The following is a 72,089-nucleotide window of genomic DNA, read 5'->3' as shown; positions in this document are numbered from 1 at the left end:
ATTATATGCCAACAATTTAAACAACCTAGAAGAAATGGGTAAATACCTAGAAACACACAACTTACCAAGATCGAAACATGGTGAAATAGAAAATCTAAACAGACCAATTACATGAAAGGATATTGAAATAGTACTCAAAACCTCCCAAAACACAGAGGTCCAGGACAAGATGGCTTCACTGGTAAATTCTACCAAACATCAGTGAATGAAGGAATGAATAAAGAAACTGTGGTATATATGTGTACCAGACAATATTACTCAGCCATAAAAAGAATGAAACCCTGCCATGCACAGCAACCAGGACAGACCTCAAAGGGATTATGGTAAGTGAAGTAAGTCAGACATAGAGAGACAAATACCATGTTATCTCTTTTTTGTGGAATCTAAAGCAAACAAACAAACATAAACAAACAGAAAACCAAGCTCAGAGATACAGAAAACGACTGATGGTTGCCAGAATCAGGTGGTAGTAGAAGTGGGAGAAATAGGTGAAAGGACTGAGAAGAAAACACGAAGAAATTTTTAAAGATAAAAAATAATGGGGCTACTAGTTGCTTGGTAAGTAACGTAACTTGATTGGAATGGAACTTTATTGAATGGATGTGACTGTTTTGGAATGGACATAGCGGATTGTTAAACCTCATGGAAGAGATGATTGTGAGTCTAAGAGGTTTCATGCTCAGCACTAGAGAACAGTGTTATATCAGTTCACAGATGTGCTTCTCACTGCATATATTTCTAAGTGTGCTTCTTACTTAACATGCTTAAAAAAGTGATATTTCAGTGAATGGATGTGATGATTCCGTAAAGCATACAGACGAGTGTTTAAAGACAATCACCATATTTCTAAGAATGTTAGTAACTACACAAGCTAACAGGAATGTTATGGTAGTGAATGGAATGACTGAACCTGTATCTTATGTAGTTAAATGTTTAAATATGTTCAGAGGACCTGGATATACATTTTTCAAAAGAAGATATGCAACCTAACAACTAGTACATAAAAAGTTCAATATCAGTAATGATCAGGGAAATGAAATCAAAACCACAATGAGATTGTTACTTCACACCTGTTAGAATGGCTATAATAAAAAAGACAACTTAAAAGGAATGCTGGTGAGGATATAGGGAAAAGGAACTCTAAGTTGGCATAGCCACTAATGAATGCTATAAACATTCCTCAAAATATTAAAAATAAAACTGCCATATGACCCAGAAATTCCTCTCCTGAGTATATGCCAAAAGAAATGAAATCTCCATCTCAAAGAGCTATCTTCACCCTCATATTCATTGCAGCATTATTCACAAAGCCAAGACATGGAAACTACCAAAGTGTCTGTTGAAGAATGAATGAAGAAAGAAAATGCAACACACACACACACACACACACACACACACACACACAGTGGAATATATAAAAGATAGAAACTCTCTAAGTATGTTTATCCTGCATTGTGATGTCCTCATCATACTTCAGATGTGAGTATACTGATAGGTCATATCTCCCTATTTCCGCAAGTTGATCTAATCTTATCTCAGAAGATAAGGAGGAAAAAAATCACAGAGGAACAGAGAGGTTAACTAACCTCCTCGATGTCACACTACAGAGCCAGGTAGCCTGGATCTAGAATGAAGGCTCTTAGCCCCCTCAATATGTATGTATCTATATATTATTATATTATACATATTATACATATTATATTATTCTCTGTATTTTTCCTATGTTTGAAATAGTTTATAATTTTTTTAAAAGATTGGAAGTAAATATAGCAAGTGTTTAAAAAATTATCAAAGTATAATTGCTCACAAATGACAAATATTTAACCTATCTATACCTATAATTTATCCTGGTTAAACACATTACATGATGCATGATTCATAATGTTCACATATATTAACACATATAATATTCAGTATATCATAAAAAGAATAGAATTTAAAAAAACTACAAAGGTTCCAGGTCCAGGTAATATTGATTAACTACAATGCATCCTGTCTTTCCTGCTTAATCGCACCATAAAACCTGGATTGGACAGGGGCACCCAGGTGTCTCAGTGGGTTAAAGCCTCTGCCTTTGGCTCAGGTCCAGATCCCAGATTCCTGGGATTTGCGGGGAGCCTGCTTCCCCCTCTCTCTCTGCCTGTCTCTCTGCCTGCTTGTGATCCCTGTCTGTCAAGTAAATAAATAAAATCTTTAAAAAACAAACAAAAAAAGCTGGATTGGACACAGAGAAGCTATTTAAGGCATCTGAAAATGTAACAACAGAAGCCAGATTCAATGAAGATTCCAAAGATCTTTTTATTACATGGGTTCTACCTACTGACATTTATCAGAATTAAAAATTAAAACAGAAACTGTTAAAAAAAAAAAGTACAAATTCACATTCCATTAGTTGTCAGAGTGATGATGTTATCATCACATACCACAAACCTCTAGAAATTTCCACTGTATAATTATATGAGAGAGAGTGGAAAAGGCAAGTAACATCTTTGTGGTAAATAGTTTGACCACATTTTGAGAACTGTTGTCTACGTGCAACAAATAAAGAACAAACTGTTTTGAAGCACACATGAAACATTCATCAAATTATAACAAAGAGAAGGAAACTTTAGAAAAATACTTTAAAAACTAATTTCATACTGAACAAAAAGCAAAAGCAAGGTAGGGGATTGGAATATTCTAACAAAAAGTTGGGAAAAAGTTCAGAATTGAAAAAGACATTTCTAGATGATAGAGACACATGTTTTTTAATGTCTCTTCCCCCAATCTGGTTCCCAGCATTTACTTGCTTAAGGCTCTCCATTCACACAGAATCATGGCAGGGTTAATAAGAATATCCTACTTTTTTACACTTGGACTTACATTGCCATTGAGAAAGAATTCATTTTAATACGTTAGGTTTTCAAGTTTAAGAGACTCTCTATATCAAGCTCTCCCAATTTTTGGACCAAATTCAATACTAGCAAGGCCATATCTGGGGTGGTAAGGTTGACCAATATCAGTACTCGAATATCCTTGAACAGTCTCAACTCTTCCAGTGTTCCAGAGAGAAATTCTATCCATTAAATCTCTTATTATCTAAAAAATACTATGAATGAGATAAATGACTCAGCATTCTCCAAAGAACATTTACAAGAAGTTACAGATATTATGCCTATTAGAAATGTTAGAATTATGATGATCTATCTAAATATTTTTGAAATCTATAGGAAAAAATATTACATAGATTATTTTTTCCAATATTAAAATGTGAAATTTAAGGGTGACTTAAAAATATCCTAAGATATTTTAGGCCTAGCCATGGACACTGATATCAAGGGATAGGACAGTCTCTTTAATAAATGATATTGGGAAAACTGAAGAGCCATATGTCAAAGAATGAAGTTGGACCTTTATCCTATACCATACACAAAAATCAAGTCAAAATTGATTAAGTTGTTAAATGTTAGACTGAAACCACAAAGCTCCTAGAGAAAAACAGGGGAAAATCTTCTTGAGGTTAGTCTTAGGAATGATTTCTTAGATATGACATCAAAATCATACAGAAAAAAAGCAAATTATTTAAGTGGGACACATCAAACTACAATGCTTCTATACAGCAAAGGAAATTATCAACAAAATGAAAAGACAGTCTATAGAATAGAAGAAAATATTTGCAAAACATATATCTAATAAGATGTTATATCCAAAATATATAAAGGACACATACAACTCAGTAGGGAAAAATCCAATTTAAAAATTAGTAGAGGAACACCTGGGTGGCTCAGTGGGTTAAGCCGCTGCCTTCGGCTCAGGTCATGATCTCGGGGTCCCGGGATTGAGTCCCGCATCAGGCTCTCTCCTCTGCAGGGAGCCTGCTTCCTTCTCTCTCTCTGCCTGCCTCTCTGCCTACTTGTGATCTCTCTCTGTCAAATAAATAAATAAAATCTTTTTTAAAAAAATGAGTAGAGAAACTAATTAGACATTTCTCCACAGAGGACATACAAATGGCCAACACATACATGAAAAGATGTTCAACATCACTATCCATAAGGGAGATGTAAATCAAAAGCACAATGAGGCATAATACTCCATAATGTATATGGACCACATCTTCCTTATCCATTCGTCCGTTTAAGGGCATCTTGGTTCTTTCCATAGTTTGGCAACCGTGGCCATTGCTGCTATAAACATTGGGGTACAGATGGCCCTTCTTTTCACATCTGTATCTTTGGGGTAAATACCCAGGTGTACAATTGCAGGGTCATAGGGAAGTTCTATTTTTAATTTCTTGAGGAATCTCCACACTGTTCTCCAAAGAGGCTACACCAACTTGCATTCCCACCAAAAGTGGAAAAGCGTTCCCCTTTCTCCACATCCTCTCCAACACATGTTGTTTCCTGTTTTGTTAATTTTGGTCATTCTAACTGGTGTAAGGTGATATCTCAATGTGGTTTTAATTTGAATCTCCCCGAGGGCTAGTGATGATGAACATTTTTTCATGTGTCTGATAGCCATTTGTATGTCATCATTGCAGAAGTGTCTGTTCATATCTTCTGCCCATTTTTTGATATGATTGTCTGTTTTGTGTGTGTTGAGTTTGAGGAGTTCATTATAGATCCTGGGTATCAACCTTTTGTCTGTACTGTCATTTGCAAATATCTTCTCCCATTCCGTGGGTTGCCTCTTTGTTTTCTTGACTGTTTCCTTTGCTGTGCAGAAGCTTTTGATTTTGATGAAGTCCCAAAAGTTTATTTTCGCTTTTGTTTCCTTTGCCTTTGAAGACATATCTTGAAAGAAGTTGCTGTGGCTGATATCGAAGAGATTACTGCCTATGTTCTCCTCTAGGATACTGATGGATTCCTGTCTCACGTTGAGGTCTTTTATCCATTTTGAGTTTATCTTTGTGTACAGTGTAAGAGAATGGTCGAGTTTCATTCTTCTACTTATAGCTGTCCAGTTTTCCCAGCACCATTTATTGAAGAGACTGTCTTTTTTCCATTGTATATTTTTTCCTGTTTTGTCAAAGATTAATTGATCATAGAGTTGAGGGTCCATATCTGGGCTCTCTACTCTGTTCCACTGGTCTGTGTCTGTTTTTATGGCAGTACCATGCTGTCTTGGTGATCACAGCTTTGTAATAAAGCTTGAAATCAGGTGGAGGGGTGGAGTCAAGATGGCGGAGAAGTAGCAGGCTGAGACTACTTCAGCTGGCCGGAGATCAGCTAGATAGCTTATCTAAAGATTACAAACACCTGAAAATCCATCGGCAGATTGAAGAGGAGAAGAACAGCAATTCTGGAAACAGAAAAACAACCACTTTCTGAAAGGTAGGACCGGCGGAGAAATGAATCCAAAGCGACGGGAAGATAGACCCCGGGGGGAGGGGCTGGCTCCCGGCAAGCGGCGGAGCAACGGAGCACAAAATCAGGACTTTTAAAAGTCTGTTCCACTGAGGGACATCGCTCCAGAGGCTAAACCAGGGCGAAGCCCACGCGGGGTCAGCGTGGCCTCAGGTCCCGCAGGGTCACAGAAGGATCGGGAGTGTCTGAGTGTAGCAGAGCTTGCGTGTATTGGAACAGGAAAGCCGGCAACAGAGACAGAGCTGACAGTAAGCTCACAGCTCGGTGTTACCTTGAACCGGTCGCAGGCTTGGTGAGCTCGGAGCATGGCCGAAGGTCAGGTAGACGGGGGTAACTGGGCGCTGTTCTCTGAGGACGCACTGAGGAGTGGGGCCCTGGGCTCTCGGCTCCTCCGGGCCGGAGACCAGGAGGCCGCCATTTGTATTCCCGACCTCCGGAACTCTACAGAAAGCGCTCAGGGAACAAAAGCTCCTGAAAGCAAAACCGAGTGGATTACTCACCCCAGCCCCTGTTAAGGGCGGTGCAATTCCGTCTGGGGCAAAGACACTTGAGAATCACTACAACAGGCCGCTCCACCAGTAGATCAACAAGAAATCCAGGCGAGACCAAGTTCACCTACCAAGGAGAGGGGTTTCAATACCAAGGAGAGCAGCAGAATTCCAGAGGAGGAGAAAGCAAAGCACGGAACTCATTGCTTTTTCCCTGTGATTTATTTTAGTCTTGCAGTTAATTTGAATTTTTCTTTTTCATTTTTTGTTTTTTTTTTCTCGCCTTCTGGTAAATTTTTTTTTAACTTTTACCTTTTTCTTTTTTAACGTTTTTTAACTAGTTTATCCGATATATATATTTTTTCTTTTTTATATTTTTCTTATTTGTTTTCTTTTTAAATTCTTTTCTTTTCTTTTTTTTTCCTTTCTTCCTTTTTGAACCTCTTTTTATCCCCTTTCTACCCCCCTCACGATTTGGGATCTCTTCTAATTTGGTTAAAGCATATTTTCCTGGGGTTGTTGCCACCCTTTTAGTATTTTACTTGCTCCTTCATATACTCTTATCTGGACAAAATGACAAGATGGAAAAATTCATCACAAAAAAAAGAACAAGAGGCAGTACCGAAGGCTAGGGACCTAATCAATACAGACATTAGTAATATGTAAGATCTAGAGTTCAGAATGACAATTCTCAAGGTTCTAGCCGGGCTTGAAAAAGGCATGGGAGATATTAGAGAAACCCTCTCAAGAGATATAAAAGCCCTTTCTGGAGAAATAAAAGAACTAAAATCTAACCAAGTTGAAATCAAAAAAGCTATTAATGAGGTGCAATCAAAAATGGAGGCAAAAATGTCCATTATCACCACTGCTATTCAACATAGTACTAGAGGTCCTAGCCTCAGCAATCAGACAACAAAAGGAAATTAAAAGCATCCAAATTGGCAAAGAAGAAGTCAAATTATCACTCTTCGCAGATGATATGATACTATATGTGGAAAACCCAAAAGACTCCAAAACTGCTAGAACTTATACAGGAATTCAGTAGAATGTCAGAATATAAAATCAATGCAAAGAAACCAGTTGCATTTCTCTACATCAACAGCAAGACAGAAGAAAGAGAAATTAAGGAGTCAATCCCATTTACAATTGCACCCAAAACCATAAGATACCTAGGAATAAACCTAACCAAAGAGGCACAGAATCTATACTCGGAAAACTATAAAGTACTCATGAAAGAAATTGAGGAAGACACAAAGAAATGGAAAAATGTTCCATGCTCCTGGATTGGAAGAATAAATATTGTGAAAATGTCTATGCTACCTAAAGCAATCTACACATTTAATGCAATTCCTATCAAAGTACCATCCATCTTTTTCAAAGAAATGGAACAAATAATTCTAAAATTTATATGGAACCAGAAAAGACCTCGAATAGCCACAGGGATATTGAAAAAGAAAGCCAAAGTTGGTGGCATCACAATTCTGGACTTCAAGCTCTATTACAAAGCTGTCATCATCAAGACAGCATGTTACTGGCACAAAAACAGACACATAGATCAATGGAATAGAATAGAGAGCCCAGAAATAGACCCTCAACTCTACAGTCAACTAATCTTCGACAAAGCAGGTAAGAATGTCCAATGGAAAAAAGACAGCCTCTTCAATAAATGGTGCTGGGAAAATTGGACAGCCACATGCAGAAAAATGAAATTGGACCATTTCCTTACACCACACACAAAAATAGACTCAAAATGGATGAAGGACCTCAACGTGCGAAAGGAATCCATCAAAATCCTTGAGGAGAACACAGGCAGCAACCTCTTCGACCTCTGCCGTAGCAACATCTTCCTAGGAACAACGCCAAAGGCAAGGGAAGCAAGGGCAAAAATGAACTATTGGGATTTCATCAAGATCAAAAGCTTTTGCACAGCAAAGGAAACAGTTAACAAAATCAAAAGACAACTGACAAAATGGGAGAAGATATTTGCAAACGACATATCAGATAAAGGACTAGTGTCCAGAATCTATAAAGAACTTAGCAAACTCTACACCCAAAGAACAAATAATCGAATCAAGAAATGGGCAGAGGACATGAACAGACATTTCTGCAAAGAAGACATCCAGATGGCCAACAGACACATGAAAAAGTGCTCCATATCACTCGGCATCAGGGAAATACAAATCAAAACCACAATGAGATATCACCTCACACCAGTCAGAATGGCTAAAATCAACAAGTCAGGAAATGACAGATGCTGGCGAGGATGCGGAGAAAGGGGAACCCTCCTACACTGTTGGTGGGAATGCAAGCTGGTGCAGCCACTCTGGAAAACAGCATGGAGGTTCCTCAAAATGTTGAAAATAGAACTGCCCTATGACCCAGCAATTGCACTATTGGGTATTTACCCTAAAGATACAAACGTAGTGATCCAAAGGGGCACATGCACCCGAATGTTTATAGCAGCAATGTCCACAATAGCCAAACTATGGAAAGAACCTAGATGTCCATCCACAGATGAATGGATCAAGAAGATGTGGTATATATACACAATGGAATACTATGCAGCCATCAAAAGAAATGAAATCTTGCCATTTGCGACAACATGGATGGAACTAGAGCGTATCATGCTTAGTGAAATAAGTCAAGCAGAGAAAGACAACGATCATATGATCTCCCTGATATGAGGAAGTGGTGATGCAACATGGGGGCTTCAGTGGGTAGGAGAAGAATCAATGAAACAAGATGGGAATGGGAGGGAGACAAACCATAAGTGACTCTTAATCTTACAAAACAGAGGGTTGCTGGGGGGAGGGGGTTTGGGAGAAGGTGGTGGGATTAGGGACATTGGGGAGGGTATGTGCTTTGGTGAGTGCTGTGAAGTGTGTAAACCTGGTGATTCACAGACCTGTACCCCTGGGGATAAAAATATATGTTTATAAAAAATAAAAAATTTAAAAAAAAAGAAATCAGGTAATGTGATGCCCCCAGCTTTATTTTTGTTTTTCAACATTTCCTTAGCGATTCGCGGTCTCTTCTGATTCCATACAAATTTTTGGATTATTTGTTCCAGCTCTTTGAAGAATACGTGTGGAATTTTGATCAGAATGGCATTAAAAGTATATATTGCTCTAGGCAGTATAGACATTTTAACAATGTTTATTCTTCCGATCCAAGAGCATGGAAAGGTCTTCCATCTTTTTGTGTCTTCTTCAAATTTTTTTCATGAATGTTCTGTAGTTCCTCAAGTATAGATCCTTTACCTCTTTGTTAGGTTTATTCCCAGGTATCTTATGGTTCTTGGTGCTATAGTAAATGGAGTCGATTCTCTAATTTCCCTTTCTGTATTTTCATTGTTAGTGTATAAGAAAGCCACTGATTTCTGCACATTGACTTTGTATCCTGCCACGTTGCTGAATTGCTGTATGAGTTCCAGTAGTTTGGGGGTGGACTCTTTTGCGTTTTCTATATAAAGAATCATGTCATCTGCGAAGAGAGAGAGTTTGACTTCTTCATTGCCAATTTGGATACCTTTTATTTCTCTTTGTTGTCTTATTGCTGTTGCTAGGACTTCTAATACTATGTTGAACAAGAGTGGTCTTGTTCCTGATCTCAACGGGAAGGCTGCAAGCTTTTTCCCATTGAGGATGATATTTGCTGTGGGTCTTTCATAGATAGATTTGATGAGGTTCAAGAATGTTCCCTCTATCCCTATACTTTGAAGCGTTTTAATTAGGAACGGATGCTGGATTTTGTCAAATGCTCCTTCAGGAAGGATGAATACCCAACTTTTGTAGCAACATGGACGGGACTGGAAGAGATTATGCTGAGTTAAATAGGTCAAGCAGAGAGAGTCAATTATCATATGGTTTCACTTATTTGTGTAGCATAACAAATATCATGGAGAACAAGGGGTGTTAGAGAGGAAGAGAGCTGTGGTAAATTGGAAGGGGAGGTGAATCATGAGAGACTACGGACTCTGAAAAACAATCTGAGGGATCTGAAGTGGTGGGGGGGTGGGAGGTTGGGGTACCAGGTGGTGGGTATTTTAGAGGTATATAGAGGTATTATAGAGGGCATGGATTGCATGGAGCACTGGGTGTGGTGAAAAAATAATGAATACTGTTTTTCTGAAAATAAATAAATTAATTAAAAAAAAAAAGCACAATTAGATATCACCTCACTCCAAAAAAGATGGCTACTATCAAAAAGGGAAAGAAAAAAAAGAAATGTTAGCCAGGATGTGGAGAGAATAGAACCCTTGTATACTGTTGGTGGAAATGTAAATTGGTGCAGCCACAATGGAAAATAGTATGTCGTATCCTCAGGGAAAAAAAAAAAAAAATACACACACACACACATAAATAATGTGACCCAGCAAGCCTATATCTGAAATATACTCAAAGGAGTTGAAATCAGGATCTCAAAGATATATCTGTACTCCCATGTTCAATGCAGTATTTACCACAATAGATAAGACACGGAAGAAACCTAGATGTCCACTGATGGATGAAATTGATAGAGAAAATGTGGTTTATGCATGCTATGGAAAATTATTCAGTCTTAAAGAGAAGGAGTTCCTGTTACTAGTGACAGTGTGGATGAACATACATGGCATAATGGTGAGTGAAATAAACCAGACACAGATGGATAAATACTATGTGATACCATTTATATGCGAAATCTAAAGAAGTATAACTCACGGGGTGCCTGGGTGGCTCAGTGGGTTAAAGCCTCTGCCTTAAGCTCAGGTCATGATCTCAGGGTCCTGGGATCGACTCCTGCATTGGGCTCTCTGCTCTGCTTGGCGGGGAGCCTGCTTCCTCCTCTCTCTCTCTGCCTCCCTCTCTGCCTACTTGTGATCTCTATTAAATAAATAAATAAAATCTTAAAAAAAAAAAAAAAAGAAGTATAACTCACAGAAACAGAGAATAGAATCATGGTTGCCAGAGGCAGAAAAGGGGGAAATAGGAAGTTATTAGGCAAAGGGTACAAGTTTCAGTTATGCAAGATGAATAAAGATCTACTGTATACTATAGTGCCTATAGTTAATAACATTATATTGTATAGTAAATAATTGCTAAGACAGTATATCTTATATTATGTGTTCTTATAAGAAATAGTGATAAAGAAGGCAGGATGAAACTTTTGGAAGTGATGGACTTGTTTATGGCATTGATTGTGGTGACAGCTTCATGGATGTACACTTATGCTCAAACTCATACAGCTAAATGCATTAAATATGTACAGTTTTTTATATTTCAATCACACCTCAATATATCATTTTTAAAAAATCAATTTTAACTAGTGAATGTTATTTCTATTCAGTTATTGTACACTGTCATAGAAGAGGAATAAATGATATGTGATGTGAGAAACAAAGGTAGAAGAAAAATGATTACATTTCCTTACTACATAAAGCCCATTGATAAGTCCTTGAAACAGGCAGAGTGACATTCCTCTAGGAACTCAGCTACCTCAATATTAATACTTCACTGAGGGTAAAAGGCAATCTTATCCTGACCCCCAGGATCCTATAAGTCTACTTTAACATAGAAAACTTCCTTTGGAAACTTCCTTTACCTCTAACCCTACAATATATATTGGCAATCATCCTCCAAGCACATGACCCACCAATATACATCTGAAGAGCCTCATGACTGAGTTTCTACTAAACAGTAATAAATGGCCTTTTCCTAACAGTAGCTAGCCCCCTCAGGATCCTGGAAACCTTATTTCCAAAATACATGGGAGGCTTACACTATCCCTAGCTCCCTCCCAACTTGAAAGTACATAATGGGCCACATTCTCCATGACCCCAGTGCAGCTCTTTCTGCCCATGTCCTGTTGCTGTGCTTTAGTAAACCACCTTCTTGAACCAAAGACCATCTCAGGAAATTCTTTCTCGGTCACAGGCTTTGAACCCTAAAGTCTTTCCTACATCAATACACGCTCACTAATTTGGTGATATTTCTAAATGACAACAAAAAAACTGTAATGTGACTAGAGGCCTATTCTGACAAATAACTAGTAGAAGGAAGAAAAGTACAAAAGCTCACCTCCATTTCTTATCTTTGCTATCTTCACTGACCCCAATAAAATGAGTTATATCACTTTTGGTAACTCTTCTCCAGTTCGTTATTAACAACTGCCATAAAGCCAAATGTAGATAGCCTCCAACATAATCTATTTTGCAATAAACAATTTGAATTTGAATAGGGACCAAGACTGTCATGAGAAGCTCTTATAACTTTTTTTACTCTCAGTAATATGATAAAATGATGACATTTCTCATTTTATTATGTAATTAAGATAGAACCTCTGGATTCCTGGGCGCCTGGGTGGCTCAGTAGGTTAGCTATGCTTTCAGCTCAGATCATGATCCCAGGGTACTATGGGTACACATCAGGCTCTCTGCTCAGGGGGGAGCCTGATTCTCTCTCTCCCTCTGCTCTTCCTGGTTATACTCTCTCTCTCTCACTCACTCTTTGTCAAATAAATAAATAAATAAAATCTTAAAAAAAAAAAAAAGGAACCTCTAGACTCCTATTAAAACCAGTTAGTAGTAGTGGAAATAGTCATTATAAAAATAGTAGCAGCAGAAACAGGAGTCTTAATAGAAGTAGTAGTTCAATTGTTGCCCTTCCACAAATCTATAGATGTAGATCATTATCTCTTTCACTCTCCAGTTAGCTGTGTTAAGCACTGGAGTCTGAGGTAGTTCTTTCAAATGGAGAAGAGAAGACCGTGTTTTGCTTATACTCAGAGTAAAGTTTGTTGGGAATATGAGGACACAGTGAAGGCATTTGTGGACAGCTCTCTGAAAATCCAACTGTGACAGCCAGATGTTGGAGAGAGGATTTATGGCTGTTTCCATGTTTAGGTAACCTTGGACCTGGTAAATGCTTGATAAAGGCTTGTACTGGAGATATATACCTGTCCTAGAAAATGGGAGAATTTCATTCAGTGGTGTTTAGCGGCTCAGTGTGAAGTGCTGTGTGACTGAGGGTGTGCTACTTGGTGGCTTTGTTTGGCTATGATTTCAATGATCAGAACCTACATAGAAGTTAGTTTTTAGCTACTTTGAACTGTTGTCTATGGAAGAGGATACTACCCTCTGAATTAGGCAGCCTAGCCTGTCAGTGAATCCAAACCTGGTTGTGATGGTTATTTCTTCTTCTAATGAACAAGGTAAACCTGTGGTCCTCACCTAACAGGATATCCAAATGCACTTTTCTCTTTCATTTCCTTCTTTCTTCCTCTCTCAGACTCTCTCTCCCTTGTACGGTACATAAATTCAGGTTTCTAATTACTCTTTCTCATCCAGATGCAAGAAAGCTGTAATTGTTTCACAATATGCAGATGGTCACAAAATTTTCAAAGGGTCAAAGTAACAGAAGGGTCAAAGAAAAAGAAACTAGATTTGGGGGGCACCTAAAAGAAAAAAAAATGCAGCTTTCTACTCCTTTACCATACAGTAAAGCAAAGCGATCAACAAGGCCTGCTGCGGAAATCCGTTATTTTCCTCCCCCTTGCATCTGTGTCCGTGAGCTATCTAAATATCACCAGATACTTGAGGAAGGCCCCAGATAAGAGAGATAAAAACAAACAAAAAGAAAATCAAAACTTGGGAAAAACAGATACATCGCTGAAAAAAAGTAGACTCCAAACCCCATATTCAATATCCTCCCAGACATAAAAACAATCTACAAAATAAGAACAGAAAACTATAAGGAAGAACATGGTGAGGCAAATGTCAGCAGCTGAAAAGACAATAGCAAAAGTTTTAACTTAGGTTAGGCTATAAAAGATCAATGGAGAAAAATCTCAGGAATTTTAAACAAACAAAAAATAAGGAGAAGGAAAATAGAGGAGAAGAAGAGGCAGAGAGGATGGAGAGAAAGAAAAAGAGGATGCAAGTGAGGAAAAGTTGAATTTGAATATCCTATTAGGAAAACAGCATGGAATATCCTATAGGATATTCCTATTAGGAAATAGCCATTAAGGGGCACCTGGGTGGCTCAGTGGGTTAAAGCCTCTGCCTTCAGCTCAGGTCATGATCCCAGGGTCCTGGGATCGAGCCCTGAATCAGGCTCCCTGCTCAGCAGGGAGCCTGCTTCCTCCTCTCTGCCTGCCTCTCTGCCTACTTGTGATCTCTCTTTGTCAAATAAATAAGTAAAATATTTTTTTAAAAAATAGCCATTAAAATGAGAAGTAACATTTGTAACTGGTTTTGGATGCATGGAAAAAAAAAAAAACAAACAGGCTACTCTTTTCCAAAGGAAACTAATCTGGTTGTGTTTTGCATTTTCCAAGAATGGAGGGAGGGAAGAGGACAAAGATAACTGAACCTGTTGCCTGAATCTAGGTGTTCCATTTCACATGTCATGAGTACTCTTTTTTGAATAAAATGATCCATCTCTTCTGCAAAGGATAATTCCAGACAATATGTGAGAGAGTCCTTGAAGTATTATTCGCAAAGAATGGCTCAGCTCTAATTATAAATGGAGAGGCATGCCTAGGGGTCTAAGTCGGTTAAGTGTCCAACTCTTGATTTCAGCTCAGGTCATGATTGCAGGGTTGCGAGATGGAGCTTGAGTTGGGCTCTGTGCTCATCAGGGAGTCTGCCTGAGATTCTCTCTCTGCCCCTTGACCTCATCCCTGCACTTCTCTCTCTGTTAAAAAGAAGGAGGGGAGGAGGGGGAGAAGGAGGAAGAAGGGGGAGAAAGAGGTAATACTCTTATTTTTCAGAAATCTCTCTGTATCCCACATCCAGAGCCAATTCTATGGTTATTGAAGCCTCAAACTTTTCTGAAGAATAGATTCTGAATTTTCACTCTAATCAAAAAAAGGTCTTTCCATAGCAAACCATACTGAGACCTATTGCTATCTCATTTGGAGCTAAAGAGACCTATATTTTTTATTATCTATGAGCCCAAGGATAAGTACCAAATAAACAAGCAGCGTTTTCCCAAACCCCAAAGCTTTAACTATTTTTATAGGCACAATAGATGGTAAAGTTTAACTTGATTTACCCCTAAGAGGCTGTCCACTAGGAGAGGGAGTCAGCCTCATGGAACCCCTGGTAGAGTGCCAAGGGGAAGTCAGGACTGGTCCACAGGATAAAATAGCTATAACTGCAAGGTTTGGACCCCATTACCCAGTCATGCAGGGGAATAACTGGTGCTTCCTCAACCAGTAATAGTGAGTAGAGGAATAGAGCTAACAGCCAAGGTTCTGACATAACTCCTTGCTATCAGCATTAGATTATATTGAGGAATTAAAATCAAAAGTATAACTGGCATGGCATGGTACTCAAGCAATCAGAATAGGTCCCGTAGTGGATAGAATTCTAAAGTTTGGATGTTGGGTGGCTCAGTTGGTTAAGCATCTGCCTTCGGCTCCAGTCATGATCCTGGAGTCCTGGGATCAAGCCCCACCTGGGGCTCCCTGCTCCACTCTCTCTCTCTCTCTCTCACTCTCTCTTTCTGTCTCTCATGAATAAATAAAACCTTTAAAAAAAAAAGAATTATAAAGATTTCCCCCCCAATTTTCCATCTTCCACTTACTTGATCAAATAGGAGTCTAGGTACTACTGTGAAAGTTATTAAAGTTACTGATCAACCAACCTTAAGATAGGGGTAGTCTCTTGGATTATCTGGGTGGGTCCAAGTAATCACATGAGGCCTAAAAAGCACAAGAAAACAGAAGAGACAGTTATAAAGGCACAGCAGAGATGGAGGTCCAAAAGGTTTCAAGCAAAAGAATTCAATGGGCAATCGCTAGCTCTGAGGTTTAGGGACCCCCATGGGCAGGCCCCCAGTTGACAGCCAACAAGGAAACTGAAATCTGCCTACAACCACAGTGAATTCTGCCAACAACTCTAATGGATTTCTTCCAATTAGGAACCCAGCTGACAAAGATTTGATTGAACCTTGTGAGACCCAGATCAGAGAACTAAGACAAGCCAACCCAGACTGCTGACTTGCAGAACTGTGAGATGACAAAGTTATATTATTTTAAGCTGATAAATGTGTGGCAATTTGTTACAGCAGTAACCTGCAATCACACAACCACTGATATGGGCCCTGGTTATGCCATGTAATGTTTTACCTAAAACTATTGTTACTGTCCAATTAACTGCTGTAATACAGAAAGTTGTGTGGTGCATATATCCTCCTACACTGTATCTATAACTAAATAATGCAAAAATAAATGCCCAAATATTTTTTCTCTATGCAGACTAGACCCATTTTGTACACATATTTAACCAAGGACAAATAGCACTGATACCTAATAATTTCATATTTAAGATTATAACCCTCAAAGCATTCTAGAAGCTCACATGTTTGATGTAGGAGATTGTTTGCAACATTATATATATTAATAATAAAGAAATTATGGTACAATTATTACATGAAATATTATGCAACCCTTTCATAAATTTTTAAAGGATCATTATATATTAAATGAAAGGGACATGCTAAATTGTACCAACTGAGTCTAATTTTATTATAAATATAAAATACTTGTACATACAGAGAAGACTGGAGACAAATACATTGTGTTATAGTGGTCATTAATATGTCATAGTTATTAGTAATATATATATTTTATATATTTTATAAAATGTCTATATTATTTATACTTTGATTTTTATTAGTAATTTTTTCATTTTTATATATTTTATAAAATACTCATATTATTTACAATTTGATTTTTTTTAAAGCAAGCATTAATCTGTAGCATTGATTTGCTACATATCCATATGCCACTAATTCTATATATTACTTCACCAAATTAAACTTTTAGCACTTTGGTTTCCTCATTTTCCAAATAAATGGACTGACTCAAAGGGCCTAACATCTCTTCGAATACAAAAATTCTAAGAACATCTGAATAAGATGTGTCAAAAAAAACCCTAGTTTTATAATAAATCTCCCTAGAGTCATCACTTGGATTTGGCACTTGCTATTTTTCTCTTCATGTCACTATTGCATACATCCCTCATGAGCATTTTCTGAACACCAAGCATGTCATCTCTTAAATCACAACAGATATTATTTCTGGTTTTCCATCCCACCCCTACACGAGTTTTGAAGACAGTTAATACAGTAAAAACAAAGGGCACCTGGGTAGTTCAGTCGGTTAAGCATCTGCCTTAAGCTCAGGTCATAATCTCTTGGTTTCCAGCTCAGTGGGGAGTCTGCTTCTCCCTCTCCCTCTGCCCCTCCCCCAGGGTTGTGCTCACTCTGTCCCTCTCTCTGTCTCAATTAAATAAATTAAATCTTTTTTTTAAAAGTAAATACAAGAACACAAAGCATTGGGAAATTATCTTAATTTTTCCTTCTATTATTTTAAGTAATATTCTTATGTATATGACAACCATATAAAATGGTTTGCAACTTTCCTTTTCAAAACATTTGTCTTTTATCATTGCCTGATAATAACATTTGGCATAACAAAATAAGGTTTGTATATATGTTTATAAGAAATAATTTCTGATTATATTAATTATTTAAATGATTATATAGGGATGCTACATTTATCAAAACTTTTTTTCTTTATTTTTTTAAAGATTTTATTTATTTATTTATTTATTTGAGGGAGAGAGGGCATGAACTGAGGGAGGGGCAAAGGGATAAGCAGACTCCCTGCTGAACACAGAGCCCAACATGGAGCTGGATCCTAGGACCCTGAACTAAAATCAAGGGTCAGATGCTTAACCACGTGAGCCACCAAGGTACCCCTATCGAAACTATCTTATGTCATTAAAATTATATTTCAGCATCTAACTTAGAGCTTAATAACTCTATGCATATCAGTTTTAACTTAGAAAATCTATTCTTTAAAAAAATAGTTCATTCTGTAAGTAGAAATTCAAACAAATGTTCAGGTGGAAGCAAATTTGATACAATCCTTTTGAAAAGTTTTTTAGCAAGATGTATTAATTGATGAATTAAAATTATCAAGCTCATTGACCCTGAAATTTACCTGATAATTTAGCTTCACAAAATTATTTGAAAGAAAAAAGGGATAAGTGAATATTTAAATCCATTTAAAAGATTTCCTTCCAATATTAGCTTTTAAAAATCTAACATCTATCCTTGTTTGTTTGAATTCCTCACCTACACAACCCAGATTAAACCCACCTGCTTAATGCTCCAATGTGCATTAACCCTGTAAGTCTAAAGAATGAATTAGAAATTCAATACTCAATGAAGGAATGGTTTGGAATCTCTTTACCAGGCTAATAAGTACAATTGCATTCCTTAAAATATCACTATATTTAAGTTATCACACATGTCTAAGAAAAATTTTCTTCACTATTATCTCTTTACAGATGAATATATGACCAAAAACATAAATGTAATTCCTTCTCTGGTATGAATTTAAAACATTACCTTGCAATTGAATTTAGTTCACCATCTGAATTTACAAGCCTACACTGAACATCAAATAACAAACAATTTCTTCCTTTTTCTACAAAAGACATAGCATCATATTATTTTTGGAAAGATCAAGTTTAAAGTGTTCTTCTTTTAAAAATATAGTTAAAATGGGGGCGCCTGGGTGGCTCAGTTGGTTAAGCGACTGCCTTCGGCTCAGGTCATGATACTGGAGTCCTGGGATCGAGTCCCACATCAGGCTCCCAGCTCTATGGGGAGTCTGCCTCTCCCTCTGTCCTCCCCTCTCATGCTCTCTCACTGTGTCTCTCTCTCAAATAAATAAAACTAAAATATATATATATATATATATATATATATATATATATATATATACACACATATATATAGTTATATATATATAGTTAAAATGTTGAATCACCGCCAGTACTGAACTGGGGAAAGTAAAACTAATCTCCAACAAAAACCATAATACATAGTTGCCTTGTTACTACTTGTTATCAATGTTGATTCCACTGGTAACTTGACTGTAGGTAGCACAAATAAGTAGTAAAGGGACATGAGAGACCAAGCAGAAGGCAAACATGACGCAGTGTAATTAAGTAATTGAGGTTTTACCTATTGACTTTTTTTTTTTTAAGATTTTATTTATTTATCAGAGAGAGAGGGGGGAGAGTGCGAGTGAGCACAGGCAGACAGAATGGCAGGCAGAGGCAGAGGGAGAAGCAGGCTCCCTGCTGAGCAAGGAGCCCGATGTGGGACTCGATCCCAGGCGCTGAGATCATGACCTGAGCCGAAGGCAGCTGCTTAACCAACTGAGCCACCCAGGCGTCCCCCCATTGACCTTTTTAATATATAATCTATATGCCAAACTCAGGCTGACATAGGATAGACTTATTATAATGACCTACTGAAGAGTTGAAGGCACTGTTGACCTTCTGCTGGTCTCTATTTGTAAGGTCTTCCTTTGTTTTGTTTACATTTGACACTCATAAAAAAGTATGACATGCAAGTTCAGCCTCTGACTCAGTAACCAAATATTTGTACTTCATAAGCATGAACGCTTATAATCTGAATATTAAGTTCTTCAGTTAATAGGGTTTCAAATTGTTCCTAGAGTTTCATAAAAATGTCTCTTCTCTTGTTTTTGCTCCTGAGAAAGTTTACGCTTTCAACTAACAAAGGTTTAGTCCAATGAACCTGACCCTCCTTTAGGTCTCTTATTACATCCTCATAGTTAATAATCTTGATATTTGATCACAATTACTTTTAAGCATGGTTAGCAGTAATTGTAGTTTTTGTTTTTTAAACCCTAAACTTATTGTTTATATTTTATTGTCTTCTCTTTTACTCTGCAAATCACTGAGATATGGTTTCTACTTCTACCATTCCAATGAAGTTGCCCTTGCTAAGAATGGTAATGGCCTTTTAAATTTTAGACTCTATGAAGACTATTAAATCTTTAACTTAAAGCCAAAACAAAACAAAAAACCTATTTTGCGGTTAGATTTTCTGGCTTTCCCTTTTAAACCTGATAATAAGTCCTCTCTTTAGACAGTCGTTTGATATTGGCTAAAAAAGTAGAAACTTTAGGCCTTCAATTCAATCATTTTGTTTTGTTTTGTTTTGTTTTGTTCATTTGGATTTTGAGTAAGTGAAAATTGTCTGATGTGTGCAAAGTGAAAGACTAAGAGAGGTAAGCTTATCAGATGGTAACTAATAAACCATAGCTACAAGTGGTAAAACTTGTGAAAAGATTTGGCTCTGTGACCCTTCCAGGGCAACCTGAATACTGCAGTGTGGGCACGCTCACTCTGCCCACTAAAAACACAGGATCCCCACCCACACCAGTCTCTGTCTCTCTCTGTTTTCTGCCTAAAAAAGAATGAGAACTACTACATTTGAGGGACCTGGAACTATGGGGTGAGATCCTATTTTCTTTCCATTGTGGTTATATCCAGCAACTAGGCTTTAGATGGTGGCATAAAATGATGGGATATATTTTCTGTTTAATGACCTCCCTTTCCATCTAGAACTGGGGAGGTGGAAGGCACAATAGATTAGACATTGTGTTTAACCACAAGCTATGTGTAAGCAAGCACTCTTTCTTGTCATTGGGTACAAACCAAAAAGCATGATCTTGTGACTTATACATAGCACTTGGCCACTACAACTGAAACTTCTTTTCCTTCCTGCAGCTGGTGACACCTTTGATTATTTCTTCATTAAAAGTCTCTTCCACTTCAGTTTTGGAAATACCACCCTTCTGTTTTCCCTCTTAGTCTTCCCTTTCATTTTTTTTCTTTTGTCAGTGAAAGGATTAAAACTCCATGCTCTTTGGGGCGCCTGGGTGGCTCAGTGGGTTAAGCCGCTGCCTTCGGCTCAGGTCATGATCTCAGGGTCCTGGGATCGAGTCCCACATCGGGCTCTCTGCTCAGCAGGGAGCCTGCTTCCTCCTCTCTCTCTCTGCCTGCCTCTCCATCTACTTGTGATCTCTGTCTGTCAAATAAATAAATAAAATCTTAAAAAAAAAAAAAAAAACTCCATGCTCTTTAAATATTGGTGTCATTTATCTCCATGCCTGACTCATTCCTCATGCTGCAGTTTCAATGGTATGGGTCTACTGGTTTCAATAATTTGATTACTATGCATATTTCTGTTTCTCTCACAGGTAAGTAGGGATATCTTAATCATCTATCAGTTGTCTCCATTTTGTCTCATAGGCATCTCAAACTAAGCTAATTTAACTGGTCTCTATCCTAATCTCATTCTGTGATACCTATCTATATGTGTGAACTACTGTCCATTCAATTAAAACATTCTTGCTTAAAAAAAAAAAAAGATTGAGTTATTTGAGAAAGAGAGAGGGAGCACTGAGGAGAAGGGCAGCAGGAGAGGGTGAGAGAGCCTTAAGCAGACTCCATGCTGAGCACAGAAGTGGACCTGAGGCTCGATCTCACAACCCTGAGATTACAACCTGAGCTGAAGCCAAGAGTCAGACAGTTAAAACCAACTGTGCCACCCAGGCACCACAAAAACATTCTTAAAATAATTCTTTTCCCTTTCCCTACCCAAAATCTCACCAAGCACAAATTAGTCTTCCTTTTTTCTTTTTTTTCCTTCTTTCTATCCCTGGAATACATTCCCTCCTTTCTAATTTCACTAAACACTACCTCACTATATTTTTCAGCATTGTATTATTTTATGTCTGGAATTGTCACTAAAATGCTACCCTTGTTTCTCCTATCCTACAAATCCACCTAGTTTAGTTTTTCTAAAACAAGAACCTAACAGTGTCCTTTTCATACTTAAAGTTGTGTTATCAACCTACTCTCCAATATCAAACCCAATCTCTTGAGCATAGTGTATGAGCTTTTACTTGTGGTCCCTGCCTACCTTCCCCAGGATTGATTAGTTTAGATAATCATAACTGCTCTAACCTATTTCAATGCCTTTCTCAATACAAGGCTCTTTCTTCCCTACTTATCAAGGTGGGAGTTTCTAGTCTGTGGGAAGCTTTTATTCATGTGGTGTTTCAGGGCCACAAGATCCTTCTGCTTTGTGGCTCCACCATTTCACAGAGTCTCATCATCTTTAGAATCAAGCCAATGAAAGGGAAAGAGCACGATGAAGGCTCACCTACTTCTTAAGAACCTTGGCTTAGAAGTAATAAACTTGTTTCTTCTCACAACTATTGGCTGCAATTCTGCCACATGGCCACATGTTAGCTGAGCACTTATCAGCAACAATTCCATCCCAAGAAAAAGAAAATGCAAATTTTGATGAACAGGTCATTGTCTCTGCATCAACATCAAGAGCTCAACTCCCTAAACTGTCCCCTCTTACAATGTAGCATACTTAACAACTTGTACTCCTAAAAGACACCATGACCTCACTTTGCATATGTCCCAGCCTTATGCTCATGGCTATCTTCTACTGTTCTTTTAAAATCTAGCTGCAACATCTTTTTGTATAGAAAGCCATTACAGAACTCTTGTTTCTGGGTGAATATCCCATTTTCCTGTTATAAGAGCTGCTTGGAAAATCTTGATAGACTCAGTCATATACATTTTTACCTTTAAAATGCCCATTTCTCTTTTCAGTGGGACTGGAAAAATGTGAGTATTGATGATCAAACCTGACTCATTTGGAGTGATTCTCAATACAAATAAAAATATTTGTGTTTTTCAATAAAAAATATTGTTAGTATGGTAACAGAATTTAAGATTTTGTAAACAGCTGTGACCATACATCTGGCAATGTAGTTTGTTAAGGAGGAACTTTTGGGCTGTTTTTATCTTTAGTAAGAATCTGTACAAAATGATACAAACGTTTTTTGCTTAGTAACAGATTCATTTCCTTATCTTTCTGGAAAGACACCGGATAGCATTTCCCAGCTTGTTTTCCATTTCAGTGTGGCGGTTCAACTAAGTTCTAACCAAGGAAATGTTACCAGAAATGATATGTGTCAATTCCAGGCCTGGCCCATAAAGACTTCCCAGGTACAACCAACTTCTCCTTTCTTCTCTCTGCAGACTTAATATCAAAGCCCAGAAAAATCTCAGAAGCTATATACTAAAGATACCAGTGCTGCCATTAGCCTGGGTCCTTCAGTCAAGCTATAAAGCAGAGGCCCCACTGCACCAAAGGGGAACACTTCCATTTGGTTGGTTCATCATATAAAAAGGAAAAAAGAAAAAAAAAAAGCTTTCTGTTGTGTCATTGAAGTTTGGAGATGAAGGTTGATAGCGCCACCAGCATTCTCCCAAATAGTATGGCCCAATGTTGACAACTAAAGAATTTGTGTTTGGTAATCTAACTGGAAAACTAAAAATCTTTGCCAAGGTTGATATCTCAACACAGAAAGTTTTGTCCTAATGTAAATAAACTTGAAGCACCCAGATGTCAGGACCTTCTCCTGATGCTTATACTAAATCAGTTGTCCTTGGGACTGCAGGCCTCATGGAGCTAATGTCTATAGCACTTAGTCTAGAAAAGAAAACAGAGCTTAGAGCAATGAGGAGAATTTTAGAAAAAATACATTTAAGATCTTCAGCCATACAATGCTTTTGGCTAAAAATAACCTTAAATAGCTTAAATAAGAAGGCTGAACCACAAAGAGCCACAACCAAGGTGCAAAATTTAAAAATCCTACACACTATCATGAAGAAAAGGACAGCAAGAAAGAAGCTTGCTTATTTTGAGTATGAAACTGGATAGAAAACAAAAATAAATATCCCTGGAGTATCCACCACCACAAGCATTTTCATACTTCATTGGCAGCATAGAATGATGGGGTTTTCCACAGTGTAAACACAAGGATATGTGCAAGGATGATGACTACAGCAAAATTTCTAATTATTAAAAAGGAAATAAACTACACCCAGATGATCAGATCAATGAGACCGTTCTGTACTAGAGGTAAGGAGATTTCTAAGATGCATACTAAAAGAGAAAAAAAAAAATGCACCAGAGAACACTCTTTGTGAAACAATCTTCTTTATGGAAAGAAACACTATGTACAGGGTATATATACATTTGCGTATATAATGATATTTATTGAGTGCTTACTCCATGGCAGACATCACTCTAAACTTTTTACATATTTTAACTTTAATTTTATGAGACAGATACTACTAATATATACCTTCATTTGACATATTTAAAAAAGAGGCACGGGGATTTTAATTTGCAGTCACAGAGATGAGAAGGGATTCAAACCTAAGTGGCTGGCCTCCTCCTCTTCCCTTTTTACTTCTTTCTCAGTTTCATTTTCTATTCTCTTCCCGTCCCACCCCCTCTTCCTTCCTCTCCCGTGTTTCTTCACTGCGGCCAGTGTCATAGTAAGAAAAGGGGAGGGGAGGTGCAGAAGGCACATTGTGCTTGTTCCCTATTCAGCTTTATTGGTTGGAAGATCCTGTGTTACATTCACAAAAAAGATATTTTAAAGAAAAAAAAAATATCAATGAATCCTTCAGTTCGCTCTAACAAATATTTACGGAGCGTGTTTGCCAGTCCGGGGAGAAAAATTAAACATTCTAAGCACGTCTAGTCAGTTTGACTTTTAGAAGTTGTTAACAGCGTTTGGTGGAGAAGGAGGGAGAAGGAGAGGGAAAGACCGAGACAGAATGAGAACGTGCGAGTGACAGAGAAGCAGGGAGACCCAGACGAAGAGAGCTGAAGAGAAACACCACCGTGAAGAAAAACAAACTTGAGCCCGCCTCAGTTGTACTCTGAACCACCACCGCTCTCAAGCCTTGAGAGCGATAGAAATCTAAGGGATGGAGGTTAAAGCCAGAAAAACGGAAGTTTCCGAGAATTTAGTGCCCACGACCTCACCCCGAGGGCGGCCACATCCCTGATGATGACTCTTAAGCTCTAGCTGGCGTCCACGTCCAGTTCGTTGTTGAGCTTCGTTCGCCGCAGAACTAACCTTGAAGTCTCTGTGGGGAACAAGAGAGGAGGCGGGGCAGCCTCGCTCGCAGCCGGCGCCCGCAGCTATCGCGCCCTCCAGCAGGCACGCGGGCGCTCGGGGACCGGGGAGGAACCAGGAAACGAAACCGGGAGAGTTTCTCGGCACCGAGGTCGCTCAGAGGTTCCCGTAGTTCGCCTGGCGGCGGCATCAGCACGGCGACAGCCACAGGTGGGCGCGCACCGAGCGCGGGAGACGCGCGGGCTCTCGGGCAGGGTGCGGGGCGCTGGGGGGGTTGCTGGCGGGCTGCTGGCGGGCTGCTGACGGGCTGCTGGCGGGGGCGGGGGCCGGGGCACGAGGGCTAGCGGGTTGGGTTTGTGCCGGCTGGGTGAGTGGCAGTCAGGGTCCCGGAGGCCCCAGGGAACTACCCCGGAAGCAGAAGGGCGACTCGCGTGGGACCCCTCTGGCCCGTCAGATGTTTCCTGCCCAGACTTCCTTGCAGGCTCAGCGCCCGCTTAGTACTCTTCACCTCTCCGCCGCGCTGAGGAACCCGGCAAGAGCCGGAGCTCTGGGTATCCGCCACTTACTGGGAGGGGGAGGGGACCGGCGGAATTAGAAGGGATGATTACTAGACCCTCTCAGCTGTCGTTTAACAGTAAGTATTAATTACGTGTATGGATGGACCCCCCCCACCCCCACCCCCAAAGTGTGCTAGCCACTCTGGAGCACCAGATGAATTGTAAAGAAAGCCGTGGTTTGCAGCTTAGAGGCTACAACTTTTAGCTCTGGAGTCCACCTGTCTGATTGAATCCTGCCTCTACTACTTAATTTCTGTGGCCTCAGAATCAGTTTCTTCACCTTCATCCTTGTCTTTTTGAAATTGTGTAAAGATCCAAAAGGAGTTACCAAGCGTTGGAGTGTGATATATATTAGTGTAAAGCTGTTGTTGTATCTAGCACTGCCTCAAGTACTCAGTAGGGTTAGCTTTTAATATATTTAATAGTAAAATTCCTGCTTCTCCAAGATTACTATCTGATTTCCATGTGGTTTTATTTATGCAGTTATTCCTGGACGTCCTACAATGGCTACTTCCCAGTTTCAGGAACAGGCAGGCCTTGTTTCTCCTAGTTTAGCAATGTGAGAAACATTAGTACAAGTGTCATTTAGTGGAATAGTCAAGGGATTCATGATTTCCTTTTTTATTGTTGAACTTTCTTAACCGCAGAACTTTCTCTTCATAGCATGTCCTAGAGTATGACTGTGAGGCTTTGAACACTGAATAGACGCAAGGAATGAAGAATAAATGAAAAGGGAAATGAGCAGATTTCTGCAGCTGGATAGAAAAGTGGCATGTAAAAATAAGAGGCTGGATCAGAGACTAAGCACCCTTCACATTTGTAAGGGAGCTGTTCCTTATGACCAAAAGGAGTGAAATAATACTGTACACTCCTTGTTCAGTCAACAAGCACCCGGGAAGTGCCTTGTGCTGTACTAGACAGGCCATCTTCTGGCCTTTGAGAGTACAGAATTCAGGTAGAGAGATATTAAAGGCTATGAACTGTCCCCATACACTTCTCTATCCTAATGTCTGATGACCTCTTCCTCTCTTTTTTCTGTAACCCACAACGCTTTCATTTCCTTAAATGAGTAAAGTTCCTTCTAGCCACTGGACTTCTACTATTCTCTGTCTATAATGCCTCAGTTTTCCCGAAGCCCCACCCATGGCCTGGTTGATTTTAGACTTGCTTTGGCTCTCAGATTCAAAGGAAGTTAGGGATATAGAATTCTGTCACTGTCTTTAGAGCAGTAACATTTTTGCTAAAATAATGCAGAACATATATCCACATCTTGGAACTCAGAAAAATGTTAACTTCTTTGTTCTTAAACAATTAAGAAGCAAATATGAATAAATAATTCAAATCTACTTTATGCCTACTTTATAAGCATAGTAGTCTTAGATCTTCCAAATTGGGATGCTTCCCTTGTATTCCAGATTGTACATTACTATATTTTAAAGCAATAAGATAGAAATTTCAGGACTCCAAGATATGGGTCAAGGATTTCACTGTAGTATGAGTTATGGAGCCATGACTGATGTCACTTGCATTATTTCTCTTCTCTAATGGAAGAGGTTTATAATTTTCAAATAGTCTAGAGCAGCAGTGGGTCTTATGGTGTCTGATAGAATAATTTTACCATACATACACTTACATAACTATAGTATATGATGCACTAATCTCCTCAGAAACTCTCATTTAACAGAATTAGGAAGAAGTGTGTAGTAATCAGATTATAATTTGAAGTTATATATTTGTCCTGAGGTGATTAAGATTCCAGTGGTACAATATATATGACTTCCTTAGAAACTTTTATGTCTTTTAGTACAGGATGAATATGGTGTTCTTTTTCTTGGAAGTTTTTCAAGGATTTGTTTCTTAGTAAGAGTAGTGGGGACATTATTTAAAAGTTACTGTGTTAATTAACTAATTAATTAATTCACCCAGGACTTAGCTTAGTCATTTCCAACACTGAGTGACATTACCTCTTGCTAACAGACCCTTAAGTTTGAAAAAATCAAAAGCAAACAAGAGTGGACAGGGTGACATGATGAGTATCATCCTTATTCCACAAGTTCTTTATTTTACCTGGCACACATACAGCTACAACTTGTCACTTAACATTTTGTATCTGAACTTATGACATACCATTTTTCATGCTTGAGATACTGTGTAATTACAAAAATTCCAAAACCTACAGCATAGTGTGGACCCAGATTTTGTTCTATAGTAGTTTTGCCATCAGGGACTCATTTTCACAAGTCTGTAGTTTAAGACTCAAAATAATGTAACCAAGTAGGAAAGAAAAGAACAAATACAGACAAATAAGTTCTGCTTTAGAGTCTATTATTTTCCTTTCCTTGGATCTCTGGATAGGAGGTTTTGCCTTATGGGTTAATTGTAATTAGCAGGCAGAAAGGGGATTGGGATTTTAAGTGGAGAGATCAGGGGGAATCAAAGAACTGAAAGAAGTACTGAGTGCATTGTGTTGTAGTATTTATTCTTATTCTTATTATCATTATCATTATTATTATTTTCTATAGAAATAACCAAACACAAAATTTTGGTTGTATTGTTGTGATGCCACAACTATGACAACCCCTGAGAGTGGGTTCTCTGGCTAAAAGTGTATCTTGAAGCATAGAACAAAGGGTCAGGCCTTTGCAGATTTACTATTCAAGATGGGCAGAAATTATCCACAGAACTTGGAATCCAGAGATACTTGCAGTAGTGTAATCTGATAGCTAACCTGTCCTGGTGAAGCATGTTTAGAGCCCAACCCTGAGGCTGGGTGCTAGATCACACATTTCTTTTGTGTAGATTAGAAGGCTCCAGTTTTGGAGTTTAACTTGGATGCAATATGAGATCCTAAGATCATAGTGTTTTCCTTTTGGCTTTCTGCCTTATAAGACCCTCTCCCCACGAAGGTTTGTAGAAAATGTCCACCATCCTGGGGTGACCCATAACTTCTTAAGTTGTACTCAGAACCGCATCAGTGGGGAATGGGATCAAGACCAAAGGGTTCAAATGACCATTCTGGTAGACGAGATGAATAGATGAATATCTTATGTGTATGTTTAGTTTCAGAATATTTTGCTTCAACTGTCATATTTGACCTATAAATTTGTAAAAAATGTAATAATATCAAGTCTTCTTTTTCAGAACTTTCTAAATCATGGAAAAACAAAGTAAGTAATTTAGGTGTTTACTTTCATTTTATAATGTTAAATCTGTTGTTAGTATGTTCTTTGTCATCATGTTTTATACAGTTTCTGAAAAGATAAAATTTGTTTTGTTTTGTTTGTGCTTTGAACCCAGAGTCTAGTTAATTCATTGTTTTGACATAGAGACAAAGTACACACAGATCCACTACCACTAATTTTTCCTGTAAAAATATTAAAAAAACCTTAGGTAAGCCTAAGGAATTTTAGTCTTACTGGGAAATATGGTATATAATTTACACTATCTTCCATCTAGTTCAGTTTTTGCCTTTTTATGTGCATTTTATATGCATTAACATTATTCAATTCAAATTAACAGATAATAGATTTAATATGTCAGTCTATTGTAATAAAATTTTCTTATATATGCTTGCTCTGTATTTTATAACAGACACATGTGGGCAGGTTTAAATAAATAACAATCATTATGTTATGGCTTTTTACTATCAAGGAAATTCTAGGGGCACCTGGGTGGCTCAATCAGTTAAACAGCCAACTCTGAATTTCAGCTCAGGTCATGATCTCAGGGTCATGGGATCAAGCCCCACGTGGGGAAAAGTATGAAAAACAAAATCCTGTTTTGTGAGAAGGTTTATATTCTGTTTATTTTTGTTTAGCTACCAAAGAGATATTTATCTTTCACCACAATGTCAACCTTGCTAGATATATTACAAACTCTGTAGGACTAGAAACCTCAGCTTTCCTTCATGAAGTTTCTTTTTTTCTCTTAATGTTTGCTATATTAATTTAATTTTACTTACAAAAACTCAAAGCTTTTTTTTTTTAAGATTTTATTTATTCATTTGACAGACAGAGATCATAAGTAGGCAGAGAAGCAAGCAGAGAGAGAGAGAGAGAGAGGAGGAAGCAGGCTCCCCGCTGAGCAGAGAGCCAGACGCAGGGTCTCTGGAATCATGACCTGAGCCGAAAGCAGAAGCTTTAACCCACTGAGCCACCCAGGCGCCCCAACTCAAGGCTTTTTAAATGTAAATTGATACAGTATTACACTGCCATATCTGCTGCAGCATTAGGATGCTTTAGATCATTTTAGAAGCTTTCTTTTGGCCAAGGTCATAGTCACCTTTTAACTCTTCATCTTCATATATGTAATTGTGTGTGTGTTTAAGTGTGCATAATAGGAATAAAATATATGTATGTATATATGTAAATATATATAGAAGTAAAAATAAAATTTATTTATGATAATATGACAGCCCTATGATATCTGTAAGTTATTTTAAGTTCCATTTCCCAAATGCAGAAATCCATTCATCAGTCATATTCCCTTTGCTCTACTTGACCTCTTCCCCATTTGCTTGTTTTCCCTTTATATGAATTTCTGCTCCTAGATATGTATATGTATTTACTGTTGTTCAAACAGTGTTACCTATTAAGAGGTGCCAAAATGTGACATATCATTCAAGAGTAGATCTGTTAGTCACACTTGCAATGTGTTTTCTTGAGATCTGGTAAGTGTGATCTCACTCAGGTTGGGAGTGGGGGCTGTGGGCAGGGCCTTGAGAGCTAGAGAACTAGGAGGTAGGACAACCTTTGAAGCCAACAAACTAGGGAATGGTTGGGATGGAAAGACCTGCAGTATTTCAGAGATCTATAATAAATTGGGTTATGTCCCACTATCTGTTCAGGGAAAAGCCCTGATGCACGTAGAGGATTCTTTGTTACCTGAATTTGCACAGTCTCCATGGACTCCATTCTACTGAAGTTATTATGAAGCCAACTGAATGGAGAAGGGTGGTTCACAATCCAGCTTTCCTACTGAAACCATATGAGTTGAGTGGTCTTTGAAGACCTGTGGTAAAGAAGGATATAGGAAATATATCAGATTGAAAGTTCAGCTTACTTTTTCTCCTGTATTAATGCCATGCCCTCATCATTTGGTTAGAAACTATTTTGAATTTAGAGTTAGCAAGCCATAATGAAACATGGTATAAGTGTAGTGTCTACTAGACCATAAGTTGCATGAAGACAGAGGCAGTGGGGCGCCTGGGTGGCTCAGTGGGTTAAGGCCTCTGCCTTCGGCTCGGGTCATGATCCCAGGGTCCTGGGATCGAGCCCCACATCGGGCTCTCTGTTCAGTGGGGAGCCTGCTACCTCCTCTCTCTCTGCCTGCTTTTCTGCCTGCTTGTGATCTCTCTCTGTCAAGTAAATAAATAAAATCTTTAAAAAAAAAAAAAAAAAAGAGTCAGTATCGCCTCAGAGGTCAACTCAGAGGCCGTACAGGAGGTGTTCAACAAATATTTCTTGTCTGATTGGGGTCACTACTAAATAAGTGACAAGAAAACACAAATATGAAGAATGATTAAAAATACTCAACATAGTTTAATATGTTAGTTTTTTGTAATTCAGTCAGTTATGATTTTCGTAGGCCATAATCAGTCAAATATTAGGAATTTCCTGTGGTTCAATCTTATTGGGGGAGTTGCAGAATAAGCGTTAAAAGGATATTTAAACATGTATGCATTATTTTACATCTTTAAAAAATAATTCTTGTAGCAGTAATTTAGATACCTTTGAAATCATCCATAATCTTTCCATTACGATCCCTACATCTTTCTTCACTGTCTGCATGTGGTTTTAAAACACTGTTTTCCTACTACTAATAGAATCAAAATATGGAAGTGAACATTCATCAGAGTATTTGAGAACCAGAAATTCAGCCCCAGCAACCCAGCCATCTCATTTTATCAAAAAAGGAATTTGTTTGAAACAGGATTTTACTGCAAATTAAGTCTGATAGCAAGCATAGCTTGTTGTAGTTAAGTGAAGAATTCACTTTATCAATTTTAGTACAGCACAGGGTCATATAAATGAAAATTGCCTAAGGACAATATATTTTTCTTTCTGACATATATTTTATTAAAGAAGGTATATGTTTTACCTTTCCCTGAATTGTAGATGGGCAAATGAGGGCTCCTTATCCAGGAATAAATTTACCACCTGGACATCCCCCTGAATATCCTTCAGCAGCATTCCAAGGTAAGACACTTGTTTAAAGAATAAAAACCCCAGGGGCGCCTGAGTGACTCAGTGGGTTAAGCCTCTGCCTTCAGCTCAGGTCATGATCCCAGGGTCCTCGGATGGAGCCCTGCATTGGGCTCTCTGCTCAGCAGGGAGCCTGCCTCCTCCTCTCTCTCTGCCTGCCTCTCTGCCTACTTGTGATCTCTGTCTGTCAAGTAAATAAATAAAATCATAAAAAAAAGAATAACCCCCCATTTTTCAATTACTGATACTCCCCAAAGCGTGTATGTATCTATGTGTCTACTTCTGTATGTATATTTTAGTAATGTCTTTTACTAAAAGTGCAATAATAAAATTGGCAGCCTAGTTCTTGATTATTTTGCTTGACTATGTGGTATCATAAATATCATCAAAGTAATTCTTACTAATACAGGATAGTAAAGATATAGAGTCAATAAAAAATAGAGAGGTTACAGGGGCGCCTGGGTGGCTCAGTGGGTTAAGCCGCTGCCTTCGGCTCAGGTCATGATCTCAGGGTCCTGGGATCGAGTCCCGCATCAGGCTCTCTGCTCAACAGGGAGCCTGCTTCCTCCTCTCTATCTCTGCCTGCCTCTCTGCCTACTTGTGGTCTCTCTCTGTCAAATAAATAAATAAATCTTTATTTAAAAAAAAAAATAGAGAGGTTACATTTAGCAAATAAAGTCTGCACATAAATTAAACCCCAAAATACACATTTTAAGTGAGAGATTTAATTGATTCTTCATTTGTTCTGAAAATTTTCATCATGTAATCATATTTAGGAAATTTATCCTTGGATATTTTTGAGTCAGGTATTAGTTGAGAGTACTTGTGTACAGTGAGAGTCACAGAAAAGAACTTAAAACTGGAAGCTGTAAGTATTAAAAATGCAGCTGCATGGGGATAATTCTCGTTTTCATCTCATAACATATATGAAAGCTTTGCTTTTGTATGCATCTTGAATCATGCTTTGCACCTAAGAAAAGCAGTTGAATCCTATCATTCCATACTAGGGAGTACATTTTTCCCTTTGAACCAACAAATAGAAGACTTCAGGGATTATCAGTTAGACAAATACAGTTTTCAAAATTATTGGAACTTTACTAAATGGCAAAGATCATGGTGCACCCAAATTTGCAAGTAGTCTGACTACTACCATCTAGAGAGACCATCCTGGGGATTTAGGATCAAAAGGGATCATGTTTGGGCAGAAGGGTGTATCTATTTTGTTTTCTACTCTGAGCAAATAAATCTGCTTGGGAATTAAATGGCCTGGTTAATTGTCTAGCCAGAAATTTCCCAGCAGGGCTTGGATCTCATCCAGATGTTTGCAGTTTTAAGAATGGGAGCTAGAAAATCTCTAAGATATAGTTCTCAAGAGTGCCTGCACTTAAGTTGTACATGGAAGTTCTTAAAAACACTCTACCAGTGAACTATCCCAGGAAAATTAAAGCGGAAGCTCAGGTAGTGGGACCCAGGGTTAGTAATTTCTTTAATTCCCCAGGTAATTCTAATGTGCATCCAGGGCTGAGAACCACTGCTCTAAATTCTTATATGGCGATTGTTTGAAGAATTATTAACAAGCTGCAGTATGTATCCAAGGTACTTGGAGAATGATTTAATCCACCCCACAGCTAATTAAAAGTAGGTGATACATACTTAAATTCAGTTATAATCAGACAAGAGTTTGTAAGAAAAATAGCTTAACTTTATTTCTCAAGTCCTAAGGTCACATATAGTGCCAGTCTTAATATGATAATGATGCTAACAGTAGCGATGGTTTAAAATTGAGAGCTCACTGTGTGTAATGTGGAGTAACTCATTTAATTCTCAACCTTATAAGGTTGTTATTAATCACCCTCCTTATGCAGGTGGGGGAAAGATATAGAGAGGCTGTCTGAGGCTTCAAGTTCTGGCTTTTATACTTCATAGTTGTGCAGTGATTCAAACAAGTTGTTAAACCTCTAAGACTCAGTTCTTCTCTATAAACTGGGTCTAATATTCTCCAATTCAGTTTTGTTTGGAGATTGAATGAAAGTATATGTAAAACACCTGGTACAAAGATTTACAAATAGTAAGTGATTTAATATTAGTTGACTATTACACTAATAATATATTAAATCAATTGGACTTCATACAAATGAAAATATTACCCAAATTTCAGGTAATTCTGTATGCTTAATTCATTGATTTGGGAAATAATCAGCTATCCTCTCCAAGAGTCTCAAGAAGATTGAAATAATGCTAATAATGTAACCTATTAACTCATGTATCCCCATTTGGTTTGCCTGTGGTCTGGTCTTTGCACTGTAGCCAGTGATCTTTAAAAATGCTTATCTGTTCATATTATGGACTGTATTCAATATGTACATCATTGGCTTGTTGCTTTTTTTAAATTAACATTTAATGTATTATTAGCCCCAGGGTACAGGTCTGTGAATCATCAGGCCTACACACTTCACACACTCACCATAGCACATATCATCCCCAATGTCCATAACCCAACAACCTTCTCCCTCCCCCACCTCAATCCTCAGTTTGTTTTGTGAGATTAAGAGTCTCTTATGGTTTATCTCCTGCACATTGCCTTTCAAATTCCTCATATATGCAAGCTGGTGCTTGTTGCTTTTATGATAGAAGCCAAAATGCTTAATTTGGTTCACTAGACCTGAGGGGCTCCCCTGTCTTCTCTTTGACTGTCTCTTAAGCCTGACTCTCTGCTATTCAAACCAACATGCCTTTTTACAGATGTGTTACTATCCCAGGGCTTCTCTGTGAAACCTTTTTCCCTGTGCCCCTGATCACTCAACTCCTTTGTATCCTTTAGATCTCAGCTGAAAGGCAGTCCTCAGGGAAGATGTCCCAACTCCTTCCTCTTCTCTCTCCCCATCCCAACACTTTGTTTTGGCATATATAGTTATAAAAAACTGGTCCCTTCTTTCAAGGAGCTTGCCTTCAACTCTCGTTAATCAATTGATCATACTAGGCTTACGGATCTCTAGAGTAAAGGATAATATAAGGATAATATAAGATTAAGTAAATAATATAAATAATATAAGTAATATATATGTATAATAATATATAATAATATAAATAATATAAGTAAAGGATACTTTAAGTAAAGGATAATATAAGATTATATTAAGTAAAGGATAATAAAGTAAAGGATAATATAAGTAAAGGATAATATAAGTAAAAGATAATATAAGATTATATTCCCCTTAGGCAATGAGGACAGGGATTTCATCTGCATTTCTCATTTTAAATCCCAGTGCTCAGCATTCCTAAAAACTTTGTAAGATATAAATCAGATTATGGAATTCTCTTGTCTGTTTAAAATCCTCAAAGTCCTGTCAGTCACACTTGGAATAAAATCGAAACTTCTTATGAATGGGTTTTTTAGATGAACTGCTCCTACTTCTTCACTGACAACAGATTCTATTCTTCCTCTTCTTTATGATGTTTCTCTCTTTCTCAAACATGCCAAATTCATTCTTAAAGTCTAAGATTTTTACGTTTGGTTTTCCTTCCTCTTGAACCTTTCTCACCAGGCCTTTATACAAAGCTTTTCCTTTCTCATATTCTAGATCTCAACAGACCTTTTTTTTTTCCCCCTCCTATCTAAAATAACTAGTTGATACCTTTCTCTCTCCACCATGCATTTTCTCTATGAGTTCCATCTGAAATCTTTTAAAAATAATTTATTTTTGTTTTCCCAAAAGTTGCCTATAATCATCCTGAGGATGGGTTACCTTGTTGATAGCTGTGTCCTCTGATTCTAGAACAAAGCCAGTCACATTGTAGAACATTGGTAAATATTTATTTATTCTAAGAAGGAATAAACTATAAAAACTATATTTTAAAAGTATGAATATGATGAGGCGCCTGAGTGGCTCAGTGGGTTAAGCTGCTGCCTTCGGCTCAGGTCATGATCTCAGGGTCCTGGGATCGAGTCCTGCATCGGGCTCTCTGCTCAGCAGGGAGCCTGCTTCCTCCTCTCTCTCTGCCTGCCTCTCCGTCTACTTGTGATTTCTCTCTGTCAAATAAATAAATAAAATCTTAAAAAAAAATTTATTAAAAAAAAAGTATGAATATGAAATTTAGTCTCTCTTCTAAATATTTTTGTAATGGTGTATTTTGCTATCAGTGATTTTTTAAAAGTATTTATAAATTGCCTGTTGTAACTTTTTACCTTCCTTGGTTCTCAAATTGTATTTTTTAGAGTGCTGAGAGCAGTAAGTTTTGAGATCTAAATTTGTAACCTATCATAATGGATTTTTTTTTTTCATGTAGGAGGTCTTAGGATAGGAATGTAATGTGAGTTTAAAGTTCAGGCCAATTGTTAACCCAGATAAGCACCTGGACAATACTGGAAGTAACAACATGTTTTTACCTCTATACCAGAGTATCTCAACAGCAGCACTATAATATTTTGGGATTTACAATTCTTTATTTTCAGGGTACTGTTCTGGTATTTCAGGAAATATTTAGCATCATCACTGGCCTCTGTCTACCAGATGCCACTATCACCCTGTGTTCCAGCCGAAACAACCAAAAATGTCTCCAGACTTTGCCAGATATTCCCTGAGGGGGCAAAACCACCCGTAGTTCTTTACATAAGGGAGGTACTGTCTCCTACAACTCCAGAACTCATATTTCTATAAAGTCCTTTGGTTTTAGTAATGCTAACTCAAAGCCTTTATTTTGGGCCTTTGACGCAATGCCATCTCTCTTTTCTATTAAGGCATTCCAGAATCTTTTTGTAGGTGACTCTAGATCATTGTTGATTTTCCTCACTTTCTTAGGTTTCAAGACTATTTTCAACTGAGTTTTGAACAGTGAATAAGGCTTGGGCCAACTCTATTCACAGTCCTGAGCCCTATGGGAGGGGATATGAAACCACAAATATCTCATTGAAAAATTGATAGAAGATAAAAATATAAACTTTAAGCTTCATAGAAACAGGATTTCTGGGCTGAAATTTCAGTTGAGTAATCCCAAAAGAATTCATGTTTCATTTTCTGTGCAGTTATAAATTATTTCATCTGTTTATATTTCAGGACCTCCAGAGCACACTGGCTACCCTACCCCCCAGCCTGGCTACCCTGGTCCCCAGCCTGGCTACCCTGGTCCCCAGCCTGGCTACCCTGGTCCCCAGCCTGGCTACCCTGGTCCCCAGCCTGGCTACCCTGGCCCCCAGCCTGGCTACCTTGGCCCCCAGGCTGGCTACTCAATTCCACCAGCTGGTTATTCAGGTGCTGGTCCGGTAGGCTTTCCTGTCCAACACCAGCCTGTGTACAGTCAGCCAGGTGGACCTGCAGGGATACCATGGATGCCAGCACCACCACCTCCAATAGACTGTCCACCTGGATTGGAATATTTAAGTCAGGTAATTTCAAATAAATGTAACACTCATAAAAAATAAAACTGTACCTATAGTTTACTTAATGAAATTAAGAAATGACTAATTCACAGAAGTCTGAAATGTGTAAAACATTTTATACTAACAAGTTACGATACTTCTTCCAAGTGAAGTTTGCTTTTAAAGCATTTGCTTTTAAGTTCAAATGTCTTAAAAATTGTGTTTTCTTTGATTTTTTACTATAATCTGTGGTAATGGCCAATAAAAAACCTTTATTAAGCACTATTTCCACGTTTTTAAGTATAACACATGTAATGACTTACTTAATCCTTTTAGAAGCTTTATGAAATATAGGTGCTATAATTATCATCATTTTACAGGAGAGGAAACTGAAGTCCAGAGAAATTATATAATTGACTCGGAGCCAAAGCACTAAGGAAGTGGGAATGGCTTCTTACTTCTGGAACCTTGGTGCTGGATCTCAGTATCTTTAATCTCAGCATCAAGTAACTTTCTGGAAGGTGAAAATAAACATTAAACTAAATTTGGTGTTGAGTGTCAATAAGTGAAACCAACAACAAAGGATTAATATTTTGGGTACAACATGATATACTTTTTATTATAAGTAATAAAACTGTATTTTATGATGCTTTGTTCTTTGGAAGAACCAATTTTATTAATGCCACCAGTAAGAAAAAAAAAATCCTGGATTTTAGTGTACCGCATGTTACCATATCCTAGCAATGAGGATTAGTATGAGGGTTATTATTTGCCCAGTGTTGGAAATCTGGTAGGTAGAGCAGGAATATGAAATTTTATGTGTCTGATCAATAAACAAATAAATATATTCCTGTGGTAACCAACCAGTTTTCAGCAAATGAATTGGCTCTCTTGTACTCTATGTACTAATTTCCCACAGTGCACTCGGGCAGCATGTATTGTAAGAACTTTTAGTAGTTCATACATTCTCTGACAAATACCTTGAACAGATTCTTTTTAAAATCAAGGCTTTACAGAATATATAGAGGAAGTTATTACCTGCTCCAAAAGATGGTATCAAGCACACTTCGAAAAAAAATTTTTTTAGATCCAGAAATAAGCTTTTCAAATAAGCTTTTCAAATAGAGTCTTAATATTTCCTAAGTCTTTTCAAGAAGGAAATTTTTTTAAAAAATTGTTAGAGGGATTCTAGTGTGAGTCGATTTTATTTGACCTGAATTTGCCCACATTAATAGTGAACACATTCAGTAGATTGTTTTTCAGTTGAAGATAATATTAACTTTAATTTTATACTTTTTTAAGTATGAAAGTTTAGAAGTTAGATATTCTATTACTAAATACGGATAAATACTGATAATTGATTATATACATTCCTTAAAATATAAAAGCACTAACATTAATTTGGTTGGTGTAAAAAGCATGGCAATATACTTATAGCTTAATTGTTTGTTTTTGCTGTAATAGATAGATCAGATACTGGTTCATCAGCAAGTTGAGCTTCTGGAAGGTATGTATTCATTATTGATATTTCTAGAATGAGATATTTATACAGATAAGGGCATATCAGCAACCACAAATGTAACACTTTCACTGATGTGGAAAAGTTAAATCTGGTTATTTATAAATGTCGCCATGATAATGAAATTATGGTAATTATCAGTAGCTCATTTCTAGTAAAATACTATTACTCTGAGCATCTGTCCTCATGTTACAGACCCTGACTTAGAAGGAAACTGATCAAAACTTACTTTTATCCCACTTCTCTCTAGAAGTGACTTCAGCTGTTTTCTTCCCAGCCTATGATGATCTTGATATTGACACAGAACCAAATGCACTAGTTCAGTTACCTTAGTACATTTAAAAAGCAAGTAAACTTCTTCAATTTGGATGAGTATGTTTTGGAGTTCATATGAGCCCTGTAAAACCTTTGTTGTGTGAGCTATGGATTGTCACCTTGGGTACAGAGTTAATGCAGTGTTGGAGGATGCTGGTCAGCAGGCCTGGAGGCCTACTTTCTTAGAATAGCGCTATGGTAATCATAGAGTTATTTTGTTTTATTCTTATTTTTTTTTGAGTAACTAGAAGGTAACTTAGAAATTGTGTAAAACCATTGACCTCATTTTACAGATAAACCAGCTGAAGAATTTTGAGATTAAACTACTTAATGAAACACTTAGATAATAGAGTCCATGTTATGCATCAGTTTAATTTTTTTCTCACAAAACATGTGACTCTCAGATGTTGAGGTCAAGGGTGGTTCTTTTAAAGAAAGAGCCCAAAGCCTGTTTGAGCCAGAGCAAAGGTATACAGGGAGGTCATGGTGATAGAATTTATGAAGAACATCTCTACCTGACTAAAAGTCAGATAAACATTAGGGAGTGTTTTTTGTCCCATATTTATCTTTTAATCATTCATTATTTTGGTGGCTCTGACATCCCATGACACACATTAACAGGGACTATAGACTAGTGGGACCATTAATTGTTCCTTTCTGGCTCTAAGCAAGGAGACATTTGCAATGTGTGGTTTCGTATGGGAACTGAATTGGTAAGCTATCACATGGGCATCAGCATTTAGCATACCTCTGCCTCCCTGTGAAGAGATAGCCCCCTCTAGAGTACAGAGCTTACTTAGGATGCCAGTGGTCTAGATAGCCTATGAGTTGCAGCCTTGGTTGCTAAGGACCTCTTCCCATTGTCTAGTACCCATCTCCCATTTCTGAACAACTACTGCTGAGTTAAACAAGGGTGCTCTGGGTCTAATGCGATGTTCTAATTCATCTTCCATTTTCACCTTACCTTTCTATGTATATGCATTAAGAATAAGCCTTCTCATTACCTTCCCTCACAGAGTGCAAAAACATAAACCATGAATATTATATATAAAAAAATTTATTTGAGAGAATATTTCATAGAGTATAAACATAGCAACCATCCTACATTCTCCTACATAACTGAATATATGGAAATTATACCAAGCAAGTGGATATTTTCTCCATACACCTAGCACAACTAAGACCATCTACAGCATCGCACCACCCCTCAGCAGCAGTCTGACTTTCTGACATGAGTCTACAGAATTAGAAAGATATATGAGTTGTTTTGTTTTCCATGTATCACATAGGGACTCTTAATTTCTCTATGCCTTAAAACCTTTTCCTTCTTCTTTCCCTTTCCCATTTATCCTCTATCTAGATCATCTTTAAACACCTTTACTTTTCTTTCTCCCTGTGTTACTTGAAGTATTGTCTAAAAATGGCATAACTGCACATTATAGTATCTTAGGATAGATTCAATATTCTTTTAGCATAATGGTCATAATGATTCCCCTTTTATGTTTGTAGTTTTAACAGGTTTTGAAACTAATAACAAATATGAAATTAAGAACAGCTTTGGACAGAGGATTTACTTTGCAGCAGAGGATACGGATTTCTGTACCCGAAATTGCTGTGGGGCTTCTAGGCCATTTACCATGAGAATTCTTGATAATATGGGCCGAGAAGTTATAACTCTGGAGAGACCACTAAAGTGTGACAGCTGTTGTTTCCCTTGCTGCCTTCAGGAGGTCAGTGAGCAATTACCAGGGTCATTTGTAAAGTAGTTCAGCAAGATTTTTTTACCCTTTCATTGGATTATGTAATCAAATGAGATTTAAAGGAAGATTGATCCATAAGCTCTTAGTGTATACTTGAGAGTAAATTGTCCAAGAAAGGCAGTGAAAAACAATGAACAGTTAGCCCCATGGCCATGAGTAGTGTGTCTCATGGGGTTGAGATCAGAAATCTCAGAGACAGGGTTTCTTGATCTTCATGGAGAGCTGAGAAGGTAGGGCACCTTGGTCAAATCCATTACCTACAATGAACATGAAGAGCCTGGCCAAAGCCAGAACAGTGATACCATAGGGAATATCCTAGAATATCTTATATATGTTCATCTCATAGTGTGGGCCAACCTCACAGAAGGGACTGCTCTGAAAAATTTCAATGCCTGTTTTTTTTATATATATCTATAAAAATTGTGAATGTATTTGAGCCCTCATAAGAGGTATACAGTAGTTATGAATACCTTTAACTCCATAAAGACCAGGTATCCATTTTATTTACTTGGCAGCCCACTAATACAGAATGTGGATCTCAGAGGAGATGCTGGGGCACAGAGAGTTTAAAGGGAAGTTGATTTTTGCATATATTTCCATTGGCCTGAAACCAGCCCTGTTGGGCCCACTCAGTCATTCCAGAGAGGGAGCTGTGCAAGCATGACAGACACAGTTACAAACACATGAATATTTGAAATCTAATACTGTACATATTTTAAAAAGATAACTGAAGTTGTTCATGCTGAATTATTTATTTTCCATATCATTTAGGTTATATATAGTAATATTCATCAAGGAATATCTGAGAAAAACTAAGAGTTTCATAGAATGGGCTCTATAATATAAAGCATATATTAACATATAATGCACTGTTGTAAAAAAGACCACACTAAGGCACTTTCAAGGTCACCTAGCTAAGTAGCAGAGCCAAGGTTCCAGGCTTCATTTTCTTTCCATTTTGGCACCACTGCTACTTATATTTAGAAATTGCCCCACTGTTCTGAGCTGTGTTCCTACATCTAAACACTGTTTTTTAAAAAGTTTAAGAAAAGAGTTCCTTAACAATTTAGACATTTTTATAAATATGGAGAATAAAAAATGTACAAAGGCGAGTGGAGCAAAGCTTAAGAGTGGCAACGATGCATGCAACCTGCCCAAGTTTTTACCTCATTTTTCTTTTTTGAGGTTGGGAATCTGATACAAGTTAATTCACCTCTCTGTGCCTCAGTTACTTTCTCTATAATATAGATAATAGTACCAACCTTGTAGGGATGTGTTAAAAATTAAGTAGTGCTTAAAACAGTGTCTTACACTTCAAAAGTATTCAGTAAATGAGTGATTACTAGACATTATAATTATTATGATTTATATATATTCTTTTGCTTTTGTAGATAGCAATCTATGCTCCTCCCGGTGTACCTATAGGTTATGTTATTCAGAACTGGCATCCGTGCCTGCCCAGGTTTACAATTCAAAATGAGAGGAGAGAGGATGTACTAAAAATTACTGGTCCATGTGTTGTATGCAGCTGTTGTGCAGATGTTGATTTTGAGGTAAGAGATGTGATAATGTTTACATGTCTTGATTTCCTCATAAAGGGTAATACAATTTGGGAGGATATTACAAATAAAATAGATGTGTGTGTCCTGTTATTTCAAGAAGAAGACAGTGTGCTTATATATTTAACTTTGGTCAGAAAGGTGGTTAATACTGTGATCAGGCATCAGTGTTGATTATACTAAATGGAAAAAAAGAAGCAGAGCTTTGTAGTCAAATAAACAAATAGATATAAGCAAAACATCCAACATTTGAACATGGTGGTGTCTATATGGATGCTCTGTATATTATCCATTTAAAATAAAATGTGAACCTTCATCATCTAAGTCTGATTGCCAAAGCATATGAACCCTTCCCTAATCTGAAATACAGGCTGCCAGTGCTCTAGATCCTCTTCAGAAGTTCTGACATCTTTGAGTTCCTACAAAAAGCTCACTAATGCAAAGAGAGTTTTAAGAAAGATAGTGGAACATATACTTCCCAGTTATGCCTCTCTTTATCCTTGTGTTAAATTGATCACTGTAGGGGTGCCTGGGTGGCTCAGTGGGTTAAAGCCTCTGCCTTTGGCTCAGGTCATGATCCCAAGATCCTGGGATCGAGCCCCACATCGGGCTCTCTGCTTGGCGGGGAGCCCGCTTCCCCCTCTCTCTCTCTGCCTGCCTCTCTGCCTATATGTGATCTCTGTTTGTCAAATAAATAAATAAAATGTTTTTTTAAAAAATCTGATCACTGTATACCATAATTTATCTGTGTATTTACGACATGAAGAGGTTTCATTACAACAACTTTTCCATAGATGGCCTAGTCTTGTAGCCCAAATTATTTATTGCAAATATTTAAAAATAGGGAGATTTTATAACTTAATATTAATCCCATGATTCTCTTGGAAAAATCATAAAATATGTTAAGCTGGGCCAACATTTCTACAAAAAGGGGCAAAAATCTAAAACTGAGCAGGGCTGCCTGATAAGGTGTATGCAGTCTGACACTGTCCCCTGACTTCCTACAGTTTTCCACTCTCCAGCTCCATTCTTTATATTATCTTCCTGGCTTCTCTAATCATATGATTTTCAAGTCCTTTGTTAGACCCTGGTTGTATAAAAATGACTTCTTCCCCTCAGTAACTTCAGAGTCAAATGAGAGAGACAGGCACTTCTAAGAAAACACGTGATATAATAGAGACTTTATAAAGACTCTTACAAAGGCATATACATAGTGTAAGGGGGGAATTGAGGGGATATATGCTAAGCATGTATAAAGACCTTATAGTTTTTGTATAATAATAGTTCTCTATGTAAGGGTTATCATTCCTATGAAAGAGCCAGAAGACTGAGAAGTAATTGTTCTTTCAGGGAATATTAATAGAATTTTTGCTGACATAGACTTTATTTATAGAAAATAAGTGAAAATACTGGTGCAATAAGTGAAATTTGATTGTGGAACTTTTATATTTAATGCTAAGGAATTTAGAAATCTCCCAGCATCCCTTTTCAGTGGATGCCTTAAAGCATCCATTATATGTAATGAATTAACTAGTCTCCTGTGCATCTAGAATGATTCTAACTAGGTAACATCTTTGAGAGAATTAAGAATGTAGTCCCTTGAATCATTTTCTGTAGGCTAGGTATAATGAAAAGTTTGAAAGCAGGAATTATTAGTAAGGAGCCACAGTGGAATGTGGACTCCATCTTAGTATTAATGGTATGGAAACAGAGTAGAGTAGAGATAATGGCCTGAACACAGCAGGAGCAGGAGCCATTCTAAAGGGAGAACTAATTCAGAGACATTTCATAAGTATACCAAATGGAACTGATTCATGGCTTTGATGTCAGCTGAGCATGAAAGAAAATTTGGAGATGATTCTGATTCATGTTGTTCTAATAGCTGATGTTTAAGAAGCTCAGTGAGGGCACCTGGGTGGCTCAGTTGGTTAAGCATCCAACTCTTGATTTGGCCTCAGGTCATGATCTCAGGGTTGTGAGACTGACAGATGGAGCCTGGGGATGGAGCCTGCTTAAGATTCTCTCTCTCCATCTTCCTTTGCCACCACCTGCCCACCCCCAATCTTTCAATCCCGCTCTCTCTCTCTCAAAAAAAAAAGGAAAAAACAAAGCAGCAGTTGAATGGATAATGATGCCATTAGCCAGGTTAACGATCTTGGAGAAGAAACAGTTAATTTGTGAGAACCTCATAATTTGTATTTCAGTTATGTTTGATTTTCGGTATGTAGGAAAAAAGTTTGGGATGTTTTCAGCATATAGATGGTAGTTGAAGCCATGAGATTCTCCGAAGGGTGAGTAGAAGAAAGACAAGCACACTTTTTATCCCATGGAGGCAATAAGGGAATTTGTTTCCTTCCAAGAGTTTTGGTAGATGGGGAAAAAACCCATGAAACTGCTAATACATTATAAGCCCCTCTATGTATCTGAAGTGAATTCATACCACTCTTATGGATGAGGAACATCATAACATAGAAATTGATCCTGAGTGGTGATACGGATGACATAACTAAATGCAAAAGCACACTAGAAGGAGATTGCCAAAGACTGATGACCAAAACACTCTGTTCCTATAGAAAAAGCTGATATTCACATGAAAAGATAAAAAATTACATAATGTTCTAAGAATGAATTCGCCACCAACAAACTGCATATAATAGAATAGTCTGCAATCAATTATATAAGAAATATCTAAATAAACATTAAAGAGGCTAAAGAAGAAACAAAAAAGGTCATAAGGAGAAAATGAGACTATTATTTAAAAAAAAAAAAAAGGACAGGAGGATCTGAAAACAAACCAAATAGAAATTCCAGAAATAAGGAACACTCATTGATGAAATCTCATTTGGAGGGTGGAGCTGAAACCCCACATTGGGATGGGCTGAAAATTAGATACAGGTGAAGAGGGAAATAATGAACTGGATGATCTATATGAGGAAAGTAAATGGGAGAATAGGAAAAGATAAATTTGAAAGGCCCAAAAATATTTAAAGGAATGTGAAAACAAAATAAACTACTCTTGCATGTGCCAAAGAGGAGTCACAGAAACAGAGAATGTGCCAAAATAATATTCAAAGGGATAAATGAATAAAAATCATGCAGACTTGATGCCATGGTTTCTCAGACTCAAAAAGTACAAGGAGTTCTGAGTAAGAAGAAGGAATGACACCCAGATACAACTTGAACTGCAAACTTCAATCTAAAAAGGAAATCTAAAATCAGCTAGTGGGAGGGGGAAGTTTATCTCTAATATGTAATTCCCTGACTGATAGGAATTATGAACAATTTACCCTAAGTTTACTGGCTACTTTTGTTTGTGGTCTTTGAATTGCATATTCATATCCATTGTCTGTATTTTTATTAGATTGTTTACTTTTATCTTGTCAATTTATAAATGTAATTTGTATGTAAATATAATTTGTATGTTGAAGATATCAACACTTAGCTATTACATATTACATATATGACATATATAACACATACATATTACATATTACATAATATGTAATATATGAATATTACATATTACATATACATATTACATATATGAAGATATCAACACTTACTTTGTGACACATATTTATGTATGTGTATGTATGTGTGTGTGTGTATATACACACACATATATATATCATATATAGGCACATATATTTAATATCTTGCCATTCTCCTGTCTTGATTATGAAGTTATCCCCAACTTTATATTTTATTTACTCATTTTTTAATCTTTTTTATATTTAAATCTTTAACTTACCAGGAATTTTACTTATAGAAGATAGGATCAAACATCTTTTTCCTTCAGATGGCTAGACAGCTGTGTCATCACAATTTCAGTGAAGTATTCATTCCTTAATGAATTGAAATATTATACATTAAATTCCCATAAATGGGGCGCCTGGGTGGCTCAGTGTGTTAAAGCCTCTGTCTTTGGCTCAGGTCATGATCCCAATGTCCTGGGATCGAGCCCTGCATCAGGCTCTCTGCTCAGCAGGGAGCCTGCTTCTTCCTCTCTCTCTCTCTGCCTGCCTCCCCCCTACTTGAGATCTCCGTCAAATAACTAACTGAATAAATAAATAAATAAATTCCTATAAATGATGGGATCCTTTTTAGATTTTCGTTTTATTGATCTAATTATCTGTTCTTACAACAGTGCCTTATGATTCAATTATGGCAGCTTAATTATGTATTCTATATTAAGTCATAGCCAAAGAGCCCTTATTATTCTTCTTTATTGTGTTTTTTGCTGCTATCAGATTTTTCCTTTCCTGTGAGTATCAAGGCAATTTTTCAGAAGTTGGAATCCTATTAGTATTGTATTAAATCTGTATACCATTTTTTAAAATTAACATTTTTATGAGGCTCAACCTGTCTCATCCCAGAAGTGTTAGGTCTTTTTATTCATTCATATCTAATTTTATATTCTTCATAAGATCATATGGGTTTCTTTATATAGAACTTCTTTTATTGTTAAAAATTTCCCAAGTAATTTAGAGGCATTTTCACTATTAAGAAGGAATAGAGATATATTAGGTACTTATTCTTATTGAAAAAGGCTATTTGTTTACCTTCTATCCAGTCTTCTGTCTGGACTAAGTATTTAACTGAAGAAACATTTTTGCTTATTTATACTTAATTTTTCTATTTAAAAATTATAGAGCAAAGTGAAATCATTTTAACTCTTCTCATGTTTATTTACCAATTAGCTCATTTTCTTTTCTAGTCTATTCTAGCAGCAGAACTGAATAGTAATGCCAATTGTGAGAATACCTACCAAGTTGATGACTTCAATTGAAATAGCAGCAATGTTTCACAATTTAGAAAGACATTGGCTGTTGTTTTTCATGTTGTTTTTCTAGTCCTGTTTTACCGAGAGCAGGAATTAGCAAAAATAATAATAATAATTTTTAAGATGAGATAGAAAACATTTTAGACTTTATGGGCCATATGGTCATTGTATGCAACTCTTCAAGTCTGTCACTATAGCATGAAGATAGTTACAGACAATATATAAATACAGCATATAACTGTGTCCTAATATGACTTTTTTACAAAAAAGCGGGTAGGCTAGATTTGGCCCACTGATCATTGTTTGCTGACCCTTGTTATAGATTTTTATTAAGAATTGATACCTAACTGTCTAAAAGCAGGGTATCACAATTGTCATGAGAATAGACTCTGGAACAGAGTGTCTGGGTTTGAAATCCTTCCCACAACTTCTTATCTGTGTGAACTTAAACAAATTATTTAAACTTTTCTTGCCTCAGTTTTTCTATATGAAAACTGTGTTTAATAATAGTACATATTTTGAAGTCAATCAGAGAAAGACAATTATATGATCTCTCTGATATGAGGAATTTGAGAGGCAGAATTGGGGGTTTGGGGAGTAGGGAAGAAAAAAAATGAAACAAGATGGGATCAGGAGGGAGACAAACCATAAGAGACTCTTAATCTTACAAAACAGACCGAGGGTTAGTGGAGGTAGGGGAGGAGGGAGAAGGTGGTTGGGTTATGGACATGGGGGAAGCTATGTGCTATGGTGAGTGCTGTGAAGTGTGTAAGCCTGATGATTCACAGACCTGTACCCCTGGGACAAATAATACATTATATGTCAATAAAAATAATTAATTAAAAAATAGTACATATTTTATAAAGATATTGTGAGGGGGAAAAAATCACCTAATACTTATAAAGCATTTATATATTATGCATATGCTAAATGTTGTGTAAATGCTTAATTAGAAAATAAATAAAATACATTTTCAGCATTCTTTTGACACTTAACCTAGGTTCTATGTGCTAATGTTTTATTTGAATTTTTGGCATTTATATTTATATTATAAGATGAGCCTATAGATTTTTTTCAGAATACCACTATCAATTCTCAGTATATATGAATAGGTATATAATATTAGTTTATTATTTCTAGAAGTTACAACCATTTTATTGTATAGATTTTCCATTTTTAAATACCTAGAATTTAGCTAAAAATTATCTAATCCTATTTACTTTTCAGTTATAAATCATCCACATTTCTGAGCCTTTTCATAAAAAATTACATGTTCTACTTACATAAATTTTAGTAAACTTTTAAATTTCTTCCTATTGGAATTAAAAGGAGAAAAGCCAATATTGGTTAAATCTAGTGGTAGGATTATGGTGGCTTATAAATTATCTTTTGTATATTTTATTTTAAAAACACTTCTGAAATTAATAATGACTAAATTTAAAAATAAATATAAGGTTTTATTACTAGCTTCAAATGCTAATGACAGCTATTTATGTATAAAACACAGGTATGCAGAGGCACCTGGGTGGTGCAGTCGGTTAAGTATCTGACTCTTGGTTTCAGCTCAGCGCATGATCTCAGGGTCCTGGGATCCAGCCCCATGTCATGCTCCCTGCTCAGTGTGGAGTCTGCTTGAGATTCTCTCTCCCTCTACCCCTCCTGCTCATGCTCTCTCTTTCAAATAAATAAATAAACCTTTAAAAACAAAAAAACGAAGGCATGCAGGAGGAATTTGTTTTAGTCTGTTTAGCCACAATAATGTTGCATAACAAATAACCCCTAAAACTCAGTAGCTTAAAACTACAGGTATTTATTCTCATGCTAATGAATATGCAGGTCAGTTGTGTCTCCAGGAGTATACCCACGCTCAGCTACATGGCTCTGATTTGGAATGTAAGTTGCCCTCAGGTCCACTCCAGGTATATTCATTCTGGAGCTGTAGCAAATGCAGTACCTGGATCCTGTGTTTCTAGTAGCTGATCACTGGAGAGCAAGAGCCAGGGCAAACAACTTAACCATGTTTAAGGCCTTTACTCGTGTCGCATCTACTAACATTCCATTAGTCAAGTAAGTCATATGGGCAACTCTGTCAGTGTACAGGGACATATTCTGGGCTTACAATTGGTGGGGGAGGGTAGTGCATGAGTATTTGCTGAACAATAATCTGTACTATCACAGTCAAATTAGAAGTTTATTTCCCATGTGTAAAGAACCCATCAACCCAAGCCAAAATAAAATGAGTCTGCTGTTTTTCATTTCCCCACATTTTTAAAAAGATTTTATTTATTTATTTGACTGAGAGAGACAGCACAAGCAGGGGGAGCAACAGAGGGAGAGGGAGAAGCAGACTCTCTGCTGAGCAGGGAGCCTGATGCTGGACTCCCATCTAAGGACCCTTGGGATCATGGCCTGAGCCAAAGGCAGACACTTAACTGAGCCACCCAGGGCACCTAGTTTCCCCATATTTATTTTGCTATTCTCAACCTGAGCTAGGGCTTCAGTGGGTGTTGCTAGCACCTGTGGTACTGTGTGCACATTTGAAAAGGACTTCTTTTCCTGGTTTGACATAACTCTACATGCAAATACCATGGTAAGTGTGGGTTACATTCATCCCCCCACATACCTACTTGGTGAGTGCATTTGTCCAGCCACAAAATGTTCAACTCTTCATAATGGCCCTGGGCTTCCCTCAGGACAGAATTGTAAAATTAGAAAAATTTTACTTTGGAGCCCTTTTTATCATCCACCCTTCTTCTTTTTGTTGTTCACTATCTATCCACCCCACTGTTCAGTCTTACCCCAACCCTTGACCTGCAGCATCCCATCAAGTTACTTATTGGTTATTTTCCTTTACTCAAAACTGCCAGTCTTCTTTTCCAGGCTCTTTGCATTTCATATTTTTCTACAAATGGTGGTAATGAACCCTCCCATCACTTTTTTTTTTAAGATTTTTAGTTATTTATTTGACAGACAGAGAGGACAAGTAGGCAGAGTCAGGCAGAGAGGGGGGGAAGCAGGCTCCCCGCTGAGCAGAGAGGCCTATGTGGGGCTCAATCCCAGAACCCTAGGATCATGACCTGAGCCGAAGGCAGGGGCTTTAATCCACTGAGCCACCCAGGTGCCCCAACCCTCCCATTACATTTAAACACTTAGCTTATATAAACTCTCTGTGCTTCTCTTACAGCATGGGGAACTCATTTAGTACCTACCTGATGGTCTTCTAGAAATTTCACCAAAGAAACATTTTATATTTTTACATTTTCTGCTTAAATTTTGTTTTAGATCAACTTATTTATTATTATTTTAACGTAGAACAGAAAATGTTAAATATTTAAGCAAAACTACTTTCATGTAAGTTCTCTGCAGCAAAGAAACAGGTTTCTTTTTTCATGTATCTGAAAGTAGATACAAGAATCTATATGCATTTAATAGTGATATAATGTTCATAGTTAAGTATTACACATAATTTTGATAGAGTATTTCATTTTATTTCAACTTTTAGTTTGTTACTAGTTTTCTAGAATTCTTTAAGGTTGTATTTTTTTTTTTTCACTTTAGATTAAATCTCTTGATGAAGAAAATGTGGTTGGCAAGATTTCCAAGCAGTGGACTGGTCTCGTGAGAGAGGCATTTACAGATGCTGATAACTTTGGTATCCAGTTCCCTTTAGACCTTGATGTGAAAATGAAAGCTGTGATGCTCGGTGCATGTTTCCTTATTGTAAGTCTGTTCTGCTAATCTTGGGTTTAGATGGTTTCTCTAGTCATTCTAGAGAAATCTATTCATTTCTTTAGTCATTCTGAAATGACTGAGTAAACTGTACATTTTTAAATGACCTTGTGAAATTTATAGGTATTATTCAAGGGGCCCATTTAATTCTAGCCCTGAAATTTCATTATCTTCTGGTATTCTGGGTTCGCAGGAAACTAGTTTCTCTGGAGAGTCTATGAAATTTCGTATGGTAACAGAAGAACCTCATGTGTAAAGGAGGGGCCCTGGTCTTTGGGGTTTTTATTTAAAAATTGAAGTCAGTGCTGTGAAAAAGAGTTTGAATTTGGACTTGCATGGAATAGACTCAGTCAAACAAGATTTTGCCCAGCTTTCATTATTAAATTAAATCATCTTATACAGGAGTGCAAACTGCAGTTAAGAGTAAATATCCCATTGAGCCATTAAGTAGAACTGACATTTGAGAGGAATTATGTGGGATAGTGCAGTGATTCTGAACTTGTCTTCACATTTAATCAGCTAGGGAACTTTAAAAAACCCCAAATGTCAGGCTGTACCCCAATTTAACTAAATTAAAGGCTCAGAATTAGAAGTTTGTATAGTCTCCAAGTGACTCTGCAGCCAAAATCAAGGGCTTCTGGGACAGAGCAACAGTTTTCAAGCCAAGATGCTCAATAGAAATACCTGGATGGCTTTCAAACTCCCTGTGTCAAGACTGCCTGCAGATAGTGGTCAAAATCTCTGCAGGTGGGACCAAGCCTGCAAGCTGTTTAGAACTATCAAGTGACTCCAATAAACAAGCAGGGTTTGGAGCCACTACATGAACATCTTAAACACTGACATGGGGATGCAATCCCAAAAAACTTAAAAGTGAGAGAATATACAGAAAAAGTATCCAGTTGCTTCAACAAATAAGTGTCCATAAAATAAAAAGATAAAAAATAATAGAAAGAGAGAGAAACTTAAGAGACCTCAACTTCTGCAGTTTGTAGACCGTATTTAGATACTGATTTGAACAAATGAATATAAAAAGACATTTAGAAGGAATTCAGAGAAATTTGAACACTAACTGGCTATTTGATGATATTACTAGATTATTATTTTTTTTAAATATGCTAGTGATATTAGGCTCTGAAAACAAAAGAGTACAAATTTTTAGGGGCATACACTGAAGTGTTTCAGTATAAAATGGTATGATATCACAGATTTGCTTTTAAATAATGAAGTTGAGGGCAGAGGGATCTAGGGGATAGAGTGATTAATGAACCAAGATTGGTCAGGTTAATAATTATTAAAGCTTGGTGAGTGGATATTGAGATTTTACTTTGCTATTCTATCTAATTTGGGATAGGGCCAATATTTTCTACATAAAGTTTTAATATAACCACAGTTCGGTTTAAAAACTGTTTTCACTGTTTATTTCATGGGAAAAGTAAAATTAACCTTAGGAAATTGTTTGACCAGACATACACACACTTTAACCAAAGGAATGGGGTGTAAAAGGAAGAAACGACAGTCTGAGGTGTTTGGATAGATGAAAAACAGGGTTGGGAGTTGTGGTGGGGTTATTAGGAAATGACTATGGTGTATATTGGGCCTCTTCTAAAGGACTTATTAAGGTTGGACAACTTCTTGTATATGTGGGGAAGATACTGAAAATTATTTAGTTAATTGGTTGGTTTTAAACCAGACATAAATAAAATAGTTATAAATCCAAATCTCAGAAAGATAAATCCTGGTGACTATATAAGAAATGGATTGAGGAGAGGTAAAATTATCATACTGCAGTTGCAAGTGAATGATGATAAGGATTAAATTATTTCTTTGTGAACACATAATGAAAATGATAGATGTGACAGAAAATCCATAGGATTTGATAAAAGTCCTAGGGAAGAGACACTGATATAGTGAGACAAGTTGGGGAATGCAGTGGACAAGTTTGCAAGAGAAATCATAAAACTGGGCCCAAAAAAATCTAAGATGCATGCTACCTCTGAGATGGCTGTCATTCTCCTGAAAAAATCTGAATGTTGTACTTTGAATTCCAGTCTTAAGAAAAGGTGTATTACTAGAGAAGGAGTACCAAAAGTTAAGAAAGAAAAATCAACATGAAAAATATTTTGAGTGGCATGAGAAAAAGTGAAATTTAGAAACATTACCAGAGAATAAATTAAATTCATGCAGGCAATCAGTAAATGAACAGAATTACAGGATGTACTTGCTACTGTATTGGAAAGCTATCAACTTTCCCCAGATGCTGATCTCTGCTTTGTTGCTGAAAATTCATTTCCATATTTTTGTTCTATCTAGGATTTCATGTTTTTTGAAAGGAGTGGAAACAATGAATAAAAAGGAGCCTGGTAATGTGAATTAATGAAAATCTCCTCAGAAAGTTTGAAGTCTGTGAATTGATTGGGACTATGTAAAAGAAAAGCTGTTTTTTTTTTCTTTGTTGAAATAACTAATGGCATACGTGAATTATACTGTGATACCTGAAGTTCCTGTTATATATGACTTTTGGAATTATGAGTTTATTTTCTATATCACTTACTTTTAAGTGTTTTTGTGCATTTTCTTTTATTTCATACATGTTATTTTCTTTGTGTATTTTGGAGAAAGGACATGTGAATTTTTACATTTAATCATGAAACTTCCCATGGTAAATTGTTTTGAACTGTAATTTCTTTTCTATTTTCAATTTTTATAGAAAATTAACTAAAGCGTTATTAAAGTAATTTAATATAAAAGTTACATTTTATTAAATATAGTTCCAGTTTACTTCAGATGTGTAAAAACTGTTACTTTGCAAATACCATATAATCACATAAGTTAAAAATCGATATAATTTCAATTTCCTTTACAACTATGTTAAAATAATACTTAATATTCATATTATCAAGGAACATAAAATGTGTATTTGTTTTTGTTCAGCAAATTACAGTATATGTAATTTCTTTTATAAGTTAATCTACTACTATAAAAAGATTTTTATATTAACAAGACAATAAATTATTGATGTTTTAATGATTTCCAAGGAAAAAGGTATGTGGTAAAGAAGAACACATTCAAAGACTCTATAAAACTGAAACATTGTTATCATTTTTGAAGTAATTATTTACACATGGAACGAATGGTTAACTCCTGTATTTATTTTATCATTCATAGAGCATAACAGTTATGAGATCACCCAGATGTTAAATAGAACATATATATTCATCTGAGTAGAAACTTCAGTAATGGTCTGTTGGATTATTTACACTAACAATCAAATAACTGATTTAAAAATTATTTATATATTTGCATATTTGATTTTTATTTTTAAATAAACTGTGAATAGTCAATTTAGGTGGTATTCTTAACATTACACATTTACCACCTTTTTGCTTTCAGATCTCCTTTAAAAGGAGCAAAAGCATAGATGATCTTTATTAAAATCTATCTTTTTTTTCAAAATCAGCAAAAATAAAATTTAATGGTGGGCTGCAGGTGCAGCAGTCTGTCCTTCATTGGGAGTGACCGCCGGCCATCTTGAGGGAAAACACATCGTTCCTTCTTCCTGCAGAGGCTCCAGAAGGACCCCTGATGGCAGGCCACCTGGGCTGGGCCGCCTCTAGAAGGGCGCTGCTTCCGAAAAGGGGAAGTGTGCAGAGGGCACAGACCCCCCTCCCCGCCGAGGGAACTTTCCACAGGCCACCTGGTTTCCTTCTTGCAGCCGCAGCTGGTGCTGACTCTAGGACAGTGAGGGGGCTTCTTCAGTCCTGCAGCTGCCCTAAGATACCTTCTGGGGAACACAGCCCTCCAGCTCCAGCAGCTCTGGCCAGTCCTCCTATTTGTTTGTGTCTGGGTTGTTCTTTAAGAACTGCTCAAAAGGGCTTTTATCCCTGAGGTCTTTGGCCCCTAAGAAGAACCAGCTATCTCTGAATCCCAGCTGCTTTGCATAGGAATTGCCCAAGTTGGTGAGGAGCTTCCTGGTCTCATCATTAATTTTGGTTCCTGAGTCATCATAGGAGGCCACTAGCACCAGTGTGCCCTCTGGGATTTCTTTAAGGAACTTTACCAGGAGCGTAACATCTCCAGAGTACATGTCGAAACATTTCTGTGTCAGCACCACTCCTGTGGTTCCGTTCACCAGGGCAAAGTTCAGGCCTCTGCCCACGTTGTTTTTCACAGGACTCATGATCACAAGGTTTTCGAAGCACATGGTGGGACCCACGATGTTAGCGGCTCCACTGCTGATTTTAAAAGCAAAGAAGTTGTCTGGGCAGAGCTTGCTGAGGCCACACTTGGTCCTCACGACCTCTATGGAGGGAACAGACCAACCTTGGTGGTTGCAGCATGGCAAGGAGCTCGGGAGGTGGCAGGGGAGCAGCTGGAGAGCAAGCTCAGCAGGGGAGCAGCCCTGCTGAGACACTAACATGTCTACCCATCAGAAACTTAAAGGAATGTACTGGATCAAGTGAGAGGGGACATCTAATCTACAATTTAACTCATACAAAGGAAAAGTATTTTTAGGAAACAAGGACTTGGGGGAAAGACTCCTGTTCATCTTTAGCAGAACTCCACCACCACCACTAGCTCCTAATGTTGAGAACACTGGGATGGCAAGGGAGCTACAGGGAGAGTGACCACCTTTAATTAGCCCAAGCAGCCCCCCCCCATGCCAGATTCCAATAATGAGGTGTAACCAAATCACTGGTGTTAACTTTGCAGTTGGTATAGACAGCATGCCAGGTAAAGTGAAGGAACTTGCATGGCTCTTTTCTGGTGGCTTTACTTATGCCTGGTGGAGAAAGGGAAGGCTACCCAAGTTAGATGTCAGGTACCACAACCAACCCCAAATGAGGCTAGAGGTGCTGGCCTTATTCCTGTGACAACTACATCTTACTTTGATTTTCTCTCTGCTCTCCACTCTTTCTCCCTGTTCTTTGCATAGGATTCAGGATCTCTGATTAAGCAAAGTAAAACTACAACTGATCTAAACAACTTTTTCCTTCTTCAAGGACATGCAAGGAGGAGTTGAACAGAAATCCACACACTCACTGAAGAACCCATTTAAGTTCAAATACTAGAAAAATATGTTATCATGAAAAATTAATAAAGTGAAAATCATCACACATGAAAAGTTAGAAATTTAAATAAGAAAATCACCAGGAATTGCAGCAAGTGTCTTGACATTTGTACACAGTTTATAATTTCAATGAGACTTGAAGGAATGCTGCATATTTAATTCTGGAAAAGACAGTAGAGAAAAAGGAATGTTCTGTTGAGACAAAATTTTAATAGTGTTGAAAAATTTGACGCCACATTTTAAAATATGGTAGAAACACTGGAATAGTAGATTGCACGAAGTAGAAGGATAACATGATAAAGTAAAAGGGATTTTAGAAATTCTCCAGGAAGTCAGATAAATTCAAAGGGTAGATTGAATAGAAATATTCCATATTTCTACCATCAGTCTGTTCACGATGAGGTATAAGTTCTCTAAATAGTACATTTTTCTCTACCATGTTCTTCACTTCCTTCTGAGTACTGACAGCAGAGTCACTTTTATCCATATTTCTGTGAACAGTCTACTTAAGGCAATCTTGGCTTTTTCTATCATGCTCCTCAAAATTCTTCCAGCTTCTACCCATTTCCAAATCCCAAAACTTCTACATTTTTAGGAATTGTTGCTGTAGTACCCCATTTCTAGATCCCAAAGTTTGTATCAGTTTATCATTGCTGCTACAACAAACTTAGTGGCTTTAAACAATACAAATTTACTATCTTATAGTTCTGGAGGTCAGAAGTCTGAAATAAGTCTTACTAGGTCTCATTAATTAAATGTTTATGTTTCCACAAAATTCATGTGTTGAAGCCCTAACACCAATGTAACTTAATCATTCTAAGGAACTAATTAAGTTTAAATGAGCATAAAGGATGTGGCCCTGATCTAATAAGATTAGGGTCCTCTATTCATGCACATAAACCAAGGAAAGACCTTGTGAGGACATACAAAAGGGGCATCTAAAAATCAGAAAGGGAGCTCTCCTGAAACCAGTCATGCTGGTATCTGGATCTCGAACTTCCAAATTTGCAGACTGTGAGAAAATAAATTTCTGTGTTTAAGCCTTCTAATCTGTGCTATTTTCTTATGGTACCCTAAGCAGATTAATATACCAAATTAAAATCAAGATATTGAAAGAGTTTCGTTCTTCCTGGAGGCACTAGAGTACAATTGTACTAGAGTACAATCCTTTTTCTTGCCTTTTCCATCTTACAGGCCACCTATATTCCTTGACTTCTAGCTTCTTTCCATCGCGAAAACTAGCAAATGCTTCCGTTGTAACATTTCTATCTCTGACTCCAATTCTGCATTCTCTCCCACATTTAAAGGACCCTGGGGATAACATTGGGCCATCCTGGATAATCAGGGATAAACTCCCTATTTTAACTTTACTTGATAACTAACTTTAATTCTATCTGCAACTTAACTCTCCCTTGCTATGTAACATAACACGGGTTTAGAATATGGATATTTTTGTGAGGCCATTATTCTTCTCATTGTGTGTGTGGATATTTATGTATGTATATACATATATATTTATACATACATATTTCCATATAAATATCCATAAATAACATAGAACATTACTTTTCATTTGCTTAAAAACAATATAAATGGCATCATATTATATATACCTTCAGCAACTGAAATTTTTTTTCATTCACTGTTTTTTCTTTCGTACCTTGCCCATGTTGATATGTGTATCTCTAGTTTGCACATTTTTATGGTTATATATATAGTATTCTGTTTTATGACTATAATACCATGAGTTTACCTATCCTACCCTGGATGGGCTGACAGTTAATATTTTGTTAACTTGGGTAGGCTGAGGTACCCAGATAGTTGGTCAAAAATTATGATTCTGTGAAGAATCATTTTTTAGATGATATTAACATTTAAAGTAGACTTTGACTAAAGCCAATTACCCTCCATAACATTGGTGGGCCACATCTTATCAGCTGAAGACCTTAACTAAAAATGACTGACCACCCTCAAAGAAAAGAGAATTCTGCCAAATACTCCTTTCAAACTCAAACTGCAGCATCATTTTTTCCCTGGATGTCCACTCTGTTGGCCTACCGTACAGATTTTGGACTTGCCAGTGTCTACAATCATGTGAGCCAGTTTCCTTAAAATCTCTCCACCCCTCCGCTCCCCTTCTCCTTCTGCCATCTCTCTCCCTCATTCTCTTTTTCTAGAGAATTCTAATACATTAACATTTCTCTATCATCAATCTTAACGGAATATTTCTATGCATATTTCCTTATATGCATATGGAAGAGGTTCTCTGGAGCTAATCCTACTATTGGAATTGCAGTTCTAAAAAGCACCTTCGTTATCATGAGATATTGTAACATTGCTCTCCAAATCAGTTATACCAATTTATTGTTTCAACAGTAGTGTATGAATATTGCTATTGCTTTATATACCTACCACATCTTAATATTGTCAGTTTTTGTCAACTGATATGTTTAAAAGAAATCTCATTGTTTTAATTTGCATTTCTGAGATTTCTAGTGAGGTTGAACACATTTTTATTTGTTTGTTGGATGTTCGCATTTCCTGTAATAGGAATTACTTTTTTACACACTTGGATCTTTTTATTTTTTTTCTTTTGGTTTGCTTATCTTTTTTCCTATTGATTTGCAGTACTTTTTCAGATTACCAATCTTTTGTAAGTTCTATGCATTGCAAATATTTTCTCCCAGATTGTGGCATTTCTTTCACAGTATTTGTGATGTCTTTTTGTGTGTGTGCAGGAATTTTTTTTTTATTTTATTTATTTTTTATTTTTTTTTATTTTTTTTTTTAAGATTATTTATTTATTTATTTATTTGACAGAGAGAAATCACAAGTAGACGGAGAGGCAGGCAGAGAGAGAGGAAGGGAAGCAGGCTCCCTGCTGAGCAGAGAGCCCGATGCGGGACTCGATCCCATGACCCTGAGATCATGACCTGAGCCGAAGGCAGCGGCTTAACCCACTGAGCCACCCAGGCGCCCTGCAGGAATTTTTTTTTAAAGAATTTTATTTACTTACCTGAGAGAAAGAGAGAGCGAGTGAGGATGAGGAGCAGGGAAGAGGGAGAAGCAGGCTCCCCACTGAGCAGAGAGCTGACAGCAGAGCTTGATCCCCAGAACCCTGAGATCATGACCTGAGCTGAAGGCATTCGCTTAACCATCTGAGCCACCCAGGCACCCCTGTGCAAAAATTTAAATAGCGATATTTATCTATTGTTTTTCATGGTTTGCATTTTTGAGATGTTTATTTTTGTTTGGCAGATTTATATTTCATAGGTCACTAATCCACTTGGAACTTTTTTTTTGGTATAGTGTGAGAGATGCCTAATTTTATTTTACATAAATAAGCACTCCAATATCAATAAATTGTTATCTCTTCCCTTGTTTCTGGTACTTACCTTTACTGGAATCAATTTTCATAGGTTTTTTTTTTTTTTATCAGTTTCTTGTCCTCCTCTCCTGATCCATATATATGTGGGGAAAATGCTCATTATTTTTATATCAATAATTCCCTTCAAATTTCCTTGACAGCATATTTTCTCTTGAATCTTGTTTTGATTTGGCCCCTTTGAATATCCACCTTTTAACCATAGGCCATAGAGCAGGCAATGCGGAAGAGCATGCCACAGCAGGATATTTAATGTCTTGTTAAAATGAATTAGTCTCCAGTAGTTTACCAGGTATCTATTATTTATCTTGGTTTTTTCTTGGTTTTATTTTGGAAGCAAGTTAATCATGGTAAGAAAGAAATATGGTAGTCAAAATAAACTAGAAGTTTGTCAAATTTTGTCATTTAAATAGGTTACCTACACCAACATTATCAATTTTGTGTAAAATATTTTAGGATACACAGTGCATATTTTTAAATCACTGGATATTGCAGCTTTTTATTAAAAAATGATGGAAAGTAGAAGTTTTGAGACTGAAGTATATGGTGTGTAGACCTAACGTATGATGGCTTTTTATGACTTAGAGAATAGTTTTTATTTTATATTCACACCTCATATTAGTAGAACCTAAATAAGTAATTTTTTAAAAATAAGTAATGTTTTAGAGTATTATTAATGCAAATGGTACTATACGGATTATACAGTCTGCTACTGTGTAAAAGCAGGGACAGCTATCTATTTTAATTACTGTTAGATTATTAATTAAACTAAGTTAATATTAAGTTCATTATGCTTGAAAAATGGATAATCATTAGCCAGAGAGTGAGGCAGAACAAGAAAAGAAAGGAGACAGAACCAAGAATGTCTGCAGAAGTGTTAAGACTGTAGTGAGAATTGGGCCATGCTGGGGTAAGGTCTCAGTCACGCTAAATCTACATAAGCTTCACTCTCTCTGACCCTGGCAATGGGGCACTCACCACATTATTTAACAGTGGCATTATAAGAGGGGAAATCTGTGTGCACTAAGACCACATGTGGACTTATTGGTGTCCTCCTAGGGGAACGTCTTAGAAGGAAATTGTTTCAGAAATTAAGGGAGAGACAAAGAAAGTATTTGAAGTATGCAAAGTGGCTTGACTTGCAGGCTCATGGGTTTCTCAAGCCTCTTGTTTCCCCTGCTGCCTCAGGTCAGAATCAGTGTGGTTAACAAATTGTGTAGGGCATGACTGGGCCTGTTCCAATAAATGAGGACATACGGTCTAGTCTGTTCTACCAAAAGGGGAAACCCGGCCAGGAAAAAAAAAAAATGTGTATTTCCTGATGACTGGAATAAGAGCAATCACAGCAGGCTGTGACTCGATTTAGATCGCTGCCCTTGTCTTTCCCTAATTACCAGGAGTTTCAGCCACCTGTGGATTTGGTGGGTGGAGAACAGGGAGCCTCAATTAGTATAAATACTTTGAAAAAGAATGGGGGGAAGATCCAGTGTACATCACGGTGACTCTAATTAACAAGTCTGCACTGTATACTTGAAATTTGCTGAGAGTAGACCTTAAATGTTATCACACACATGCACACAGACAAAATGGTAAATGTGAGATGATGGATGTGTTGACTAACCATATTGTTGTAATCACACACACACACATATAGTGATCACATTGCACATGTTTAACTTCACAATGTTATCAACTATGTCTCAGTAAAGCAGAAAAAAAGAAACTAAAGATGAAGACAAATATTAGTTAATAAATACTGACTCATCCATCACCAAAAACAAAAGAACAAAAATGTGATTTGCATCAGCTATGTTCATTGACTCATTTTTCAATCTGTAACTCAAAATAGAAAATATATACCCTGGGGACCTAATTGTTCAAACAGCTTCTGCTGATTCCCATTTGTTTTCTTGTTCATTGTTATGCATGCCAGACCACACTCAGGCATCTAGGGTGAATAGAATGAAATTGCCACAGAGGAACTCTTCATGTGGACAAAGAAGCCTTCATGCCAGATGAGGAATAAAGAGTAAACACTCCATCAACTGAGCTTGTGATTTTTTCTTTTTTCTTTTTTTTAAGATTTTATTTATTTTTTTGAGAGAGAGAGAATGAGCAGGAGTTAGGGGCAGAGGGAAGGGAAGAAGCAGACTCTCCTCTTGGGCAGGAAATCCGATACGGGGCTACATCTCAGGACCCCAGGATCAAGACCCCAGCCGAAGGCAGATGCTCAACCAACTGAGGCACCCAGGCGTCCATGAGCTTATGACTTTGAGAGCTTTGTTTTAGGACTCATATTAACTAGTCAACTGAACCTCTTGTTATTTAATTGCCTGCTAGTTCTGGGCAAGTAAGATAAATTCATGGGGCTGCAGGTATAAGACATCAGGAAGTAAGGTAATGTAGGGGAGTCGGGAATTGGTAGTGCAGTTCAGCCCAGTATTTCTCAAATTAAAAACAAACAAGTAAACCACTTTGCTGGCCAAATCCTCACCTGCAGGCTGGCCTGATTAGGTCCAAAGGTCTCTATTTGTACTGACTTACCAATAGGGTTGTCACACCTATGCATTACTTTTCAGAAGCAAATAATCTGTAAATAAAATATAGGTATCTCAACAATTTATTATAAACATCAGCATTTTCTCATGATTAAAAGTGAGAAATGGGGCACCCAGGTGTCTCAGTCAACTCAGGTCTTGATCTCAGGGTCATGAGTTCAAGCCCCAAAGGTCAGACTTATTAAGGGATTGTGCAAGTATGCATATTTGGAATGTCCAACATTTATTTAACACTTCTACCATTGTTAAGTTGCCATTATTAGAATGTGTTTTAAATATATTATTTCAAGGCACCTGAAACAAAGGTGTTCTTTCATTGATTATCTTGCATTTTACTACATATATTTAACATTTAATATGAATCAAAATTGGGGCGCCTGGGTGGCTCAGTTAGTTAAGCATCTGCCTTTGGCTCAGGTCATGATCCCCGGGTCCTGGGATGGAGCATTGGGCTCCCTGCTGAGCAGGGAGCCTGCTTCTCCCTTTTGCTTTGCCTGCCACTCCCCCTGCTTTCTTTATTTGACTCTCTCTGCCAAATAAATAAATTAAAATCTTTTTAAAAATGGTTTAAATATTTTATTAACACGAGATTTTTAGTTTCTCAAAATGACTAACTAATCAACTTGTCCTTATCTTATAGGTCTTCACTGCTCATTTAGAACAAGTAAGTACCCTAAATGTCCTCCTTTATGCCCATTTTCCCCTTTCTTGGTACATCTCCAATTTTTAAAAAATCAACAAATTAAAAACATTTTTTTTGTTTTTATATGTAATTTGACATGTTTTCACATGTATGAGACATTCTGCGATTATTTCTCGAAAAGTGGTATTCCTTTTGAAAAAAATATAATTATAAAGTGTTTTAGGTTATGTGATGTTGAATTTTTAATAAGTATTAGTTGCATCATAGTAATAATTTAAGGAAGAAGAATGCCAATCGAAACCAGAGTTAGCTTGTATTTTGTAAATGAGTCTTGTTTATTTAAGTTTGTGCCAGTGTTCTCAGGATAACACTGAAAAACCTTGCTCTGCCACTCTTGTTAAGAGTGGCAGTAGGTACTCATATGGAGGGTGTGACTCTAGTTTCACCTTACTTGGCATATTTATGAAGTTTTTCATGAATGTAGGAGGCATATAGATTTGAAGTAGGAAAAACTGGATGTTTCCAGCAACAGGAACAGATTTAAACTGATAAGTGATTTTATTACATTTTCTTATCTTGCTGAAAAGTTGATGTACATTACTACAACCACCACATACTTAAGAGTCTTATCATTCTTTGTTAATGTATATAGAGTCTAAGACCAAAAATGACACAGGTCTTCTCTAGTGGTCAAATTATGGAACAAAGTCTTCTGGAATTTTGTCAAAAGATCAGAGACTGCTCCCAGCTCAGGTGACACCACTCAAGACTCAAGGCTCAGTCTTAAAGTAACAAAGATCTGTAAAACCCATTGTAAAGAGTAGTCTGTATCTCTCTCTCTCTCTCTCCTTTTTTTTCATGCATGGTTTCTAGCACTCTTCTGTGTTATTGGATATGTCACAAGTCTCCATCTGTGAAGGGTGGAACTGATCAAATTTTCAATTGGAGAAATTGTGCCAGGTTCACCTCCGTGCCTCCTCAAAGTTTTATGGGAGTTGATATTTAGAGGATTAGTTGACATACTCTATTCATAAAAGTCTTTTAAGTAATTGACTTCATGTAGCCTTAAGGAATTAAGAGTAACTGGTAGATAAATTCAACCAAATGAGCAGGTAAGAAATAGATAAAACTACAGCATTTTCCTTATCAAATCAAAATATGATCAGGATTTGATTTCAGCTCCTAAATTTTCTAGCTGTGTGATTCTGGATGAAAATCTTAATGGAATCACTCTATGCTTTGATGTATTTCTATTCTTAAGTTAATAATTTAATTATTAAGGTTTTTAAGGTTTTTATTAGGATTAGATAAACATTGGTTTTTATTTTAAGGTTTAAGGTTTTATTAGGATTAGATAAACATTGTTTACTACCATTACTATTATGTTTATTGTTAATGCACCATCAATTCTCAACTCAAATGATGTTACACTGCAAGCATTTTTTTAAATGACTTTCAGATGTTGCCAAAAATGTTCTGATAGACAATTTTTTAAAGAATAATTTTATCCATTCCTAGCACTGGATATAGCTGGTGTTTTCTGCACTGAGGAAAGAAGTCCTCTCCTAGACTACCTAGCATATTTGTGACATCCTAAATTTAGGTTTTGATATATAATTCCAATAATAATTACAAATGTGTGTGTACTTATTTACTAAACAACTTACAGACTCTATACTTTTGTTTTCCAATTTTAGTTTTCTTAAAGTTCTATCTTAAATTGTGTACTCATAATTTTAATTCAGATTGATTTCTACATACCAAAAGAGAAATACTTGAATTTCCTTTAGTGTTCAAAAAGGAGTATTTGAGAGTATATGCACAACTGGAAATTTAAATAACTAGATGAAACATGAAAGTATATGTAAAGTAAGAAAATTGAGACTCTAATATTTTTAAGATAGTTAAGATACAGCTCATGGTATGAATATAACCCTTAAACAATTCTTATTTTTGAGGTTTTTATATATCTTATAATTTTGTATGAGTAGGAAACATAGCTTATTGTTCTCAATGACTAAAAGAAAAGGAAATTAAGGGGGTAACTTTGAATAAAGAGGTTTGTGAAGTGATAACACGTCTCTTTCAAAATTCTGGAAATACTGGAATTTAAGTTAGACATAATATCTCTATGTTTCTTTTAATCACTTATTTAAATGATGCAAGTTTACTAGGGCCAACAGGGTACAGTCCTTGGGATTGCTCATTTGCACCTTCCTGGTTCAGAAAATGGGGAAGTTCTCAATGTTTTAATTTGGATGAAGTCTTATAAAGGGGGACTTCTCAAGAACATTCCCTTGCACAAGGTGCAAAAAAGTAAACCAATATTGGAAGTGTAGGGACCAGGACTGCCAGAGAATCATTAACTTTATATCCAAATACACATGGAAGTATTCATAGAACGAATTAACTTCAAAGTTCTAAATGGAATTTTTCCTTGCCATGGCTGCTTGGGCATCTTATCTCTTCCTCACAACTTTGAGAGGCTGTGGATGAGGGCCAGATAGAGGATTAAGCCTCTTCTAATTTACATACCAGGTAGCCATGTCACATGAAGCTTCCAGAGAATGATGTGTTCCAACTCTCAGTCACCATAAACTACTTCTGCCCTTTTATAGGCCTATGGCCCTCTTTGTGGCCTATCTATTGGAGATTTAAAACTTACATTAGGAAACTATCATCTTTAGGCAAAAGGATCTAAAAATTTGCAGAGGCTTTATTACTGCTCTTCTGTTATATGTGAAAAGCTGGCTGCCTTTTGGAGAGGATACCTGGGTTTCTGGGTTTAGGACAAATCTCTGAGATTATACACACTGAAGAGGGTAAGAGAAATAGCTTCACCTTACCCACATCACACTTCCCCCAAGGCAGCAGAGCTCACTGCCAAGAAAGACCATTTTGGTTCATGGTTTCTGCATAGGAGAAAGTTGAATAGATGGGTGCCCAGCTTCTCCATATGTGCAAAAGAGACCCACTTCTTTCTCTATCCTGAATACTGAGTAGAACAATGAGGAGGCAGCTTGGACAACTGTATCTAGGGCTATGCGAGGGCATTAAAGGACACGGATCCTACCAACTCTGTCACAAACTCCAACTATAACCCGTCCACAAGCCACTGGGGATGCCTCCCTGGCAGATCCTCCTAACTGGCCCACAGGCACCCACAACACTCTGTCTGCCTCACACACACACACACACACACACACACACACATCCCCTCCTCATGAACATCTCCCTGTGCATACTCCCAAAAGTGGCCAAAGCAAACTTTTCCAGTTAGCTAGTGAGCACAAAGAAAACAGGCCCAACTATGTGGAACTATAAAAAAATCACACAAACTTAAGCATTCATCACTGACCTAGGGAAAGCAAATAGGAAGCTATCAGTATATAGCCTCTAGCATCAAGAGAATTATATAATCTTAAGAACAAGGAATGTGAAGCAAGCACATCCATAGGAAAGGTCTGAGAGAGTCTCAGAATCCCTAACTGGGCTGACAGAAGTATAAGAAAGGAAGAAGAGTGCACACTGTTTACTTAATGTAAGAATGGTCAAAAACTTTCCAAATCTAAGGATAGAGTTGGACATAAGGTTCATAAAGCTCATAGGTTCCACCAAAATTTCAAATCCAAATATTTTCACCAAGACACACCACAATAAAACTGTCTAAAATTTTTAAAGATAATTATAAAAAAAAAAAAGAGAGAGAAAACCCTCACATACAAAGGAATCCCTCATAACGCCATCAGCAGTTTTCTCAGCAGATATTTAGCAAGCTAGGAGAGAATGGGATGATCTATTCAAAATGCAGGGGGAAAAAACTGCCAACCTGGAATATTTTATTTGGAAAAGTCATCCTTCAAAAAGGAAGGAGAAATAAAGACTTTCTCAAAAAATACAAACTAAGGGAGTTCATCACCAGAACACCTGCCTTACAAGAAATGTTGAAAGGAGTTCTTCAAACTGAAATGAAAGGACACTAATTAGTAATATGAAAACTTATGAAAATATAAAACATAATGGAAAAGATAAGTACAAAATCAAATTCACAATATTCTCATACTGTAATAGTGTATTGATCACGTAACTCAAGTATAAAAGTCAAGACAATAGGATGAAAAATACCTATAATTTGCTAATGAATTCACAATATAAAAACATAAAATGTGAGGAAGAGAAATGAAAGTGTGGAGTTTTTGTATGTAATTGAAGTTAAGTTGTTAACTGTTCTAAAAGGACTGGTATAGCTATAAGATATTTTATGTAAGCCTCTTGGTAACAACAAAGCAAAAACCTACAGTAGAAATACAAAAGATATAGAAAGGGAATCAAAGCACAGCACTATGGAACATCATCAGTTCATAAAGGAAATAGCAAGAGGAGAAGTATAAAATAGAAAAAATAAGATGGCATGCATGTATTGCATGGAGCACTGGGTGTGGTGCATAAACAATGAATCTTGGAACACTAAAATCTTGGAACACTAAAAAAAATTTAATTTAAAAAAAGAAGTTGTGCACCTAGTAAAGGCCAAAACCAAAATTCAAATCTAGGTTGCTAATAAATAAATAAATAAAAACTATAATCAAATGGATCTAACAAACATACACAGAACATTCCATCCAACAGCAGCAGAATACACATTCTTGGCAAATACACATGGAACATCCTCCAAGATGGATTATATGTCAGGTACAAACAATTCTTAGCAAATTTAGGAAGACTGAGACTATACCAAATATCTTTTCTGATGACAATAGTATGAAAATAGAAATCAGTTAAGAGGAAAACCAGAAGTTTTACAAATACATGAAAATTAAACAAAACACTCCTTTATAACCAAAGGCAAAAAAATAAGAGAGTTAAAAAAAATCTTGAAATAAGTGAAATTGTAAATATAGCATACTAAAATTCATGAGATGCAGCAAAAGCGTCCTATGAGGAAGTTTATAGCAATAAACAGCTACATTAGAAAAAAAGAAAAATCTCAAATAAACATCCTCACTGTACACATAAAGGAATTAATAATAATAATAAAAAAGAACAAACCAAGCCCAAAGTTAGAAGAAATAAAGAAATAACAAAAACTAGAAAGAAATAAGGGAAATAGAAACCAGAAAAACAATAGAAAATATCAACAAAATGGGCTGATTTTTTGAAAGGATAAACAAATCAACAAAACTTTAGCTAAACTAAGAAGAAAAAAAAAAGAATGAAGACAAATACATCAAATCAGAAATGAAGGAAACATTATAATTGATACCACATAAATACAGAGACTCATAATAGACTACCAGGAACTATGATATGCTATCAGAGAACCTAAAATGGATTAATTCCTAGAAACATGCCACCTACTGATACTGAATCATGATGAAATAGAAAATTTGAATTAGCCAATTTCTAGTAAGGAGATTGAATCAGTAATCAAACAAATTCCAACAAAGAAATCTCAGAATCAGATGGTTTCACTGGTAAATTCTGCCAAACATTTAAAAACTTAATGGCAATCCTCCTCAAACTTCCAAAAATTTGAAAAGCAGGAAACACTCCCAAAATCATTTTATAGGGCCAACATTATCCTGATGCCAAAACCGGGCCAAGGACACTACAAAAAAGAAGAAAATCATGGGTCAATATCCCAGATGAATATAGATTCAAAAATCTTCAACAAGATACAGCAAACCAAATGAAACAACATATTAAAATAATCAAATGGAATTCATCCCAGAGATGCAAGGGGGTTTCAACATGGGCAAATCAATAAATGTGATATACCACATTAGTAAAATAAAAATGAAAAACCATATGATGTCAATAGATGCAGAAAAAACATCTGACAAAATCTGATGTACTTTCATGATAAAAACTCTCAATTAATTGGGTATAGAAGGAATGTATTTTAACATTTTAAAATCCATATATGACAAGCCCACAGCTAACATACTCAACAGTGAACAGTTAAAAGTTTTTCCTCTAAGATCAGGAATAAGACAAGGGAGTCCAGTTTCATCAGCCCTATTCAACATAATATTTGAACTAATAACTACAGTAGTTAGGCAAGAAAAAGAAATAAAAGGCATTGATACTGGAAAAAAAAAACCAAGTAAAACTGTCTCTGTAGATGGCATAATCTTAAATATTCAAAACTTTTTAGACTCCCATAAAAAACTGTTAGAACTAATCAACAAATTCAGCAAAGTTGCAGAATATAAAATCAACATACGGAAATCAGTTCTGCTTCTATAGACTAACAAGGAATTATCGGAAAGAGAAGAGAGCAATCTCATTTACAATGGCATCAAGAACAAAAATACTTAGGAATAAATTTAACTGAGAGGGTGAAAAACTTTTACACTGAACACTGTAGACACTGATGAAAGAGATGGAAGACAAAATAAATTGAAATATCCCACGTTCTTGGGTCAGATTAATTAAATTGTTAAATGTCCATAATGCCAAAAACCATCTACATATTCAATGCAACACGTATTATATTTCAGAAACAAATTTTTCAAAATCCTAAAATCCAAACTGAACCACAAAAGACCCCCAATAGCCAAAGCAATCCTAAGAGAGAAAAACAAAAATGGAGGCATCCTGGTTTCAAACTATATATAAAACCATACTAAACAAAACAGTATGGTATTGGAATAAAAACAGACAGATAGATTGAACAGAATAGAGCTTGGAAATAAATCCATATATGCATATTTGGTCAATTAATTTTCAACAAATAAGTCAAGAATGTATAATGAGAAATGATAGTTTTTCAATAAATGGTGCCAGGAAAAACTGGTAGCCACACGCAAAGAAATTAAACTGGATCGTTACCCTACACCATTCAAAGAATCAACTCAAAATAGATGAAAGACTTGAATGTAAAACCTGAAAATATAAAATCCTAAAAGAAAACAAAGAGTTAAACTTCTTGACATTGGTCTTGGAAATGATTTTTTGGCTTTGACAACAAAAGCAAAAGCAATAAAGAAAAAATCAACAAGTGGGACTACGTGAAACTAAAAAGCTTCTGCTCAGCACAGGAAACCATCAATAAAATGAAAAGCAACCCACTGAATGATAGAAACTAGAAAATATTTGAAAATGACACATTTGATAAAGGGTAACAATGAAAATATGTAACAAACTCATACAACTCCATAGCAGGAAAGAAAATCCCATTTTAAGAAGGCCAGAGGAATTGACTAGATATTTTTCTTTCCAAAAAAATACAAATGGCCAACAGATACATGAAAATGTGGTCAACATTACTAATCATCAGGGAAACACAAATCAAAACCAAAATGAGATACCACCTCACACCTATTAGAATAGGTATTATGAAATAAAAGATAACAAGAGCTGATAAGGATGTGGAGAAAAGAACTTTTGTGTGCTCTTGGTGGGAAGGTAAATCTGTACAAGCAGTATAAAACACAGTATGGAAGTTCCTCAAAAAATTAAAAATAGGACTACCATATGATCCAACAATCTTCCTTTTGGGTATATATGCAAAGGAAATGAAACCATGATCTTGAAGACTCCCACATTACTTCCAGCATTATACATAACAGCCAATGTTTAGAAGCAATATAATTATATGTCAATGAATGAATGGGTCGAAAAAATATGGTGTATATATACAAAAGATTGTTCAGTCTTAAATATGAAGAAAATCCTTCCATTTGTGACAACACGCCTAAACATAGAGGGTGTTATGCTAAGTGAAATAAGCCAGACAAAGAAATACAAATATTGCATCGTATTCTTGTGTGTGAAATCTTAAAAAAAAAAAAATGAACTCATAGAGGGTAGCAAAATAGTGATTGTCAGGGCCCCTGGAGTAGGAAAAATAGAGAGTTTGGTAAAAAGGTATCAACTTTCTGTTATAAGATGAATAATTTCTGAGAATCTAAAGTATAATGTGTGACTATAGTTGATAGCATTATATAGTTTTAATTTGATAAAAGAATAGAACTTAAGCGTTCTTATTTAAAAAAAAACCAAATATATGGCTGATGGATGTGTTAACTAACTCAAAGGGGGGAATCCTTTATGTATGTATTTGTGTATATATGTGTGTGTGTGTGTGTGTGTGTGTGTGTGTAATCACATTGTATACTTTAAATAGCTTAAATTTTAATTTGCCAATTATACCTCAAAAAAAGAGTTTGGTAGTGGCATAAAAATGACACATAGACAAATAATTGTGAGCCCATAGCTTAGAGATATTGCAGGTTTAGTTTCAGAAGACCACAATAAAACTAATGTCACAATAAAGTAAGGCAAATAAGTTTTTTGGTTTCTCAGTACATATAAAAGTTTTCTTTACACTATACTATAGTCTATTAAGTGTATAATAGCATTGTATCTTTAAAAAGTACATATCTAAATTTAAAAATACTTATTGCTAAAAAAAATTCTAATTTTCTGAGCTTTCTAGTGAGTCATGATCTTTTTGCTGGTGCACGGTCTTGCCTCAATGTTAACAACTGCTGAGTAATTGGAGTGGTGCTTGCTGAAGGTTGGGATGGCTGGATATGGTGATTTCTTAAAATAAGACAATAGTTTGCTGCATCAACCAACTCTTTCTTTTATGAAAGGTGAATTTCTCTATGGTATGTGATGCTTTACAGCTCTTTACCCATAGTAGAACTTTCAAAATTAGACTCAATCTATTCAAACCCTATTGTTGCTATATCAACTAAGTTTATGTAATATTCTAAATCCTTTATATTCATTTCAACAATCTTCATAGCATCTTCACCACAAGAAGATCCCATTTCAAGAAATCACTTTCTTTGTTCATCCATAAGAGGCACCTCCTCATCTGTTAAAGTTTTATCATGAGGTTGCAGCAACTCAGTCCCATCTTCAGGGTCCACTTCTAATTCTCTTCTCGTGTTATTTTCACATCACAATTACTTCCTCCACTGAAGTTGTGAACCCCTTCAAAGTCATTCATCAGGGATAGAACCAACTTCTCCCAAATTCTTGTTTATGCTTATATTTTGACTTCTTCCCATGAATCCCAAATGTTCTTAATGGCATCTAAAATGGTGATTCCTTCTCAGAAGCTCTTCGGTTTACTTTTCCCACAGCCATCAGAGGTATCACTACCTACAACAGCTATAACTCTGTTTAGTTATGTTTAGTTCTTAAATAATAAGGCTTGAAAGTCAAAATTACCGCTTTGATCCATGGGCTGCAGGACGATTGTTATGTTAGCAAGCATGAAAATGACATTAATCTTCTTGTACGCCTTCATCAGAGCTCTTGGGTGACCAGGTGCCTTGTCAATAAGCAGTAATATTTTGAAAGGAATCTATATTTCTGAGCTATAGATCTCCACAGTTGGCTTAAAATATTCAGTAAACTATGTTGCAAACAGATATGCTGTCATCCAGGCTTGACTGTCCTATTTATAGAGCACAGAGTAGATTTAACATAATTCTTAAGGTCCCTAAGATTTTCAGAATGCTTTATGAGCACTGGCTTCAAGTCACCAGCTGCATTAGCCCCTAACAAGAGAATCATCCTATCTTTTGAGGCTTTGAAGCCAGGTATTTGTTCTCCTCTCTAGCTATCAGTTCTGGATGGCGTCTCTTCTAATAGAAGGTTGTTTCATCTACATTGAAAACCTCTTGTTTGGTGCAGTCACCTTCATTAATTATCTTAGCTAGATCTTCTGGATAATTTGCTGCAGCGTCTACATCAGCACTTATTATCACTTTAAGTTATGGAGACAGCTTCTTTCCTTAAACCTCATAAACCAATATTTGTAGCTACAAGTTTTCCTTCTGCAGCTTCCTTACCTCTTTCAACCTTCCTAGAATGAAGGAGAGTTAGAACCTTGCTCTGGATTAGGCTCTGGCTTTAGGGAATGTTTGTAGCTAGTTTGATCTTCAATCTAGACCACTAAAACTTTCTCCATTTCAGAAATAAGGCTGTTTCTATATTTTTATTCATGTTTTCACTGGAATAGCA

The 72,089-nt window shown here is 36.7% G+C and overlaps 1 protein-coding gene and 1 pseudogene across 3 annotated transcripts; one reads left to right on the top strand and one right to left on the bottom strand.

The window, feature by feature from the left end:
• The first annotated feature begins 21,341 nt into the window (after positions 1-21,341).
• Positions 21,342-53,472, top strand: LOC309854314 (phospholipid scramblase 1-like). Of its 2 annotated transcripts, none has more exons than XM_082713249.1 (9): positions 21,342-24,877; positions 28,366-28,391; positions 31,341-31,421; positions 36,482-36,810; positions 38,248-38,290; positions 40,127-40,347; positions 41,769-41,930; positions 50,278-50,439; positions 52,759-53,472. In XM_082713249.1, exons 2-9 carry the CDS (start codon positions 28,379-28,381, stop codon positions 52,795-52,797), a joined length of 1,050 nt encoding a protein of 349 aa, XP_082569375.1. In that variant the 5' UTR covers positions 21,342-24,877; positions 28,366-28,378; the 3' UTR covers positions 52,798-53,472. The 2 variants fall into 2 exon arrangements, with proteins under 2 accessions (XP_082569375.1, XP_082569376.1); XM_082713250.1 differs by lacking the exon at positions 21,342-24,877 and adding an exon at positions 24,975-25,301.
• On the bottom strand, positions 52,784-54,904 carry LOC309854337 (protein FAM3D pseudogene; annotated as a pseudogene). The gene has a single exon. The product of its transcript is annotated as a protein FAM3D pseudogene (transcript).
• Between the last annotated feature and the right edge of the window lie 17,185 nt (positions 54,905-72,089).

Source organism: Mustela nivalis, assembly GCF_964662115.1.
Source record: "Mustela nivalis genome assembly, chromosome: 1".
NCBI classification, from domain to species: Eukaryota; Metazoa; Chordata; class Mammalia; order Carnivora; family Mustelidae; genus Mustela; species Mustela nivalis.
The sequence above is the reverse complement of the archived record's forward strand: the minus strand, read 5'-3'. Positions and strand labels throughout refer to the sequence as shown.

Coding starts and splice junctions, on each gene's coding strand:
- LOC309854314 (XM_082713249.1), top strand. Junction 40,348..41,768: donor TCCCTTGCTGCCTTCAGGAG/GTCAGTGAGCAA, acceptor TTGCTTTTGTAG/ATAGCAATCTATGCTCCTCC. Junction 41,931..50,277: donor GTGCAGATGTTGATTTTGAG/GTAAGAGATGTG, acceptor TTTTCACTTTAG/ATTAAATCTCTTGATGAAGA.